Source organism: Pogona vitticeps, chromosome 4 (genome assembly GCF_051106095.1).
Source record: "Pogona vitticeps strain Pit_001003342236 chromosome 4, PviZW2.1, whole genome shotgun sequence".
NCBI lineage: Eukaryota > Metazoa > Chordata > Lepidosauria > Squamata > Agamidae > Pogona > Pogona vitticeps.
Window position 1 is genome coordinate 121,846,666 of NC_135786.1, and position 65,308 is coordinate 121,911,973.

General features: G+C 42.4%; 1 protein-coding gene and 1 long non-coding RNA gene across 2 annotated transcripts; one reads left to right on the forward strand and one right to left on the reverse strand.

The window, feature by feature from the left end:
- The first annotated feature begins 32,078 nt into the window (after positions 1 to 32,078).
- KIAA0040 (KIAA0040 ortholog) lies at positions 32,079 to 60,734 on the forward strand. Its single transcript, XM_072998229.2, has 2 exons — positions 32,079 to 32,206; positions 58,395 to 60,734. Exon 2 carries the CDS (start codon positions 58,518 to 58,520, stop codon positions 58,836 to 58,838), a length of 321 nt encoding a protein of 106 aa, XP_072854330.2. The 5' UTR covers positions 32,079 to 32,206; positions 58,395 to 58,517; the 3' UTR covers positions 58,839 to 60,734.
- Positions 37,837 to 42,005, reverse strand: LOC144588890 (uncharacterized). Its single transcript, XR_013544638.1, has 2 exons — positions 41,886 to 42,005; positions 37,837 to 38,105 (listed from the first exon to the last, which is right to left on the reverse strand). It is a non-coding gene; the product is annotated as an uncharacterized LOC144588890 (long non-coding RNA).
- Positions 60,735 to 65,308: the final 4,574 nt, after the last annotated feature.

Sequence of the window (65,308 nt, forward strand, 5' to 3'; positions counted from 1 at the left end):
TGTTGCTGCTTCCTGTACAATGTTACAAGCTTCCATCCATAGTACTTCAGGCACTCTGTCCACCAAATCTAGTTCTTTAACTCTGCTCTTCACTTCATAAGGGATTTGGTTTAGATTATACTTGACTAGCCCAGTGGTTTTTCCTACTTTCTTCAGTTTAAGCTTGAATTTTGCTATAAGAAGCTGATGATCAGAGCCACAATCAGCTCCAGTTCTTGTTTTTGCCAACGGTATAGAGCTTCTCCATCTTTGGCTGCAGAGAACATAATGAATCTGATTTCGGTATTGCCCATCTGGTGATATCCATGTGTAGAGTCACCTCTTGTGTTGTTGGAAAAGAGTGTTTGTGATGACCAGCTTCTTCTTTTGACAAAACTCCCCTGCTTCATTTTGAACTCCAAGACCAAACTTACCTGTTCTTCCTTTCATCTCTTGACTCCCTACTTTAGCATTCCAGTCCCCTATAAGGACAAGAACATCTTTCTTTGGTGTCAGTTCTAGAAGGTGTTGTTAAGTCTTCATAGAAATGGTCAATTTCAGACTCTTCAGCATTGGTGGTTGGTGCATAAACTTGGATTACTGTGATGTTGAAAGGTCTGCCTTGGATTCATGTTGAAATAATCTTCCAGCATCATATCTTTTAGCCTTTTGTTTCTGTCCATGGAGTTTTCTTGGCAAAGATACTGGAGTGGCTTGCCAGTTCCTGCTCCAAATGGATTGCGTTTAGTCGGAACTCTCCACTATGACCTGTCCGTCTTGGGTGGCCCTGCACGGCATAGCCCATAGCTTCTCTGAATTACTCAAGCCCCTTCGCCACAACAAGGCAGCAATCCGTGAAGGGGTTTTAAACGGCATACCCGACAGTAATTTGTCATTATGCCAATGTTTCCAATACTGCACATTGGAAGAAGAGGATGAGTCAGCTCAGGTACCATTGAATCTGCTCATGGGATTGTTTTAATATCGAACCAATGTCCACTAATGATGACTTTTATCATGCCCTTAAAATCCCCTCCCAACTTTCTGCAGCAGCCATTTCCCATTTGTTTCTTAATGCAAAGTGGGCCCTGGTGTCATGTTCTCAGCAGGAGAAAGTCTGATGAGCCACTCCAAGCTCAGAAGCCCGGGAGATCAAAACAGATGCTGAATTATCAAAACCAAAAGACAAACCATAGTCCAAAGTCAGAGACCGAGAGCCAAGAGTGTACTTGTAGCAACACAGATATTTTTGAGCCTTTTTCCTATCAGCAACCACCACCAGCAGGAGGAGTATCCAAGTATCAGTATTTCACCAGGACATTAACATAAGGTCCCTCTAGTGTCTTGGCTACTGACAGTTGTTCATTTGAGCTGCTTGACATGAACCAAGCCATCCTGTACCATGTCCCTGGGTGTAACGTACCTGGGCAACAATATTTGTTTTCCCTCCTTTTCTGATAAATATTTAATATTCTGGCCCCAGTTACTCTCAAAAGCATAAATTGGGGGACTGTGAAATATGTCCTTATCTCATAATACTCCACCCCCAGCCAATGCACAATTTGTGAAGCTGGCGGACATACAAGGAGATACAGCGGTCAAGACACAATGATGCATGGAAGTCTCAGATGAGAAAGGAGCATGGCTAATTTCATCACATTTTTCGAGTCCACAATAGCATTAGGTGCAATAGCACAAGACATACTCACATGGTTTTTAAGAAATGTTATCTATGCAATATAAATGTTTATGATATCTAAGCCACCTTAATTGAAATCCAAACTACATTAATTAAAAAATATATACAGTCACAGGGATGCCTAAAAGATTATCTCAAGGCTACGTATATGTTCATAATATATACAATTCTTTTACTAATAAATGACTATCTGCTGGGAAAACTCGACAATCATCCATACAAGGTGCTAAATTCATCCATATCTTATTATGCTTGAGGTTTCCTCAAGAGTTTTTTTCAAAATCCTCACCACTTTTCTTCAGCAATTGGTTTGCTTTGATAACAAACTGTTGGTAATAAACTGTCCATTGCTGCTGACCAAGACACTTGAGTATGAACTTGGTTTCCAGTTTCTTTATCAAAGCACAGGAATTCATTATTACCGACAAGGAATTTAAAGCATAAAGAATACTCAGTCACTTCAATAAAACAATTGATTCAAATCGTTGTTGTTGTTGTTGTTGTTGTTGTTGTTGTTGTTGTTGTTGTTGTTCTTATTATATACTCACAAACTTCACTCTAAATAAGCTTCCTGAGGAGAGACAGAACTCTTGCTGGTAATCAATTTGCACTTGTCTTTAAATATTTTCAAGGCTAAACCCTTGCAGCTGTTAAAACTTTGTTCACAGTAACTCTTAAAGCAGTTAAGCCAGACAACTCCACCACCATTTCCCCCAATTCCATCATCATTATCTCTGGAGTGTCAGTCTCTCCCTCAAGCATATGCTCCTTAGCCTCGTGCACATTGTGAAGTATCACGCATGATACCATGACACAGCTGTAGTGCCACAGCCATGCATTCTGAAATTCTGTGCTAGTGATGTTTCAATCTCCAAAGGCTCATTCTATAACATTTCAGGACTTATTAAAGATGTAGTAAAATCTTTTCACAGTCACAGTAGTGGGCATGGGGTAGGGCTTCATCAACCAAGTGCATAGGGGTTAGGCACTATCTGCCAGAATTATGGGTGGAATTTGCACTCCAGAGAGAGTTAAGTATGGATTACCTGTAGCAAGTGTTCCATCTTCCATCATCCTTGTCAAGGAGGATGATTTTAAAATGTGTGTGTCATGCACATTTCCTGGAAAACCAATATGTACATTTAAAAAACCTTCCCATGCGGTCTGTTGTACCTTGCATGATCATGGAGTAGATGTACTTTCTGTTCCAGTAGTCCTCTGCCTGATTCTTTGGACATAGAACAGAAATGTGGCACCCATCAACTACACCAATGCAGAGTGGAAAACATAGGGCTCTGAAGCCAGTCATGATCTGTAGGGATAGAGGAGCACGAAAGTCATTCATTCATTTGAGCAATGCTAATCCCAAAGACAGATCATTCAGAAATTGTTTCTCCTGCCAATGTTGGAATGCAGTGGTAGCCAAGACAGAGCAAGCTGTGGTGGTGGTGAACCATGAAGGTCTGCTGCTGGCACACTTATAAGGGGAAGAAAATCTTGTAAGAGAGTAAATGAATGGCCATGGAGAGATAGTTAACATAAACCCAAGTTTAATGTTCCTTTATCCTCATCATGGTCTATGTTCAGAATGTTAGGTAAACCATATCTGACAATCTGTCTTCAGCTTGGCTTATGGGAACAGTGTTAGAAGGATAGGAATTGTTATTCCTGACAGGTCGCAGTACGATTGCAAATGGACCACAAGAAGAACCAGCAGCACGGCCCCTGTTACAAGTCCCTTTTGGTCTCGCATTCCTCCAACAGCAGCTGTCGAACACAATTTGAATACATATATATACATATACATATATTCATGGAATTCTGCACCCCTACAGGTGAGCTGCAGGCTGGTAATAGGCAGCTACATCAGCTGTATATTACAAATTAATGTTTCTGGAAGGACAGTTGATAGCAATCTGATGATATGTCAACACAGTGTGATGATTTAAACGTCAGGTTTTCTAGGTCTCAGGGGAAGAGAAGGCTCCTGAGAGATAACAATTGCAGCTTTATAATGTGAATTCCCTAACCCTAAATGCAATTTGAAATGTACACCACAATGTCAGGTTCAACAATAATCTAAATGGTCTCCCCATGGAGATGCTAACATTGCAAAGTTTTAATTAGCAATCTAACCCAGAAGTAAAATAAGATCTCTGGGCAGCCCAGATCTTGTGAAATCAATAACACTTCCTCAGTTATGAGTACTGCAACCACCAAGAATATAGGTGCTGTGCTAAACTGTTTAAATCCAAGGGAATTTTGGATCTGCCCTGGACAGAAGAAAGCAGTAAGAGGGAAGGTTTCCCACATACACACACACACACACACACAGAAACACACACATCTCTGTTTGCACCAAGCCCCAGCAGTAATAAAATCACTTCCTACCTGGTTATGGTCTCTAAGATACACTATTTTTTGGTAAAGCACATGTTCTATGGCCAGGCAAATCCTGATAACTATACATGTGACTGTGGACTTCCTTCTGTCGCATTGGTTTCTGATTTCACGGTAGCACATTTTGGAGGAGAGAAACATAACACAAATAGCAACACGTTCATCATAAGGTACTACCTCCCTCATGACAGACTTCAGCCTCTCTAGATGGGGACAGATCACTTCAGCAACTTCATGGAGTGTGTCCCTTGCCATGCAGAAGTTTTGAAGTCACAGCAAGTCATCCCAAGTTCGCAGAAAGGTATCTACCCACCACTTCCCTCTCCTGGGACTAACTCAAAAGGACCAGTCCAGCCTCATAGCTCACCAAGCCACCGGCATGAAAACATCACAATGCTCCAGGAAACATGTGGGTGCCAACAAACAAATTTCAGGGAGAATGTCCAGGTTTATAAGGACGGTGCCCCATTTTTTGACATTGGAAGTTGTGAACCAGCCCCAGCCCTCTCGCCAGGGCAAGTGGGCTTCCTACCTCCTCAAGAGCAGGTGCTCACTTTCCCACATGCAGCACCCCTGTAGATTGGGGTGAGAGGCATCCTGGCTAAGCCTCAAGGCTTAGGAATTTAAGGAGACTCCTAAGAGATGATATCACATTTCAAGTATTTGAAAGGCTGTCATACAGAGGAGGAGCAAGATCTGTTCTCGATCATCCCAGAGTTCAGGACACACAACAATGGGCTCAAGTTATAGGAATCCAGATTTCGGTTGAACATCAGGAAAAACTTCCTGTTAGAGTAGTATGACAGTGGAATCAGTTACCTTAGACGTTGGTGAGTGGTCCAACACTGGAGGCATTCAAGATAATCACCTGGCAGATATGCTTTGATTGTATTCCTGCACTGAGCAAGGGGTTGGGCTTGATGGCCTTTTAGGCCCCTTCAAACTTCACTTTTCTATGATTCTATGAAACAAGATCTTAGAGTTCACATTCTGGAGTCTGGAAGGGCACTGGAATCATAATCTAAGAACAATCCCACAGTCCAGTTCCCAAGGGAGGTCTCTGCAGCCACTGAAGACTCAGCCTCCAGGGTCTCGTAGCAAGTATTCTGCAAGAATCTAACTCCAGATGGCACATTGATGCCAGCCACACCAGGCAGTGCAGAAAGCTGGTGACTCAGCCGGCACAGTATTAGATTGTCTCTCATTAACAGCCAGCTGGAAGTGTTAGTTGAGTAACAAGGAACCTCCAATTGTTGTAATGAAAAAAAAAACTCTGCCTTTCACCTTCAGATCACAAGGGGGAGCATTACTCTCGGTTAGTTCATGGGATGCTTTATTCTAAGCATTTGTAGTTAGAAAATGAAGAGACAATTCACAAAACGGCAGACTGTTCAAGGGAAATATCATATCAACAAAACTCAGTTTACTAGTCCTGCTGCCACTCGTTTACAACAAAATTGTTTGTTGTAAATGAGAGGCTACTCAGAAAAGTCGAAAAAGTAGCCTGGCTACCATCTAATAAGAAGAAATGGATAGATGGAAGATATTGAGGCCAAGCAGAGACAAAACTAAAGCATCCTGTGTGTAGACAATCATGAGCAGGACAGCAGAACTTAGATAAGGCACACAGGGGCTACCAGTAGAGATGGGGACAACTCACCATTTTGGCGAGTCATCTGGCTTCGTGAGTCATCAAAAGTTGATGACTCATGAAGCGTGAAGTTGCCCCCGTGAAGCAACAAATAAGGAAGTTATTGTTCGATTCATGGGGGTGTATTAAAAAAAACCCTTCTGCCCTCCTTCACCACTCCCAGCCCTGCAGACACCCCCTTCCTATTACAAAGAAACCCCCCAAACCACCATTCTGCCTACTGGCCACCGATCAGCTGATAGGCAGCCAACCCCCTACAGCCACCCAACACTACAGCCTATCCACCAGCCCTTCCTTTCCCTACCTTAGCCCTCCCTCACCGACACCCCCTTCCTATTAGAAACAAAAACACCATTCTGCCTACTGGCCACTGATCAGTGGCCAATAGGCAGCCCCCACAGCCACCCAACCCCACAGCCTACCCCACCCACCCCTTCCTCTTCCTACCTTAGCCCCCACCCACCCCCATCGACACCCCCTTACCTTAATCACTGCTGCCAAGGTCTCCTTCTGGCCTCCCAGTCACGGCATGTAAAAAGGGAGGCTGTCTGCCCTTTGCACAGATGGCTGCTGTGGCTTCATTTAGAGCAGGGAATAGGCTTCTATTTCAGAAGAGCTACTTAATAAATTGTAATAATCTATTAACAAGGAGAGAGCGCCAATTTCCTCTTTGTTTTCTTCTCTGTTCCCTCCCTTTCCGTCTAGGTTCTCCAGCACAGCCATTCTCAACCCTTTTTGGACAGGGCCATAAACACAACAGGAAAGAAATATAGGCTGAATCATGATTGTATAAGTCGTATAACAAACCTTATAAGGTAGTATGTGAAGAATTGTTTATGGTGCATGGCCCCCTTCAAATACAGCCCTCGTTGAGAATAGCTGCTCTAGCACATCAGTACTGACAACAAGATGTTGAACAAGAAAAGACAAGAAATGATATTTGCAAAGATCCAGCCCTCCCGGTCTTTCTTCAAAATGCAGCTGTAGCTAGACCCACAATCAGTGTTTGGCTGTATTTTTTTTCCATTTATTTATTTAAAAAATTTGTATCTTGCCTTTCTCTCCAAAAGAATCCAGAGTGGCTTGGATTATTAAAACAGTATGTAAAGGATAAAAATAGTAAGTGTATAAATATTAAAAAAGAGTTAAAGTATCATATGTTTAAAGGTAAATAAAATCAATTCTAAAACATGTTTAAAATAATAGAGCACTGCAATCCATTTAAAAAAATCCTCTCAGACCACCAGTAATAAAGGAAAAACCTGCCTGAAGAAAAAGATCTTTGCCTGCTTGCAGAAGGACAGCAACGATGGGGCCAACCTAGCTTCTCATGGGAGAGAGTTCCAGAGTCTGGGAGCAGCAACGAAAAAGGCCCTCTTCTGTGTCCTCACCAAGCGTACCTGTGAGGATGGCAGGACTGAGAGAAAGGCCTCTCCTGATTATCTTAAAGCCTGGCTCATAGAGAGACATATGGTATTTGAGATAGCTCGGACCCAGGCCACTTAGGGCTTTGTAGGTTAAAACCAGCATTTTGAATTGTGCCCAGAAATTGATCTGCAGCCAGTGGAGCTGCTGTAACAGGGGATTTATATGCTCCCTGTAACCAGCCCCAGTTAGCACTCTGGCTGCAGCATTTACGGTATTATGGTACTATGCTGCTTTATGGTATTATTTGCAAAGAGCCAGCCCTCCTGGTCTAGCTCTTTGCCTCCCCAACCACCACACTTTACTGCAATCAAGCAATCAAATTGCCTAACCAATGCAAATGGATCTGGGTTCTGTTTTTTGTTTTAAAGAGGAAGCCTTAGTAGTGGAGGGAAAAACTACAGGTAGTGGAATGGCCCCGGGCTGATTCACCTTTCCCTTTGTGTCATGTGGTAAATAGGAAAAAATGTGAATCAGCCCACCCAAAACCCATTGCATTTCTTGCATATATTTTTTTGCCAATGTGGTTGTCCCCTAAGTTTAATGGCAGATATAGAACAAACTTCAGCAAGTCTTCTGTTTAATCTTCTTTCCTTTACCTCTGCTTGGAGCACCAACCGTTCAATTTTTATTAAAAAAATAAAACCATGGGGAAATTATTCAGAATAGTAATCGGTAGGGGGAGGATTTCTAAGACATTTCACATTTTCTCTGCAACCCTCATTTGGGTTCAAACATCTTTATGAGTAATCTGGCCTTTCTCACCAGATTACTCTTAAACATGCTCATACCCACCCATAAACTCAAACATAGGTTGCAGAAAAAGTATGACATGTCAAAGAAATTTTCCCCTTAATAATCAGTAATTATGACACAGGTTGCAAAGTTAGAAAACACAACCATATACATTTATTGTTTTGTTTTGTGTTATGATGTCCAAGTGACTGACTAGAAGCTGCTTCTAATCCTTAAAAGAAGCTGTATTTTGAGATGCCCCCCCACACCTTTGAGTTCTGCTTGCCAGCAATAACATTTGTTTACTTACTTTGCAGCGAAGTTAGCTTTTCCCTTTTCCACATCCTGGGGGAGGGAAGGAGTAGTGCTGCAAGGATTTCCTCAGGAAAGAATTCTGTGTTGGAGCCAAGAAATTACAAGGACATGAAAGCCTCATAACAGAATACAACAAAAGCAATGGTCATCTCTTCAAGCACTGTAGTGTACACACAGAAATACTTACCAAGTCAGGCTCCACCCATAACCTCCAGTAGGAGCAACACATGGCATCCCACACTGGCAAACTCAACAAGGACTCTTCCACTTATCAAATGTGCATGTGTACCCTGCCCACCAAAGAATTAGCACACATACAGATCAAACAGAGTCCCCTTGATGTCTTCACTAATTACAGTGGTGCCTCGCTAGACAGTTACCCCGCATGACAGTTTTTTCACTAGACATTGACTTTTTGCGATTGCTATAGCGATTCGCAAAACAGTAATTCCTATGGGGGAATTTCGCTGGACCATGTTTGGTCCCTGCTTTGCAAACCTATTTTCGCTAGACAACGATTTTCACAGCTCCCTCCGCGCTCCCAAAAGGGTGTTTTCGGGACCTAAGCTTCGCAAGACAGCTATTTAAACAGCTGATCGGTGGTTCGCAAAGCGGCTTTCCTATGGCCGATCTTCACTAGACGACGACAATTCTTCCCCATTGGAACGCATTAAACAGGCTTCAATGCATTCCAATGGGGAAATGCTTTTCACTAGACAATGATTTCACTAAACAGCGATTTCAGTGGAACGAATTATCATCGTCTAGCAAGGCACCACTGTATTGCATTAATTAAATGCTCAAGGAATTACAGAAGAAAGGAGAAGGAACCAATGAGGTGATTTTTGTGCCAAAAAAAAAAAGTGCTTGGAAATGTGTTAGCAGCACCCTATGGCCCTAATACAGATTAAGGCTGCTACTATCGATACAGCTGCCTTCACAGGAGCATCACTGCTCAAGGCACTTTACAGAATATGAATAAAAGCACAATTGAAAAAAAATCTCAAAGTTGACCAAAAGTGTTTGCAGATATGATAACACAGGAGACAACTGGGGGAAGTCAGCAGGAGGACTATAATTTTCTGTAAATGTGGTTACATAAACTAAGGCTTCATTTCAATTAAGGCTACGAGAGTTTGATTCATAAAGCAGCTGTTTAGTTCATGAACCTAGTTCATGGATCAAATCACTTTTCAGCTGCCCCTGATTTGCTAATTGATTTTAAAAATCTTACAGGTATGGGAATACCATATTTGAAGAAGAACCTCACTAATTCCATAAATGAGAAGGAATCTGACTTCCAAATTGGTACTTACACAAGAGGATCACCAGAAATCAAAGAATGTATTTTGTCTTCTGAAAAACAATCTTTATTCATGTGACAATTTATGAAAATTTCCAGCAGCAGCATAAGCATATTTACTGAGATGTAAGTGTCACGACCCAGCTTCCTGTTAAGGAGAACTTGGTCGGCGGACAGAGAGTAATTGGGAGCCTGAGTACTCCTAAACAGCTGGGTAGAGTCCTGGTGACCACAGCCAAGGCATACAACAGACCCCTTCTCACAAGTCTGCCCTAAAAAGATACTTGCTTACGCTTAATTAAGTTCAGCAAGACGTTCCACATGAGCATTGTAATCCTAAAATCTACTAAGCACAATTAAGTAGGACTCAGGAGCATACTGTGGCCTTGCCTTCCCCTCTGGGAATGGCTGCAACAGGCTTCACTGTTCAAAAGACCAAAAGATTTTATAATTGATCTTTTTTATTGAAAAAAATATAGATTTACAGAATTAAGTCAGTTTGATGCAAAAGCATAGCAATATACATTTCCAAGGCTTGTTACAATTACAGTTAAGGCAACTAATTCCCTTTTGATTACAAAAGCTCTAAAAATCTCTAAAATCTTTCCTTAGGGTAGGTAAAAGGAATAAAGCCTCCCCCCTCCTCTTTCTTCAACTCTCTACATCTCCCAAGTCTTTTCCCTAGCACAGGGCAGCAGGAAAAAAAACCTAGAAAAATCTCTGGTTCCAACTAGGGTAAAAGAAGGAACACTGCACATGACAAAAGTTCATTTTTCTATCTTCTAGACTCCTCCTGTCTTCTTCGTCTCCCACGCTGTCAACCAATCACTGTGTAAGGTGGTAGAAGTAGTCCCTTCCTTCTTTTCTCGTGAGAAACAGGTGTTGTTTTTCTCAGTCCATCAGCTTCTACACCATAATGTGTCTGGTCTTCTTGTGTTGGCTGTACTGGTCTAAAGGAAAAACATTACCACAACCCTCTTGGCTAACATCCCCATCATACAAAATCAATCTTACACAGAACCAATATGGATCCATTTTAGATTTCTTCACAACTACATAAACCATCTTCATACATGCTTTAAACCCACATAATCTCGACCATGACAGTAAGTCCTTTATATTTCAGCAGAAACTTACTTTCCAGATAGGTATGATTAGAATTGCACCCATAACTGATTGATTAATTGGGTGACACTTCAGTCTCTGCTGTAGGACCGAGAAAAACTAAACAGGACCATTAATTTCTTGGCATCTCAGTACTAGCAAACATTGTAAAAAGTATGCAAGAAGTCATATGTTGGGGACTCTCCATTTGAATTCCAGAGCCAATATTTATTGGAATTGAATTAAATGGGCTGAAAATGGCTTAATCATGCTGACCACAATATAAGCCTTGGCTCCTCTGATATTAAAAAGAAAGATTATTTCCTTCCTTGTGTAATATAATAAACTGATCATAGAAAGATACCATGGAAGAAAGATACCATGGTTATAAATGATCTTCCTAAATAATGAGGTTATAAACTACATGTGTACAATTTGATTCATTTTAAGATAAATGTAACATTGCATAATCAAGGCCTAAGAGATGCTTCAACTGGGAGAAAACGTCAAGTGCCTCAGTATATTTATATGACACACACACACACACACCATTACTCAGTGGACTTCTCTTGGTTCACCTGGAGCCCAAGAGCAGATAAAAGGGATAGGGTAAATGGAATATCCTTGAGTAACTGAGTACAAGATGGCGGCACCAGCAACCAGTCATCCAAATACGGGAACACCATAATACTGTACAAATGAAGATAAGCCACCATTGGGGCTTAAACACTTCGTGAACACCCTTGGAGCAGTGGATAATCCAAAGGGGAGGGCCTTGAATTCGTAGATTACCCCGTTAAGTGAGAACCTCAAATAATGACGATGCTCAGGTCGAATGCTGATATGGAAGTAAGCATTTTTGAGGTCAATGACTGGAAACCAGTCCCCATATCTCAGCATCTGGATAGTACCATCCTGGGAGACCATCCTGAAGCATTGGGTTGTAATATAGGAATTCAAGGGATGGAGGTCCAGGATTGGGTGAAGGCCTTCATCTTTCTTTGGAATACAAAAGTAGCAGGAGAAAAAAACTACACACCATTACTCAGTGGAAGTTTGCAAACTCGAATACCAAAAGAGAACATGCCACACAAAAATTAACTAATGGGGACACAAAACATACATGCATGTGTGTGTTTTGCTTAGCTTGCTCCTCTTTCTTTAGCAGAAAAATTACAAGAGGTTTAATCCTCCCCTTCCACCCCAGATCTTTTTCATACTATTGTTACCATGTTTGTTCAGGACATAAATCTGAAATCCATATGTAGGAAATTCACCTCTTTGGAGACACAAATGAGTTGAATTCTGTTTTAATGCTGAGGGAGCCTTTTCCTTCTGCAGTTGTGGCTGTACTCTGCCCTAGGACAGAGCTATCATCTGGTCAGCAGAGCTAGCCAAGAAACTAACAGGATTTAGCTAGTATGTAGTATGACTACATTGACAAATAATGCAGGAAATGTTCCAGAATTGGAACAGCCAGATTCATATTATTTTCTGTTGATGATGCAAGGTAAAATCAATACAAATCAGCCCAGAATCATCAGGGAGACTGGCTGCCATTTGAACCCTCTCCTTGCCTCATCTGGTGCCCAGGTCTGCTTTCATCTATCTATCTATCTATCTATCTATCTATCTATCTATCTATCTATCTATCTATCTATCTATCTATCTATCTATCTATCTATCTATCTATCTATCTATGTCTGTCTGTCTGTCTGTCTGTCTGTCTGTCTGTCTGTCTGATCTTCCTTCCTTCCAAAACCTTGCTAATCAACACTAGGGTAATTAGGTGACCAAAGAGGGGAGGAAGAGTGAGGAATAGGCACAACTCTGTTCTAACTGTGCCTCCTACAGATCTGGACAGCCAGAGTAGAGCAGCTGCCTTATTAAGCTACAACACAGCAGCCTGAACATTTTCTCCTGTCTCCCTGCTAATTTTTGCCTTTTTCCTCTCTTTGGTCACTTCAGGCTCAATCACACTTGCCAAAAGAACTCCAGTTATACCAATTTGACCATTTTTTAAAATGGCTTCATAATTTTCTGTTTACATGATGCATGGCCAACATTGATTCATTTGCCCCACCAAGTAGTTTACTTCCCCCTCGCTGGGAGGATTGTTTTAAATTGTACCAATGACGAACCACTCCATTCCTTATCATTCCAACATGGGTGAATGTTTCTATTGATTTATTTCCTTTGCAAAGAGGTCCGGTTTCTGGGCACTGTGGACACTTCATGGCCACTGTGCTTGTACCTTTTTAAAAAATTAAGGGATGTTGGTAAGTCGCTGAGATAGCCTTCCCCTCCCTTTCAGGTGAAAGAGGGCTAGAAGGAGAGACATTTCCTCCTTTGAATTGTAAAAGGATGGAGCAATAACATTCACACATGGTCGAATGATAAAGAATGAAGCAATTAATCATTGGTGCAATTTAAAACAACTCTCCTGGCAAGGGGAATAAACTGCTTGCTGGGGCAAATGAATGAATGTTGGCAGAGTGAAACAGAATTTGTAGTTCATTACACAGAAATAGCATTGGTTAAAAAAAGAAAGTGACAAGTCTATTTATTTGCATAAGGCTTTAGGTGTACCAGTTGAGTGTAACTGGGTAAGTCCTCTCATCGCTGGATGGCAGAAGCATAATATTATGTCTGAGCAGTGGCCTCCCTGCTGCCTTCTGCAGTCCTCAGACCCCAGGAATTGCAGTCCCTTGTTGGGGTGCCCTAAGGATGCTTGGACATCTTTGCTATGTCTAGAAGACTCAATGTTGGCCACAGGCCAAAAATGATGTAACTGTTGGAAGGAACTACAAACAGCTTCCAGCTGCAGCTGTTACCAAACGGCAGGTGGGGCAGAGAGCCAAGATAGGAAGAAAAGAAAGTGCATCATCAACAACAATAAAACAACAACAACAGAAAAATACATCTCAAATGCTCATGTTTACTTAAGTTGTGGGCTATATTTGGTTGAGGGCAGTCATGTTTTTCAAGACCCATAAAATGTGCAAAATTCAGGAGAAAGCATTCCAGAAGAGTTCCAAACAGGACATTCCATTCCCTAGTTTCACATTCACTAATTCTCATTCCATTGCAAGGAGGCTGGGAGTTATGGGTGATTCCCATTGGAGAATTTTATGACAGAAGGACAATTTATAGATACAGTGTCTTTCCAGAGTGGTAGAGAAGGGAAACCTTCCTGTCATTTCTGAGTTTGCCTAAGACTCTGCTTTGTGAACAAGCAGGGCCTGGGACAAAATTCTGCAACAAAAATGGCCATGTTCAGTATGCAGCTAGCAGAACCTTATTTCAGGAAAATCCATTCCATCTCCTCTCCATCAATTTTCTGTCTACCCCCACCAAACACAACAGACATTCAGCACATTGTGGCTACTGACCATGCTTAGTTCTTGTCCAGCTGCTTTGTTGTATTTCTCCCTTAATTATCTGTCCACACATAGATTTTTTCTACTTTTGCAAAATTTTAAGTTCCTTCAAGAAAGCTAATAATTGTCATTTGTTTTTGCCTATGTAACTATGCCATCACCCAAGCTCACTGTCTATTAATATTGATGATGATAATGATATAAACAAAACCAAATCAAGTTAGATATAATCTGAAAACCCTTTGCTTATAATTTTCAAAAAGCAATATCTAAAAATGTAGATGCATTTCTTACATAACAAGAAGTTATGATAATTAGTTATGAGGAATAGGGCTAAACAGTTTGTTCAGTTTAAATATTGATGACATTTCCCTCTGAGCTTCGTACAATGAATCCTTCTGGGAATGGCCTCACAAAATTCCATATAGCATGCTTGGCCAAACATCTGCAAAGTTCTGGGCAGCTGTCTTTTTTAAAAAAAAGTAGTTTATTAACATATTCCATTTTCTTTTATAGTGATAAGATAAGGTTAACAATTTTAGGAAATTAAAATTAAAATTAAAACTTGAATTCCAGAAAGCTTTAGGCTTTCAGTTAAACAAAAACATAAGGAAGAAAATGTTCTAGATTCTGATTCTCTAGATTCAGCTTAGTACTATGAATATTATGTCTAGTATTTGTTCGTCATTCACATAAGTAGGAAAGGGGGAAGGAAAGGGAAGGGAAAAGAATCATGTGTTAACTGAGCAGGCAATTAAACTGCCATTTCTGTGGGGAAATATAGCTATAGTCAAAGTAGAGAAAAAAAATTACATACAAGAACATCATAAAAGGCAGTGAATTTTATCCTCAAACAATGCTCCAAACACTATCACCCCATCAGATCTAAAACAAATGGGCTGTCAAGGTTTGAAACCTTGTATGTTTAAGAGAGTTAGAAACTTGCAGCTTCAACTTGGTTGTTTTCAAAACAACCACTGTTTTTCAAAATAATTAGCCAGCTCCATCAGAGTAAGGTTAATGAAGTATAAATGATCTTGGCAAAAAAAAACCTGTTTTGCTTCTGAATAAATGTTTTGGTTAGAATTTGTAAACATAGTTATGAGATTATCATAAACAAAAAAGTAAATGATATAAAAAGAGGTTACTTACCTGTAACTCTGTTTCTTCGAGTGGTCATCTGTGAATTCACACTAATGGGTTAAGCTGTGCCTGCGCAGAGCAGCCTTGGAATCTTCTAGAGCTCAGGCACATGGTGCCAGGACCTCCCCCACGTTGGCTATAACTCCGCCCCAGCACTGAGTGCCTCAGTTCCGTGAAACTGTCCACCTCTGCACAGCATGCCAAAAGGCATATGTGACAGACAGCGGAGAGGAAGGGCAGGAAGTGTGAATTCACAGATGACCACTTGAAGAACCAGAGTTACAGGTAAGTAACCTCTTTTTCTTCTTCGTTGTCTCTGTGAATGCACACTAATGGGTGATTAGCAAGCTGACTTACTAGGTGGAAGGACATCATGAGAGAACAGATGCCAGGACAGCATGGCCAAAAGCGGCTTCAGCCTTGGCATGAACATCCAGGTGATAATTGTGTGAAGGTGGATGGTGTGGCCCATGTGGCAGCCTTGCAAATATCCATCAAGTCCACTCTTCTAAGGAAGGCTGTAGAGGAAGCAATGGCTCTCGTGGAGTGAGCTCTGACAGTGCATGGTAAAGGTGCATTGGCTAGTTCATACGCCAGACAAATTGTGGCAGCTATCCAACAGGAGACAGACTGCGATGTAACCGGACAGCCCTCTGACTTGCCTTGGAAGGAAACAAAGAGGCGGTGTGAGGAGCAGAAAGATGCAGAGCGGGACACATAATACGAGAGAGCCCTCTTAACATCCAGTGAGTGAAGGGCTCTCTCCAGGTTTGAAATAGGTGTCAGAAAATAGGTTGGTAACACTATAGACTGGGTCAGGTGGAACCCTGTGGCAACCTTAGGCACAAAGAAAAGATTTGGAAACAGAGTCATCCTATCAGGGTGAAACTGGAGGAAGGGAGGGTGAATCCGGAGAGCAGCCAACTCTTTGGCTCGCTGTGCTGAGGTGATGGAGAGGAGAAATGCAGTCTTTAATGTGAGTAGTTTGAGTGATGTCATGGCCAAAGGCTTGAAAGGTGGGCCCATAAGTTTGTTAAGTACCAGTTGCAGTGAACACTGAGGTGTGGGGAGTTTGTAGGCTGGACGTAGATTCTTCAGGCCCTTCAGGAACTGTTTAAGGTTGGGGTGATGGAACAGGTTCACAACATCAGAGGAGGGTGGCTGATGAGCCACTATCGTAGCTATGTATACCTTAAGAGTGGATTGTGATAGGCCCCAGCAAAAAATAATAAGAAGAAATTGCAGGACTGAAACTAGAGAGGTAGGTCTTGCAAGGAGATGATGTGAAGTGGCAAAAGCAGAGAACACCTTCCACTTGTAAGTGTATGTGGCAGTTGTGGAATGTTTGTGTGCATGGGTCAAGATGTCAGCTATTGTGGGAGTATCTTCCAAGCCGTCAGATGTAGGGATTCTTAGTCCAGATGGAACATCCTGCCCTCGTGTAGGGAAAGCAGGTGGGGCAGAAGTGGGTCCACTGAGTGCTTAACCATGTTTGGCAAGGCCACCATGGGGCAATGAAGATAATGTTTGCCCCCTCTCGATGAATGTTGATGATGGCCTTCTGTACTAGTGAAATTGGTGGGAACATGTACAGGAGCTCCTTGTTCCATGAGGTCATGAAGGCATTGCCCATTGAGTGATGGCTGATGCCCACCCATGAACAATAGAGGATGCATTTGTTGTTGGTCTGAGAGGCAAAAATGTCCTCCTGAGGCGTCCCCCAACATTGACAAAGTGACAGGAATACCTCCTTGTCTAATGACCACTTGTGGCTGCATTTGCAGAACCTGCTCAGATGATCCACTAGGGTATTGTCCTCTGAAGCCACATGCTCTGCTAACGGATAGACGTGCTGGGAATACGTAGCACCCTCCCCAAAGTTGTACTGTGAGGTATAGCAGACAAAGGGAATGAGTGCCACCCTGCTTCTTCAGGTAAAATACCACAGTGGTGTTGTCCAATGCAACTTGGACCACTTTGCCATGAAGTAGGCCCTCAAAAGCCCAAAAGACTTTGTAGACAGCAAGAAGTTCCAGAAGGTTGATGTGCATGAGTCTTTCTTTCAAAGACCAGAGTCTGTGCACTGACAGTTGCTCGATGTGTGCTCCCCAGCCTATCTGGCTGGCATCTGTGGTTACCTGCATTACCAGAGCCAGAGGACCAAACAATCGTCCTATCAGCAGGTTTGGCCAAAAAGCCCACCAGGCCAGTTGTGCTGCCCCTTCTGTTGTAACTGTCAGTCGTTTGGAGGGTGGGTCCTGCAATGGGTTGAAAAGCGACAGGTACCACGCCTACAAAGACCTCATTTTTAGTCTGGCATTTTGGATCAAAGCCATGGTGGAGGCCATCAAGCCTAGCAGTCACTGTACCTGAAGAGCCTGTACTGCAGTCCCTGGGGTAAAACATGCGTGTATTGAGTGCATTTTCAAGATCTTGTTCTCTGAAAGGAAAGCCTGGCCTAAAGAAGTGTCCAGGATGGCCCCAATGTATGATACCCTCTGAGTGGAATGAAGAGTGGACTTCTCTTGGTTCACCTGGAGCCCAAGAGCAGATAAAAGGGATAGGGTAAATGGAATATCCTTGAGTAACTGAGTACAAGATGGCGGCACCAGCAACCAGTCATCCAAATACGGGAACACCATAATACTGTACAAATGAAGATAAGCCACCATTGGGGCTTAAACACTTCGTGAACACCCTTGGAGCAGTGGATAATCCAAAGGGGAGGGCCTTGAATTCGTAGATTACCCCGTTAAGTGAGAACCTCAAATAATGACGATGCTCAGGTCGAATGCTGATATGGAAGTAAGCATTTTTGAGGTCAATGACTGGAAACCAGTCCCCATATCTCAGCATCTGGATAGTACCATCCTGGGAGACCATCCTGAAGCATTGGGTTGTAATATAGGAATTCAAGGGATGGAGGTCCAGGATTGGGTGAAGGCCTTCATCTTTCTTTGGAATACAAAAGTAGCAGGAGAAAAAACTACATGCAAGGTCCAGGTTGTGAACGTGGGTAATGGCAAATGCTACCTTTTGAAGCAAGGTAGCCACTTCTTTCTCCAACAGCAGGGAGGAGGTAGTGTCCCTAAATAAACCCATGCGAGGGGGGGAGTCGAACGCAATACCATAGCCAGTGGCTATGATGGTGAGAACCCAAAAGTCAGAAGTGACAGATTGCCAAGCGTCAAGGAAGGGAGCTAAATGAATTGTGATGTGAGGTGTTGCTGGTGGGCCCATAAAGCCCATGCCTGAGCTTCCGGACCTGACAAAGGGCCTGCTGGCAGGGCTACTGCCTCCCAGACTGTTGTCAGGATGAACCTGAGAAGCCAGATATTTGTGGCCTCTGGCAATCAGGGTAGGGCCAGTAAGAGAAAGGACGATGCCAAAAATTTCTCGGACAAGATTGCTAGTTGCTGTAATACTTAGCTGTTTTCTGCACCTTGAGGAGATTGTCCAAAATCTCATCTGTATTTGATCAAAGAGGCCTACCTTGTCAAAGGGCAGGTCTTCAATCCTTGATCTGGCATCTTCAGAGATACTGGCTGAGTGCAGCCATGCATGCCTACGAAGGGTTATTGCATCCACGATATGCGGGGCAGCAATCCTTTCTTGTCTAGCCAAAGTCATAGCCTCTTGGTGACAGGCAAGGCTCGATGTTCTAAGGTCCTCCGGGGTGGCTTGTAGTGCTGGGAAGACAGCATTCCATAAGTGGCAGTGATAAGCTTCCATTGCGGCAGAAGAATTCGCCACCCTGAGTATGAAGGAGGCCAGGGAATAAATCCTCCGACCAAGTATCTCCAATTTCCTACCCTCCTTGTTATTTGGTGTGGAAGCCAACCTGTTCCTTGCCCTATTTTGTGTGGCATCCACAACAAAGGAGTTAGGCAAAGGATTAGAAAGAAAACCCATGTCACTGCCATGTGTGTTATAAAGGTTTTTCACCCTTCTGGGGATCTGGTGAGATGTGGAGGGTTTGTTCCAAGATTCTTTCACCAGTTTAAGTAGTGAAGAAATGAAGGTCAGGCGAAAAGGAGGCGCCTGGCCCTTGGTAATGTCCTCATACACCGTGTCGACCCCTTCAATCACAGGTTGTATCACCGCAAGGTCCATGACTTCTGCAGTTCTACGGATTAGGTGGGAGTACACCATGTAATCCTCAGAGGGAGACAGCGGATGGCTGTCCACCACCTCTGAACCAGGCGCAGGGAGATTGGGTGGTGAGTCCTTATCGATCTCATTCTCCAATGCCTCTGAGTTGAAGTCATCCTCTTGGTCCAGAGACTGAGAGAGGGGAGATTGAGTTCAAATGGACCGACAGTCATCAGTGTGATGAAGTGTATTTTTCTTAATTAGAGATGGGTTATGTAGTCATGTTTTAACCATAGAGAAATCCATTTTGAGTCTGACACAGGCTAAGTTCTGGAAAATTACTAGTAGTTATTTTCAGCTTCATGTCGCCAAGCTTATTGCTGCAGCTGGAGTGAAAAACACAGCAGAGTCAAAATATTTCTAACCTGAATTATAAACAATTCTTTGGTGTTGGTGGGAAAGTAGGGTGTACCCTATGCTAATTCCTTCCTTCGTGATTGGTCGAGTATGTCAGGAAGGGGCAGGTTGGAGAAATTTACAAGAAGTTGGAAAAAGGGACTCTGGAGAGAGGAAAAGAAGAGAGTTTTGGGTATCTGAAAATATGGCGTTGAATATCTTTGATCCAGACGAAGGAACCTGATTTAACAATATGGACTGCGTAAGAATATCGTTTGTTTTCCTTAGTTTATAGTTTAGATTTTGTTTTGTTTCAATAGTTAACTTTTATAGAAGGTGCTGAAACGTTATGCTGTTGCTTAGAAATGAAATTGTAGAGAAATGTTTTCTTTGTTCACTTAAATAAACTCATGCTGTTTAATAATTGGCCTTTCTAGTCCTTTGAACAGAACAGTTTCCCTATAGATAATGAATTTGGCCTTACGTTACCAAAATTGAGTCATTGAACAGTAAAGATACTGTTGGTTTCTTTTTAGTAAAATCCAAACAGCCTTAAATACAGGTTGTCCAAGAGTTCATGTCCCGGAACTGTGTTGACTCAAGCAGTTCACTTCAATCTGGAGTGAAGGAAGCCTGGATTTTCCTGTTTCGTGGTTTTTTATCTCATTTATGGGACCAATTACTGACAATCGGGATGGGCAGCAGGAGTATCTTGTCCTTATTTACCATATTAGGGTCAGAGATAGAATCAGAGAATTTGAGAATTTCACGTGCCGTTAGGCGTGCGGTCCTGGCACACCCTCATTTAAAACAGAAGGTCCACCCCCCTCTGGGCCATGCAGGGAGGGAGAACAAAAGAAAGCCCAACAAAACAAACTCCTCAGCAAAATGTCCATGCAAACATACCTGTCCTTCAGCCCCAGCCAAGCCTCCCAGGGAAAAAGGCCCAGGGTCCTGGTACATCCTCATTTAAAGCAGAAAGCCCACCCATGCTTTCTGCTTTAAATGAGGGTGTGCCCGGACCCTGGGACCTTTTCCCTAGGAGGCTTGGCTGGGGCTGAAGGCCAGGTATGTTTACATGGACATTTTGCTAAGGAGTAGCAAGAATAGTCACAACATAAATATATGATGAGTTTAGTTTCTAACCCAGAAAAATGAGGAGCAACATAAATGAGAATTTATATTACTGTTGCTCACCCAGGGATTCCTGAATGAGAAAAAGCTGCACACATGAACAGAAATTGTTTATAGATTGAAGAGATGTAAATAACTATAAATATCTGGAGAAAGGACACACAAACAGAACAGGCATTCAGTGTATTATCGCAGATCCAGGCTGCTTTGAGTACCAGACATCAAAGGAGAAAATCAACAGGGAAGGCTGAATAAGAGATTGAATAATGTATTTTACTCTCATAATTTTTTTTAATTTTAACAATTTTACTACTTAGATATGTTTTTTCAATCTTTTGTTTTTATATTTGCCTCTTTTAGGCTATACGTTCATTAGAGGCAATCACAACACACTTCTTGCACTTAATTTCCATCTGAATTCTGTGTGGAGACTTTAGAAATCTACCAGGAGGCAATTTAAGATGCAAGGTATCAGGAAAGTGTTTATTAATGTCAAATAAAATGTGTACTCTAAGGTGTCGGCAAAGTTCCACAATGCATAGGAAAGCTTTTATAGACAGCTACACAAGGCCCTATAAATATGTAAGAAATTAAAACCAATATTCCTTTCAAGTTTTCTTTCTCACATAATTTTCCTTAAATGACCTTACTCATAAGATGTTTCTCAAATTGTAAGATTTCAAACTGTAAGTGATTTGGTGATGCCTGCTTTCCCCCTCCACTTTCTTGCGAAGAAAGAAATTTGGGGTTAGAAAAGTAGAGGGGTGTCTTATACATGGAAAAATACAGTATTTAAAATAGAAAATAAATAATTTTAGTTTTTGCTTTCTTTATTCAAGAAATAGTTGCCTATTCTCAATGTCTTCCTGTCTCTTTGAGTCTAATCAAATATTATATAAAGTTGCAGTTAAATGCTACAGGAGTAAGGAAGCAGACACAAGCTATGGTCCTGCATATTTCCTTCTCTTCTTTCTCCCACCCTCTGTATGCGAAGAGAGGATTAAATGCTTTAGATCCTGGTTTATAGCAAACCATAATATTATTTGGAAAATATTTGGATAATATTATCCAAACCCAGCAAACTGTGGCTTGTGCAAACCAAACAAACAACCAGGCAGAAGTTACAAGGGCCATTAGATTGAAATGTTCCTCTGGATTTCATCTTGAAATACAACAAATCCTAAACAGTGATCCGGTGCTTGAATTGAGGGGTGAAATTTTAGCAGCCCAAGATATTAGCATTGCTTTGGAACTATGTTGTTGTTGTTTAGTCGTTTAGTCGTGTCCGACTCTTCGTGACCCCATGGACAAGAGCACGCCGGGCCCTCCTGTCTTCCACTACCTCCCGGAGTTGGGTTAAATTCATGTTGGTCACTTTGATGACACTGTCCAACCATCTCATCCTCTGTCGTCCCCTTCTCCTGTTGCCTGCACATTTTCCCAACATCAGGGTCTTTTCCAAGGAGTCTTCTCTTCTCATGAGATGGCCAAAGTATTGGAGCCTCAGTTTCAGGATCTGTCCTTCCAGTGAGCACTCAGGGCTGATTTCTTTCAAGATGGATAGGTTTGTTCTCCTTGCAGTCCAGGGGACTCTCAAAATCGTCCTCCAGCACCACAGTTCAAAAGCATCAATTCTTCGGCCGTCAGCTATCTTTATGGTCCCGCTCTCACTTCCATACATCACTACAGGAAAAACCATAGCTTTGACTATTCGGACCTTTGTTGGCAAGCTGATGTCTCTGCTTTTTAAGATGCTGTCTAGGTTTGTCATTGCTTTCCTCCCAAGAAGCAGGCGTGTTTTACTTTCATGGCTGCTGTCACCATCTTCAATGATCATGGAGCCCAAGAAAGTAAACTCTGTCACTGCCTCCATATCTTCCCCTTCTATTTTCCATGAGGTGATGGGACCAGTGGCCATGATCTTAGTTTTTTTGATGTTGAGCTTCAGACCGTTTTTTTGCACTCTCCTCTTTCACCCTCATTAAGAGGTTCTTTAAGTCCTCCTCAGAGTAGTATCATCTGCATATCGGAGGTTGTTGATATTTCTTCCAGCAATCTTAATTCCGGTTTGGGATTCATCCAATATACGTAGTACTGCCTTCCACATGATGTATTCTGCATATAAGTTAAATATGCCAGGGGACAATATACAGCCTTGTTGTACTTCTTTCCCAATTTTGAACCAATCAATTGTTCCATATCCAGTTGTAATTCTTGCTTCCTGTCCCACATATAGATTTCTCAGGAGATGGATAAGGTGATCAGGCACTCCCATTTCTTTAAGGACTTGCCATGGTTTGCTGTGCTCCACACAGTCAAAGGCTTTTGCATAGTCAATGAAGCAGAACTATACCACAAATTAATTAATGCTCTAGTTCAAAGTATTATCGGGTTTAACTAACACAAATTAATTACTGGCTGCAGCTCCCCAACACGATACTTTAGGTGAGAGGGGAGGAAGGTGGGGTGAAGCCTGGCCTGAGTAGTAGGATTCCACAGCACCCCCGGCTGGATTTGGTGGGGCCCCAGGACTCAGTGGCACACAGTTTAGGAACCACTGTTACAACCAGTTTGAAATACATTTAGTCATAACTGTTAAAAACTGGCTTTTAAGCATAACAAAAAGATGATTCAGTTATGTCTAGTGTTTGCTAATTTGATTTCTAATTTGAAGGGTCGGTGATGAATAGCACCAGAGACAGAGGTAAAGAAAATTAAGTTTGACAGAAAGCTCAAGTTCCTGTGTAAAAAGCAGGAGATTAAATGTACAGTATTGGGCAAGGAGTTCCTGTGAAAATCTCTGTGCAGTTTCAGGTCACAGATGGACAGATATGCCAAGGCACAGAAATTTGAAAAAACAGACTCCATTCCCTTAAAGTGTCACCTTGCACATACCACACCCTCTTCCCTTCTTGGCTTCCCAGCTTCACTACACAGTTGTAGTGATGATTTATTTTATTTTATTTTTAAGAAACCCAACTGCAAATAAATGATCTATTTTTAGATAGCCTACTGCTGGCCAGATTTATTTTTAGGACTTAACAAAACAATTTTGAGGAGGTGGGAGTGGAAAGAAAGAGAGAAGGAAGAGGAGATCTTGGAAAATACTCTACAGCAATGCTATGTGAAGAGAGAGATTTTCCATTACTCATTTTAATTTCAGTCAATATGAGGGGGGGAAAAGGCTTGGAAAATAACAGTGCTACGGAATCATGGGAATATTTTTTCTCAGTCCAGTTTCTTCTGTGTACTTTATAGGCTAGACAATACTCATGTGTTTTTGTAACAGTATTTTTAGACTTGAGAGGCACATGATATGTAATGCCTGTCTGAAGTACAATGAGACAATTTATGCATTCTCTCCCACATACATACCTTGAATTAAAAACTGATACCTGAGGTCTGAAGAGAAGACCATAATACTGGTGAATGTCTGGGAGTTGTTTAAAGTTTGCAGTTAGTTAAACCAGACAATACTCTGAACTAGAGGTGCTCAGAGTTGTGTTTTTAGACTACAGCTCTCCTAATTCCCCAAATAGTACACTGGGTGACAGGTGACAGGGTAGTGTTTTTTGTTTTTGTTTGGTTTGGTTTTCTTCTTTTTTTACTTACAGTTTTAATTGCGTGCTGTCAAGTCAGTTCTGACCCATGGCAAATCTTTTCAGAGTTTCCTAGGTACAGAGTGCTCAGAAGTGCTTCATCATTCCCTTCTTTTGGGGGTAGCCTGGAACTTTGCAGTTTGCCCAAGGCCACACAGGCTGACTCTTGTGGGATGCACAGTGGAAAACTGGTGACAGGATAGACTGAAGAGATGAGACACTGGGGGAATGAAGATCCAGCAAGAAAGGTGGTTCTGAAAAGAGAACAGATCACACAGGGCTGTAGTGTCAATGCATGGCCTGCGTCATTAAACTGTAAACCGTCCAGAGAGTGCTTAAAATACTACAGGGTGGTGTATAACCAGCACACTTTGCTTTTTTTAAGAACAGTTCTAAAACAATACTCTCAGTTTCTGAAGGAGAGCAGGAAGTGGTTAAAGGAGTATACCTTGCTAGCAGTTTCCTTTTTATAACAGTGAGGTTTATTATAGCCTATGCGTTTTTGCTAAGAAATGCTGGTCTTATTCATTGCTGTATTAACTTAGTGAATAAACTTTGCATCTCAACACATTGATGTGTCTTGAGGTTTAGCCTACGCCTTGTTGCAAAAGTCTTTGAGCCCTAGGGCTGTTGAAACTGAGAATCGGCCCCCTACCTTGAGGGGTGATAACAGTGCACCTGTGACTGAACACAGGGCATTGTTTTTTTAAGCACATATCCTCTGTGCTAACAAAACACAATCCCTTACATCCATGCTTTTCCTAAAAGATGCACTGTCCAGCACTGAAGAATGTAGGCTTACTAGTGAACTCTTTTCTTCTATTTTATGGTTGCAATCAGATGTGTTTTGAATAAAAACAGCACATCAAAAGCTCTACAATACCAGCCATTCCCAAGAGGGACCATGTAGCCCCCCCCGCCCCGCCCCAGGGGGAATGGCAGCAGCTGTCACATTTGAAGGAGACCACAGACTGAAAATGTGAGAAGTTTCTGAATGGTATCTCTTTGAGTTGTGCCCTTGTTTGAGAGGCTGGGGTGGAACCTCAGAAGAGCTCCTAAAAGGGTTGTGGCAAAAAAAAAAAAAAAAAAGGTTGAGAATAGCTATCCTAGATGACATGTTAGGCACCCCTGATGGGACTTCCTATCTAAATGTCTGTTACTGTAACTGTAAGTAGGCTGGCCGGATAGTTCAGTGAGTTAGGTATCCGGCTGGGGAGCCAGTGGTTGGGAGTTCAGTTTCAGCTCTCAACCTCACTGAGGCACGCAAGCCCCTCCGCCTCAAGAAGGCCTGTGCCCACAGAGGGGTTGTTGTTGCTCTTGTTAATAATAATAAAAACACCAGGCACAGTCAAAATTATAAAAACATTGACTGGTATTATATAACAGATAACAAGTTTTAATCTAAAACCTAAGTATCTGTTAAATATTGACGCAGTATGTATGCTGTTCCTAATATTGCCCTTTTTTTGTAGCTTTGAGGGTGGTGTGATTTCTGAGATCTGAAACTGCTCATAATACTTTCTGAAATTTCTTCATATTGTTCCCAAAGCCCCGATGACTATGGGGACCACGGAAGAGGGTTTCTTCCAAAGGCGAGACGTTTCAATGGCCAGATTTCTGTATTTTGTTAGTTTTTCCAATTCTTTATTTTCAACTCTGGCATTCCCTTGAATTGCAATGCCAATGATCTAGACGTTTCTTCGTTCTGTTCCTACTATGTCTGGTGTGTTATTTTCAAGGTGTCTATCAGTTTTGATCCAGAAATCCCACAAGATCTTGACTTTCTTATTTTCTGACACCTCTACCTGATGTTCCTATTTTTTGCATAATGATCAGTGCACTAACTTTGCCATTCTGTCATGTCTAACTTTGTAATGTTTGTGCAATCTTTGGACCTTCACAGATGAGGTGTGACACAGTTTCATCTTTTTATTGGCAGAATCGACATGTGTTGTTAGCACTAATTCCTTAGATCTTAGCCTTCATCACGTTGGTTTGGAGTGCTTGTTCTTATGCATCAAAAATCAAGCCTTTGGTGTCTTTCTTAAGGGTCCCCAGTTTCAGCCATGCCCATGTTGAATTATGATCATGTTTTCCAACAATATTTCTCAGGTGTTGTTCATGTTGTGGCTTATTTTTCCAGCTGTTTAATTAATTTTCAAATTGTTGTTTCTTATATTGAGCCTTTGTTTCTGTTGTTTCTCTTGTTTTCAAAATATTCTCCATTTTCATTGCCTTCAGTAATTTTTCTCCACTTCTACTGATATAATCATTCAGGCTTCTTTTTTTCTTCGTCTGCTACCTGCTATATTTGCAGTAATCCATAGCCTCCGATTTTTCATGGTAAATATAATCTATCCACATGTGGTACATGATGCATGTTCATTAGTTTCTGTGTTTTTTGAGCCAGTTCTTCTAATTTGTTTTGAATCCAATCTATTATTTAAGCTTGGTATCTAATTACTGGAACTGTCCATGTGTTTATGGCTCTGATTGTATTTGCCCCATTTAATTTTGATTTTAAGATTTTCCGCAGTCTTTTGAAACATTCCATTTCTGTCAATTCTTTAACTTTTATGTGCATGATGTTATCTGCTTCTAATATTCCAAGGTATTTATAGTTTTCAACACTTGATACTGATTTTATAATCTTGTTATTTTTAACTCTATTCCACCTAGTTTTTGGATCTTGCCATAGTGTATAGATAGAGCTACACATTAGTCAGTTCCTAATTTCATAGAATCATAGAAGTTGGAAGGGGCCTACAAGGCCATCAAGTCCAACCCCCTGCTCAATGCAGGAATACAATCAAAGCATATCTAAATTTTTCTTGAATGCTTTCAGTTTTGGAGAACTCACCAACTCCCAAGGTAACTGGTTCCACTGTCATACTGCTCTAACAGTTAGGAAGCTTTTCCTGATATTCAGCCGGAATCTGGCTTCCTTTAACCTGAGCCCATTGTTGCGTGTCCTTAGATGATAGAGATCAGACCTTGCCACTCCTATGTATGACAGTCTTTCAAATATTCAAAAAGTACTGCCATATCACCCCTCAGTCTTCTTTTCTCAAGGCTAAACATGCCCAGTTCTTTCAGTCTTTCCTCATAAGGCTTGCTTTCCAGCCCTCGATCATCCTTGTCACTCTCCTCTGAACTTGTTCCAATTTGTTAGCAACCTTCTTGAAGTGTGGTGTCCAGAACTGAACACAAGACTCAAGGTGAGGCCTAACCAGTGCTGAATAGTGCGGGACTAGCACCTCGCAGGATTTAGAAACTATGCTTCTATTAATGCAGCCTAAAATAGCATTAAGGGTTAAACCACAGAAGCCTCTGTGCTGCAAGGTCAGAAGACCAGCAGTCATAAGATCGAATCCACACAGAAGACCAGCAGTCATAAGATCGAATCCTGTTGCTTGACCCAACTCCTGCCAACCTAGCAGTTCAAAAGCATGTAAAAATGTGAGTAGATAAATAGGTACCACCTTGGTGGGAAGGTAACGGTATTCCGCGCTGGCCACATGACCACAGAAATTGTCTTCAGACAAACGCTGGCTCTATGACTTGGAGACGGGGATGAGCACCGAGCCCTAGAGTCGGACACAACTGGACTAAATGTCAAGGGGAACCTTTACCTAAAATACCATTTACCTTTTTTGAAGCTACATTATATTGGTGGCTCCTATTGAGCTTGTGATCGACAATTCCAAGATCCTTCTCACTTGTCATTTTGCTAAGCCAGGTATTTCCCATCTTGTAACTGTGCAATTGGTTTCTTTTTCTAAGGTGCAGGACTTTGCACTTATCCCTGTTGAATTTCATTCTGTTGCTTTCAGCCCAGGGTTCCATCCTATCAAGGTAATTTTGAATTTTGTTGGTCTTCTAGGGTATTAGCTATTCTGCCGAATTTTGTATCATCTGCAAATTCGACAAGCATTCCCTGCACTCCCTCATCCAAGTCATTAATAAAAATATTGAAGAACACCAGGCCCAGGACTGAGCCTTTGGGTACCCCACTTGTTACCTCCTCCCAGTTAGAGAAGGATCCATTAATCATCAAGAGTATGATTCTGCAGCTAATTGCGTATCCATCTGATACTTGATGTATCTGTCCCACACATAGTTAGCTTGCTAATCAGGACATGATGCGGCACTTTGTCAAAAGCTTCACTGAAGTCAAGATATACTACGTCTACAGCATTCCCTCTGTCTATCAGGGAGGTGACCTGATCAAAAAATGAGATTCAAAATTTTGAATTTTGCCTGGGATTGATATCAGGCTGACTGGCCTGTAGTCCCCAGGTTCCTCTTTTTTGCCCTTTTTGAAGACAGAAACAACATAAGCCCACCTCCAATCATCTGGCACCTCACCTGTTTCTCATGATTTCAAGAAAATGATGGATAGTGTTTCTGAGAGTTCTTCAACCAATTCCTTCAGTCAGATGCAGTTCATCCAGCCCTGGAGATTTGAACCCATTCAAGGTGGTAAGGTATTCCTTGGCTATTTGTTTATCTATCTCAAGCTGCAATCCTGTCCCACTCCCCACTTGCACTTCCAATTTATTTGGAAATTCATAGTTTTTCTTTTGGGAAACTGAACTAAAATAGGAATTGAGCACCTCTGCCTTTTCTTTGTCTCTGTTATCATTTTTCCGTCAGCCATGTGGTTGCCTCTCAAAATGGCTGCCGCCTCCCCAAAATGGCTGTAGCCTCTCTGCTGGTTGCCGACTCTCAGCTGTTCAGCACTCTGCTCACAGAGAGTCCGGCTGTTCCAGGGCTACCAAGGCACTATGAGGAGCGGGACTCGGTCTACTGTACCCTGGTAAGTGACTTTTTTCTGACTTTTTTTTGTTTCTGACTTTTTTTCCTATTGGAACGCATTAATTAAATTTCAATGCATTCCTATGGGAAACCACGCTTCGCAAGACAAAATTTTCACTAGATGGCATTAACCGTGGAATGGATTAATTTCATCTTGTGAGGCACCATTGTAATTGGTTGATAATTACTGGGTTCATTGCCCTTTTGATTATCTTTTATTATCAGAAATGTGTGACCTATTGTCATCCAGTGATCAGTTACAGAATTTTGAAGTAAGTGGTTAAATTACATAACTATGCATTGATGGAGAATTGTTAAATGTGTTAGCCAATATCCATGCAGCTCATCTGGACCAGGTGCACTCCAATTTTTCACAGCCTTTACTTGCCTCTTAATCATTTCAGTTGTTTTATTACAGTGTCATCCTATTGTTGTTGTTCTATCCAAACTTTTTATTATTGTTGTGACAGTCAATCTGAATGTTTGTGAGCCCCATGTCACATTGGCACAGCCAATGATGGGGATTATAACTGATTCACAAATTGACTTAAGGTCCCATTACATCTTCTCACAATGAAGTGCTGTCATATTTCTGGGTGGAGGAAGTCAATTATTTCCTCATACTGTATAGAAACTTGGATTATGTTGTGACCAACCTCATATGTTTATGTTCATGTCATGGACCAAATAGTTAACATGCAGGAAATCCTATTTCCAGATCATCACAATTTTAAGAATTCAATATGAGTTTGACAGTGTCATCGAAGCTACCAACATGAATTTGACCAAACTCCGGGAGGCAGTGGAAGACAGGAGGGCCTGGCGTGCTCTGGTCCATGGGGTCACGAAGAGTGAGACACGACTTAACGACTAAACAGCAACAAATTGGAAGTAGATTCAAATTGGGGGTTGAGTACTGAGACTGGAGAAGAGAGAATTTTCCTAGATTTAAAATATCACTGGGCTGCAGGGTAGATTTGGTGTCTGTAGACACCTGTAATACAAGGGGGCATACACATTTTGTTCAGAAGGGCAAATAACAATTTGTGGGCATTTAAACTGCGAAAATGATGATGGGGAATTTTTTTTAACCTTAGGCCAATCTCACTGCCCTGATCCTAACTGGTTTCCCCTTACATGCATACAAAAATATGTATATACACATGCACACCTTTAGAGGATGGTGGTTTGACCCCTAATGTCTAGGATAATTATAAAATGTATATATCGAACCAAAGCATCTGTTTAAGCTTTTGTTGTTGTTTCTGCTGCTGCTGCTGCTATGTTGCTATCAAGTTGCTTCTGGCTTACGGTGACCACAAATTAGTCACCCCCAAATCTCGTATTATCAACAGCCTTGCAAACTGAAAGCTGTGGCTTCCTTTCTGGAGTTAACCCATCTCTTATTTGATTTTCCTTTTCCTTTTTCTGCGGCCTTCAACTTTTCCCAGTATTATTGTCTTTTCCAGTGATTCTTATCTTTTCAGGATGTCCCACAGTAGTTTCATTTTAATCATTTTAGCTTCTATGGGAAGTTCATTTTTGACTTGATCCAGAATCCACTTATTTGTCTTTGTGGCAGTCCATGGAATCTGTTAACACTGCATTTGAAATAAATTGATTTTATGGTTGTTGTAGGTTTTTTTGGCTGTTTGGCCGTGTTCTAAGGGTTTTTCTTCCTGTTTCACTAGTCTCTGTGGTCGGCATCTTCAGAGGACAGGAGTCACAACAGACAGAGTTCTGACTCCTGTCCTCTGAAGATGCCGGCCACAGAGATTAGGTCATGTGATTGCTGGGGGTAAAGGAACCCATCTCTGCAGTGGACTAAATGCCAGTCCCATCGCGCCCTTACCTGAAGTGAGTACGTAGCTAGATAAGGCTACATATCCACTGGTCCTACTTGGATAAAGTGCTGAAATGGAGCAGATGCATAGAGACTGAGCTCCTATAAGGAAAAATGTGTGAGAGTTTAGTTTCTTTCCCACAAGGGTGAATTAAAACATGTAAACATTCAAATTCTTTGGCAAATTTTAAAAGCTCAGGACCCCTGTCTTCTTACACCTTGTCACTCTAGATGAGTCCTGACTTGAAATAACCACAGTTCCACCATGGCAAATTTCGGCATATTAATCAAATTGAAGCAAGGCGGGTGGGGGGGGTGAAGAGGCCAAAATCAAAGGACAAAATGTGAAACCTCAAAGATCGACTGATTTTTCATCAATGGTTGGTCCTCCCATTAGGCTGCGTGGGACTGATACTGCTGGCAGCAGGGGGTGGGTATCAGACAAAGTGACCATTATCTGAATGGTTATTGTATTTTTATTGTAACAACCGTTTTTATCTGGCTTTGGGGCGAGGACATCATCCGCTCCGTCATCTCAAGCAGCCAAACGTCCGCAAATTGGCCTTGCTCTCTGCTGTCATCTCAAACCTGGAACCTTCTTGACGAGCGATAGGAAAGTAGGAAGCTGCGTGCCTTGAAAGAACAATCAACTTTCCTGACGACGGCCCAAGTTTCTCTGCCGGCACCTCCTCTGTTCTCCCACGTCGGCGACGAGACCTGGGGACTCCCCCCCCCCCCGGACGGGGCTCCCGACGTTCCTTACGAGCACCGGGCAGCCTGGCAAGGGGAAGGAGGCGCCCGCCGGGCAAGGCGTGACATCCCCGAGGGGGGCTGATGCAACGGGAAGGGGCCGCGGGCTGCCGCTCCCGAGCTGACGGACGGTGGACAAAGGCCGTGCCCAGCCTTCGTCCCCCCCCCCGCCGGCCCGGGTCTGCTCGAGAGCCGCTTCCGAGCGGAGCCAAAGGGAGGCAAAAAAGGGAAAGAGGGAAAGTCCGCGCCGCCGGAGGAGGAGGAGGAGGAGGGAGGGAGGCGCCCGCCCAGGTGCAGCCGGCGGGCGGGCGGGCGGGCGGTCGAGCGGGGGAGGCCGAGGCAGCGGGCCGCCCCGGCCGCCCTCCAAGCCGCTTTCCTTTCGGTGCCCGGAGGAGGCTGGAGGCGCACGTCGGAGTCCGCCGGCGGAGAGGAGGAAGGAGGTAAGTCCGGGCGCTCCGGCTGTTGTTTTTTCTCCGCCTCTCGGGCGACCCTTCAGGCTCCTGGCGCCGCGGGTCGACCCGCCCAGCGCTGGCCTCGGGCGGCCCCTGCCCACCCCCACCTCCCCCGCCCAGTCCCTGGCCGCTTGGAGGGCGAGGACTTCCCGGGCCCCTCCTGGGGATCCTTTACTGTATTTGGGAAGGAAGTCCCGTTGCGGACAGGGAGACCTGTCGCCGAGTAAACCCGGTTCGGGGGAGGGGAGGGGAGGGGAGGGGAGGTGCGGGCCAAGTCTTCGGGATCTGTCGCAACTCAGGGAAGCCGGTGCCCGCGCGGGGTCTGGCCGGAGGAGGGCTCCTTGGGCTGCTCGCTCGCCGCTGCCTTCTCTTCCCGGAAGCCCTCGGAGCGCGCCGCGGTCTGGAGATTCCCCACCCCCCCGGGTTGGCAGGGGACGCGGGGCAGAACCACGGACTTGTTCCCGAAGGAGCTGCCACGAGGCGAGCAGATGGCCCCAAGGGTGAAGTGGCCTTAATCGGGGATTACAAGCGTGGGTGCAGGATCGGACATGATATTTCAGGCGAACCTCCATGCGCAGAGGCAGTCTTCCTGGCTGGGAGGCCGCGAGGACTGTTGCTGCCGCTCCTGCTGCTGGTCTCTCCCCAGTATTTTGGCCGTCTTCTCTCGGGAACCGGAGGCTGGACACGCGGGACCTCTGGATCTTTTCGAGCAGAGCCGTTCCTTCGGACGACAGCAAAATTTCACTCCAAGCCAACTTGACAGAGAAGGAAGGGGCCACCCTGGTTATACTGGGAGGGAGTGCGTGCAGAGGAGGAAGCGAGCATGCCTTGCAGAGTGAGGTGTCCCAGCCAAGCAGTGCCTCCCCTGTCGTCGCTCCCAGTTTTCTCCCGGGGGAGGGGGGGCTAAGACAATGCAGAGCCTGTTCGTCCGTAGCTGGAGGAAGAACAGACCTGGAAAAGGGGTGTGGGTGTGTGTGTGTGTGTAGGAATCAGTTTCGTTTCTTTTCCTTAGGGGTGTGTGGCTTCACTTTCTATAGGGCAGGAAAGGTGCAAATGTCAGAAGAAAGGAAACCCCCCCCCTCCTCATTATGTACCTCTGTTTGATCATGAGAGGGTGGTTACTGAATCTACCGCAAGGGTTCTCAAATGATGAAGGTGGACAGAAGGGGCAAAATGCCATTGCTGGTATTACCGGGCACCTGTGTGATATTGCCAAATATACTTCAGCCCCAAAGGATGAATAGGATGGAGATCCATGGAGGGAAGAGTATAGCTCCTCTGAATTACTGGCATGTTGGGCTGTCATCTTCGGCGTATCAGTTCAATAACCAACATCACCAGCACCCATATGGATCAGGATGGGTTGTATGCAGCCCTGCTCGTGCTGTTGCACCACAACTCCCATCAGTCCTAGCCAGCATAGCTGGGGATGATGGGAGTTGCACTCCAACACCATCCAGAGGGTCACAAATTCACCATCTGAAGGTACACTTCCACCAGTCTCTCTATGTCCCTTTCCCGGTCGTGGTGCTCAGGCAGGTTATTCATTCTCAGCGTGCCCAGGCCTTGCCTACAGGCTGGCCAAACATCTGTGCCCAAAACACACCAGCTAAGATGCAGAGGAAAATGGGAGTGAGCAACTGACAGCCAGACCCTGTGCCTAAAAGGACACCTCTGCCCAAAGCATCCTTGTTGGTGCTTTTGAGGAGTGAAGAGAGGGTCAGAAGCCTTGGCCAATGGCTTTGCTTGAGTGAGGGGAGTTAATGCAGTTGGCTCTTTAAAGATCGCTCAGCTAAAAAGAGGAGCCTCTTTTTAATTTGTGTCTTCCAGCTGAGTTGTGTATTTTGTTATCCTGCGCAGGCAGTCCTAAGCAAGACCATCCATGGGCATCAAAAGATCTTCCTGCTGAGGCCAAGGCAGAGGGAAAGGGGAAGGAATCAGAGTGCCCGCCAATAACACGCTATGAGTGGCCAAGTACTCACCATAGCTTTGTAATATTGTTTATGAACATTTGTCATTTTCCCCTTTGGTTTTTGGAACACAGTCAGAGCAAAGAGAGCTGTTGAAAAATAAAGTTCTCTGTTCATAGGGATGAGAGAGGAGCATGCCAAAAAGTGCTCTGATTCCCAGATCTTGTCAAGGGATACAGTATACATAGCCAGTGACCATGGGAACTGGGGGGTTCTGGGAGTAGTAGTCCAAAAAATTAATTTTTCCAAGTTCTGGGCGTGTCAGCCAATCAGACATCCGCTCCTGCGCACCCTTTCTTCTTTTTGCTGTTGTTTCCCTTCCTTGAATTATGACCCATTCAGCTTCAGACTGTTCAAATAAAACAATATTTAAGCAATGTAGCGGAACTGGATATGGCATTATCTGGCTCCAAATGTGTTTGGATAGGTTGTATCTTTTTTATTATTTAAACTTTACATGCTTATGTGCGTCTGCAGGAGTTGGGTAGGGGGTTTCTTTCCTGAGGGTTTTTTTTTTTAATTTCCCCCCCTTTCTTCCACTGAAAACCCCCTCAAATTTTGTGCCAGATTTTGGTGGAAAACAGCCTGGGGCAAAGATTAATACCTGCCTGATCACAAATATGCAGTGCCAGTCTGGGGCTCGCCCACGTTCCTGTCTCTGAACAGGGAACTATAGATGATCTCAGCTCTTTTAAAACTAGTAACTAGTTACAGTATAGTTAGTCTGACCCATTGAGAAGGATAGCAAGGGTTTGCCCTGAAGTTTCACTGCTTCAGTTTCTTTTTCAAGGTCCAAAGGATAAGAAGAGAAAAGGGTCAGGAAAAGGGTGAACTGCAGATTAAAGGATTGGGAAGCTATCTTTTGCCTGGCTTGAGGTATTGCTGTTAGTTCTCCCAGGAAACCCAAGATTTGCCCTGACCAGAGATTTGCCTCCCTGTGCCTCTTAGGTACTGCTAAACTCAGAGATGCAAAATATTATTTGTTTGGACTACAACTTCCATAATATTCTGGCTGGGATATTTTGGGATTTCTAGTCCAGAACATGTTCCCATCTCTGTGAAACTTCACCCCAATTCCCACCACATTGCTTCCCTGGTCTACCATTTCAGCCTTCTTAATTCTCCCGGTCTGGGATCACAGGAGGCCTGGCAAGACTGAATGTCGGTATCTTGTCCCCATATAGACAGAATGAAGAAGTCAAGTGCTTCCTTGCAGCAACAGTGGGAAGAATGCACTTCTCCACACCTGTGCCCTGACATCTGCCGCCTCTGGTGTTAAAGAAGTGTTTACACTTCTCTTGGTAGCATTGTGAGAAACACAGTACAATACAGTACCCATCAGTTTTAGGTACACCTATATCTCATTGTAAATCGCATGCCTGAGAATGAGGATAAGCTGACCATCGGGTTAAAAACTAACCCTTTGTGCTTTGCCTTTTCTCATCTTATTTTTTTAATTGACTAGAACTACACATATTGTATTTATTTATTTATTTATTCATTCATTCGATTTATACTCCACCTCCCTCGACAGCGTCTACTCGGGGCAGCTTACAAAATGGGTGTCGGCTGTGAGAAATACCGCACTGAGTGATAATGGTGTAGTCCATTTTGTTTTAAAAGAAACAGTGATTAAAAGCTACTCTCCCCCCCCCCTTTTAAAAAAAACAAATCTCTGTCCTATGGCTGAGGAAGATTACAGGCTAATTTTTAATCGGCCATTTTTTTAAGCAAAGGCCCAGAAGAGATGTTGTCCTTTCAAGACCTGGCAGTGGTGAAGGACACCAATGACTTAAACCTATTCCTGTCTTTCTTCCAGCCTGTTTAACAGGATGGGAATTATCTTGGGTGCCTTGTTAGATGACTTGCACCAAGGGGCGGATGCCCTGGAGGAGCACAAACCCCATTGGTTATCCTGGACCTCCCAATGGCTTTTTGGATGTTATCTATGGTACCATCTCTTTGGCTTTCTGGGACTTGGGGACACAGTTTTCCAGTGGCCTCAGTCCTCTATGGAGAGTGGGGCTCTCAGGAAGGCGGTAGGTACTTTATCTCACAATACTTGAGGCTCCATTACTATAAGATGCCATCTTGCCTCCTATAGTCTTTAACATCTGCGTGAAACCATTGAAGTCATCCACAAGTCTGGGCTAAAGTGATGTTTGTATATGTGTTACATATAGGTCTATATCTGTTTTCCATTTATAGTCCCATGGAAGTAGTAGAAGAAGGAGTACTAAGCAGATCTAGAAACAGTTTAGAAGTAGTCTGAGGGCAAATAAGCAGAAACTGATGTGAGATAAGATAGAAGAGATGTAGGCTGGGAAATTGGGTGATGGGGAAGCTATGTATAGCTGGTTCTGGATGGCGTTGCACTCTACCTAAAGGGACAGGTACATATATTGGGAGTGTTCTTGGATTCAATGTCTTCTGTGGAAGTCTTCTATGAAGCTGGGAGGTTCACCAGCTACAATCTTAGCTGGGGAAAATAGACTTGGTCCCTGTCACTTTTCTTCATTGGCTGTAATACATTTCGAGGCCAAATTCAACATGCTAGCTTTAAGTGGTTGGGACTGCATCTTATCTCCAGCTTCCTGGGCTTTGCAATAAAAAATAGGAAACTTGAGTTTATTAAATAATTAAAGAGTACCAAGATGGTTGCATAACTGTTTGTAAGTCAGTCACACCAGTTTCAGTTGAACTTACCTCTAGGATAATATGCTTAGGATCCTACAGCTGAAATAGCCTTCTATCTCTATGATGAACCATCTATGATTAAAGCAATCTCCCAAGGTGTTTTCCACATTTTAATGCTTTCTCTCATATATTTGAAAGTATGTATTTATATGTCTCCATTTGACCTACACCTATGACTGACAAACTACAAAAATATAAAATAATACTTAAAGCCTATTAAAACAACAGTTAAAAAGTCATTGTGGAGAAAGTAGTCTTTTCAACACTGTAATGTAATCCCAGACTACAAACATCAGGATCAGCTTCAGTAATACACTTTTTTTTTTACTTAAGTGGCTTTTCAAGAGGGACGGTCCCCTTCTTCTATGAGAGCAGGAAAAGAGAGGTACATTTCCTTGATGCATACATTTCTGTTGCTTAGGAAAGGTTGATCAGGGAGGGAAAGGACCCAACTTGTTCCACTGCTAAAAACAATTAAATATTTTGATTATTAAAAGATACTATTTAAAACTCTTTAAATTTTTAAATAATTAAAACAACTCTCCCGTTAAAATCCCTTCATCAGGAGTAGCTTACATAATAAAACCTGCTTACAGAATAAAAAAGCTTTTGCCTGTCAACGGACAGTGGGTGGCCCAGAGTCACTTATTCTGTGAGAGGGAATTCCACAGCCTGGGAGCAGCCACCAGAAAGGGCCATCTTCTGTGTCTTAATGAAGGAAGCTTGTTAGGATGGTGCATCTGAGAGAAAGGCTTCTCTCAAAGATCTTAAAACCAAGGGAGGCCTTTAGAGAGAGAGAGAGAGAGAGATGGTCCCTCAAATAGCCTGGACCAAGTCATTTAGGGCTTTATCGAGTAAAAACAGCACTTGTGCCCATGAACTACCATGTTTCCCTGAAAATAGGACAGGGTCTTACATGAATTTTTGCTCCAAAAAACACATTAGGACTTATTTTCTGGAGAGGTTTTATTTTTTTCATGTACAACAGTCATGTTATCTTCTTCTGGTTGCTGCATAAGGGTGGAGGGTGGGGTTTCACTTAACTGAGACTTATTTTGTGGGTAGGGCTTATATTACGAGCACCCTGAAAAATCATACTAGGGCTTATATTCAGGATAGCTTATTTTCTGGAAAACAGCATCCTGGAAGTGCTGCAGTTTCCGAGTACTTTCCAAAGGTGTTGCTGTTGGGTTCCATTGCCGTAGTGAGGAAAACTGCACCTGTAGACCCAGGAAATGGAGGTTCAGTGGGGCTTGACGGTTTATAGAACCAAACAGCATGGGTGAGGTCGGGGCTAGCTCTCTCAAGAGAGTTTAAACATATGGTGAGAAAATCTATCAAGCATGTCCAGTTAGTTATATGCAGCTCTTGCTCATGTGATTAGAACAAGAGAAACGGATTTTTTGGGGGGGCAGCTGTAACAGACTCATTAAGAGTTTATCTAAATTGTAAAGTTAATTATTATGGAATCCTGGGATTTACAGTTTGCTGGGGTCCTTAGAATTCTCTGCTAGAGAGCTGTTGCGCTCCCTTGAACTACAGTAAGGAGTTCTGAAAACTTTACAAAACTATAAATCCCAGGATTCCCTAGTACAGAGCTATGACAGTTATATTGTATTAAACTGTAGTGTAGATTGGGTGGATGCCATGATGGAAAGGGGGAGAAGAAATGGCCCCGAGGTCTGCCTGCTCAAGGATTCTCTTCTTCCCAGGTTATTTCCAGTACATGACCACCATCTAGTTTTTTCCATACATAACCTGCAATATATGTCTCAGTTTTTTTAATCCTGCATGCAATTATTACGCTGCCCACAATCTGGGCTTATATAATCACCAGATTTTGGGAGGAGGCAAATCTACATATGATAGATTAATAGTCTGGAAGCAAAATTTGGTGACTGTGAAAACTACTCAGTGTAAAATATTATGGTAGTGCAGACTTCATTGTTTAACTATAGACACTTGGAACAGAATTGCAACACTGTTATATTGGTAAAGAATAAAAGCAAATGAAGGATCAAGACATACTATATGTGCTAAAACAACATGTATTCATTACCAAACAACTCCACTTTAGTTCAGTGGGTTTACTTGTTGTTGTTGTTGTTGTTTTGATTCACATACGATCCCATAGCACTAAAACACTCCCAGCACAATTATGCAAACAGCTTGCCCCCAGTGAGATGGGTCCTCATTTTATCCACCTTGGAAGAATGGAAGGCTGAGCCAACCTTCTGCTGGCTACCTTAAACCCATTAGGATTAAACTCTATGAGCAGAGGCTTGACTGCAGTTTAACCACTGCAGTACTGGGTTCATATCAGAATTGTGGGTTGATAATTATGATAATTATCTGTGGGACAATCAAAATTATTTATCTACAAGTATGAACTGGACCAAAGTTAAGTCAGGTAGATTGGCCATGTCTCCTTGTAAATCTTGATGCCTGGATGAATCTGTAGGGCTAGAGCCCCAAGGAAACAAAACACTTTTAACAGTAGCGTTTTCTTAAGGTGCAGCATTTTTCCAGGGTGGGCCTTACCCTTTGGCAGAGAAAGAGATGCTGGAGGTTAGAGGGAAGCAGTGAGGAGTTTCTGAAGGTCAGAAGTGTGTGTACCCTCTGGCCTGCTGCCCCCTGTGCAGTGAAGGTGGCCTGTATTGAAAGAACCAGTTGCTAACCTAGTTCACTTTTTAGGCATGGATGCAGGGATACGGGAGGTGCCATCTTGTCCTTTATTTTATATCCTTTGGAAACTATGTTGATCAAGCCATGAACATTTCATTGCCATAGGCTGGTACACCCCAGAAGAACACTGGTCCAAGATAATGGGGCTGCAAGAAATCAACTAACCATTTGCTTTGTGTCAGTTAAGCCAAAATGTGTCACTTCAGGCAGTCACTTCATGCCACCTAATGCCATGAAACCATTGAACTACCAGGTCCCACTCCAGTGACCATGCTTGTGGTCAGGAACACTGCAATCTTCCCTACTGTCCCTCACCTGTGGCCAGCCTCCAAATCCCCATTGATGCTCAAAGTGTCCTCATGAGAGCACCTCTCCCCTAAGGCATCTCTGTTTTTAGGAAAGGTCTTTCTGGTCCAACCTGTCCTCCTAGTTTTCCACCTCCTCTCTTCACAGAGAACAGCCCAGAGCACTACAGGCTATTGGCCACCCCAAGAACCACCTACAGTCCTCAGCCTGTCTCCCTTCTACAGCTCCTGCCTCTGTGCCCCAATCCTGGACCCACTTATGTTCCCAATAAGCCCAACATTGCTGCTGTTCTCCCTTTGCATGGACCCTTTAAGGACATCAGAGGCACTGGATGCATCCAGAACAGGGGAGGATTGTCAGCTGTGAATTTAAAACAAATGTGTCAGCTTTTGAAGCATCTTTTCCCAACATGGTGCCCTCCAGGTATTTTGGATTGCATCTCCCTAATTCCTGCTTGCTCAGCATGCAGACTGGGGCAGCTGGGAATTTTAGACCAAAGTATCAGGAGGGGATTGGATTAGGGAAAGCTACTTTGAAAAGCACCAGTTTTACAAAGGGAAACTGTGCTCCTCTGGTTTTGCGATGTCATCCACATCTGGGGCTCAGTTACTTGTTCCTCTGATAATGTGATCTCTCTGCCATCCTTTGCCAGCAATGCTCCTCAACATTCTAGACAGATGGGACAGTTTCTACACAAGACAGCAAATGGACAGAAATCTGCCATCAGAAATGACAAGATATAAAAATCAGTTTCAGAAAACGTCAGTTTCATAGGATGTTCTGCTATACTGATTTAGAACTGACTATTGTGGTGGTGGTGGTGTTGCAGGGGGAGAGAGAATTACAGACCGAGATGGCTGAGTATTACAAATGCAAATTCCAGAGTGTGTCTAAAGATTTATGTGCAGACCAAGGTTTTGGTGTAGTGATGGGCTAGTACTTAGGAGGGCTGAATTTGGATCCCCACTCAGCCATGGAAACTCACAGGGGTGTGGGGCGAGTAAAGCGACTCCTTAACTATCTTGAAAGCTCTATTTGGGTCACTCTAAGTTGGTTCTGACTTGATGTCACGTAACAGCAAATATAGATTAATAGGCAATCTCCTTTTCATTCTTTTGTATGGGCAAAGTTACTGACTTTGGCCTCTGAACCGTAAAAAAAAAGCTGCTCCAGGTTCACCATACCTGGATTTCAAAGAGAAACCTATGCTTACTTGATCGAGTTTTTTCTGTGACTATATCCAGCTCCACTTCCATAATGTCTATCCTATACATGTAGCTCAATAACTGAGGAAGTGGATTGTAATCAAGAAAAGCTCACACTGAAATAAATCTATTAGTCTTTATAGTGCCACAGTAGTTTCTAGGGATCGGGGTATTTTGTTATACTATACATGGTTAAAGGGTATTGCAGATGAAATGTCAGATTCTGACTACGCAGGATGTTCTTGCTAGAGAGCTGTGGTGCTAAAAATAAAATAACATTTGAACTACTTTTCCTGCTCTCGGCACAAACAAGGCAAGGGGATGGTTTTGCCATGTTTGCTGTTCCCGCCGTGCCTATGAAGAATGTTTCAGCTCTTTTTTGTAGTTACTTTTCTGACTGTGTACCCTTCCTCAGTCTGAGGGGGTTGTACCACCCCACCCGGGTTTTGTTACAAGCTCTGCCTTTCTTTGACATCGAGAGAGTGTTCTCAGGCTCTGCTTTCCCTCTCAGGAGTCTCAGAAGCAGCCGTGATTTAGGTCCTGAACATGCGGACCATGTGAAACATTTATTTTTCCTCCCTTTTTTACAATGATACAGCTTTATGTATAGTCATGTGGTATATACATATCAGTGGGTCAATTCACATTGGTGTCATTTGAATCAGTGCATTTCGTACTATTTGTACCACTTCTGTAGGCGAAACATCCCATGTCATTTAAGTCAATTCATTTTCTGTCCAATTTCTGGGTCCCACCACCCCCCAAATTTTCTTTTTTCAAAAAAACAATTCATAAGTGACGTACTGTTTAAGTGGCATATACAGGCACAGGCAGGAGTCGTGGTTGTCTTGCCTTCACGAGAACCAGATGGGCAGTTGTTTCCTGTCACTGTTGCTGGGGTGGAAGTAGTCGTGGCGTTGCTCTGAAGGGGCACCCATGTGGCTAATCCAGGAGAAAGGAGAAGAGAGGAGCCACCCGGCAGAACTGACAGCTGGGTTCTCCTCCTCCTCCAGGAGATGGTGGGGTGGGAGCAAACTCTGGGGGCATGGCAAGCCAACCAGCCAACCAAGCCCACATCAGAGACACCTTTCTCCATGTCCAGGCAGTCACAGCCCTGGCTTCCTCCTCCTCTTTCTCATCATCGGGGGGGGGGAGGGGGGAGCAGGAGGAGGGAGGGAGAGTAGCCCTGCTCCAAGATTTTGCAAAAGAGGAGGAGGAGGAGGAGGAAGAGAAGCCAAAGCCAAGATCTCTCTTTTCCACTCCCACCCTGTCTGAACCCTCAAATAGAAAATTGCTCATCTTGCTGCTTTTTTCTCCAGTTTTCTCTTATTTCATTCTGCTTCGGATAACAGCAACCTGTTTGCTGAGCCTCATTGTCTTGTTTGAATACTGTAAGAACTTTCCACAGATAATAAGCAATATATCATTAAGCATTTTTAAAGGGGGTGCGAGTGCAGTGGCCACAGTGCCCAAAACTCAGACCCATTTGCAAAGTAGTAAATTGACAGCAACTTTCACACACACTGAAATGATAAGGATGAAGAGATATAGGGCTTGGTACATTTTAAAACAACTGTGCTGGTGAGGTGGGAAACACCAGATTGGCTGGCCAAATTAATTGATGTTATGTGTCATGTGAACGAAAATTTATAAAATGATTTAAATAACAGCAGAATCGATATAACTGAGGTTCTTTTGGCACATGTGACCAAGCCCTAAGATTGGGCAAGTACAGGTGAAACAAACTGTGCTCAGCATGTTCTCAGATACAGCAAAACCAATTTGATGTTCTTTAGAAAATGGAAAGGGCCCAGTGTTCCCTCTAAGCCATGCGGTTGCGTAGCGCTGCATAGGGCATGTGCAGCTGACCCAGTGTTTCTGCCTATTTGCTTCCAGTCACAACCAGAATTACACATGTATAGGGCGGAGCCTTCATGCAGCGCTCTGGAAAATTAGAGGGAACATTGAATGGGCCTATTTGTGATTCATCACATTCACTTGAAGGATAAAGGACACACTTTAAAAATACATAGACCTTCTGGCTGCCAAAATATAAACACTTCTAGAACTTAGCTATTCCGCTGGCAACAGTCTTTAACATAACAAATCTCTGCAGGAAAAAGAAAGTGCCACTGTTTTTAACGTGCTGTATCTCTTTTCTGTAGCAGATTATTAATTTATTTGCTTAAATCAGAAACATGGTACCTTTTATTTCCAAAATAAAGAAATATGAATCTTCTTTGGATTACGAAATTATAAGAATGTGGGTCTTGCACTTCCTCCAGTTTTAAAATAAAATGTTAACAGTTTGCTACAAGATTTCAAGGTGCCTTTTGGCAGGGAAATCCGTCCAGTCCTGAACAGTAGCTGAAGACAAAGATATTTGGCTGGTGAAACTTTTGTCAGTACAGTGGACCCTTGACTTACAGACGGCTTGACTTACAGACTTTTTGAGTTACAGACTTCTCTGGCCGCAAAATTTAGGTTTGACTTGCAGACTGAGATTTGACTTACAGACCAGAAAAAAAACAAAATGGAACAAAAACGTCCTGTTACGGGATTAATCGGTTTTCAATGCACTGTAGGTCAATGGAGACTTGACTTACAGACTTTTTGACTTGAGAACCGCCTTCCAATACGGATTAAGTTCTCAAGTCAAGACCCCACTGTAGGTTGGGGTGAGCTCAATGAGTTCAGGAAATAGAGTAAGTTGTTTCAAAATTTACCTTTGCCACATTGCATGCACTCCTTTAACAACCATAAAAAGTGAAATTAAAAATAAAAATAACAAAGTTGACAGCCCGTAGAGGGTTTTCTATTTTATTTTATTCCTGCCTGTCTGAGAAATCCTTTTGTTTCTGATCATGGGGCGTTCTTGGCAAAGATACTGGAGTGGCATTGCCAGTTCCTACTCCAGGTGGATTGCGTTTAGTTGGAACTCTCCACTATGTCCTGTCCATCTTGGGTGTCCCTGCACAGCATAGCCCATAGCTTCTGAGTTACTCAAGCCCCTTCGCCACGACAAGGCAGCAATCCATGAAGGGAGGGATCTAACAGAAGCAGAAGACGTCAAGAAGAGGTGGCAAGAATGCACAGAGGAATTATATCAGAAAGATTTGGATATCCCGTACAACCCAGACAATGTAGTTGCTGACCTTGAGCCAGATATCCTCGAGAGTGAAGTCAAGTGGGCCTTAGAAAGCCTGACTAACAACAAGGCCAGTGGAGGTGATGGCATTCCAGTTGAACTATTTAAAATCTTGAAAGATGATGCTGTTAAGGTGCTACATTCAATATGCCAGCAAGTTTGGAAAACCCAACAGTGGCCAGAGGATTGGAAAAGATCAGTCTACATCCCAATTCTAAAAAAGGGCAGTGCCAAAGAATGCTCCAACTACCGTACAATTGCACTCATTTTGCACACTAGCAAGGTTATGCTCAAAATCCTACAAGGTAGGCTTCAGCAGTATGTGGACCGAGATCTCCCAGAAGTACAAGCTGGATTCCGAAGGGGCAGAGTAACTCGAGACCAAATTGCTAACATGCGCTGGATTATGGAGAAAGCCAGAGAGTTCCAGAAAAATATCTACTTCTGCTTCATTGACTGTGCAAAAGCCTTTGACTGTGTGGACCACAGCAAACTATGGCAAGGTCTTAAAGAAATGGGAGTGCCTGACCACCTTATCTGTCTCCTGAGAAACCTATATGTGGGACAGGAAGCAACAGTTAGAACTGGTCATGGAACAATGGATTGGTTCAAAATTGGGAAAGGAGTACGACAAGGCTGTATATTGTCCCCCTGCTTATTTAACTTATATTCAGAATACATCATGCGGAAGGTTGGACTGGATGAAACCCAAGCCGGAATTAAGATTGCCGGAAGAAATATCAACAACCTCCGATATGCAGATGATACCACTCTGATGGCAGAAAGTGAGGGGGAATTAAAGAACTTTGTAATGAGAGTGAAAGAGGAGAGTGCAAAAAACGGTCTGAAACTCAACATCAAAAAAACTAAGATCATGGCCACTGGTCCCATCACCTCCTGGGAAATAGAAGGGGAAGACATGGAGGCAGTGACAGATTTTATTTTCCTGGGCCCCATGATCACTGCAGATGGAGACAGCAGCCACGAAATTAAAAGACACCTGCTTCTTGGGAGGAAAGCGATGACAAATCTTGACAGCATCTTAAATAGCAGAAACATCACATTGCCAACAAAAGTCCGAATAGTCAAAGCTATGGTTTTTCCTGTCGTGATGTATGGAAGTGAGAGCTGGACCATAAAGAAAGCAGACCGCCGAAGAATTGATGCCTTTGAATTGTGGTGCTGGAGGAGGCTCTTGAGAATCCCCTGGACTGCAAGGAGAACAAACCTATCAATTCTAAAGGAAGTCAACCCTGAGTGCTCACTGGAAGGACAGATCCTGAAGCTGAGGCTCCAGTACTTTGGCCATCTCATGAGAAGAAAAGAGTCCTTGGAAAAAACCTTGATGTTAGGAAGGTGTGACGGCAAGAGGAGAAGGGGACGACTGAGGATGAGATGGCTGGACAGTATCTGCGAAGCAACCAACATGAATTTGACACAACTCCGGGAGGCAGTGGAAGATAGGAGTGCCTGGCATGCTCTGGTCCATGGGGTCACAAAGAGTCGGACACGACTAAACGACTAAACACACACACACGTCTGAGAAATATTTCACTCACTTGGCCAGGAGTAAGAATATTCAAATTACAACAGAAATAAAATCCAACCATGAAAACCAATTAATCCCCATACAGCAGGATAAGGTAAAACTTGCTCTGGACAAGCAGTGGGATGCTTTATGACTCCAACAAGAATTCTAGTACGTATATTGAATGTTAGCATTAGGGTTAGTGTGGTGGTTAGGAACAGATTTAATGATTTTATGTAAACTTACTATATGTCCTGAACCCACATGGCAATTCCATCCGTTCTCCCAAAATGGGGGCAAACTACAGGTAGTCATAGCATCTACTTCTCTGCTGAAAAGTGTATTGGGCTTTATTGTGTATTAAAATGTTTCCATAAAAAGAGAATTGGAATTGTATTCGCGAAGGCTTTCACGGCCGGGATCTAATGGTTGTTGTGGGTTTTTTGGGCTCTTTGAGGGTTGTTCTTCCTCAGAACACGGCCAAAGAGCCCGAAAAACCCGCAACAACTAGAATTGGAATTGATTTGAAATATTCCTTTCCATAGCAAAATTGCACTTTGCTTAGTTGTGCTAACTCAGCAGTACAAACTGACACAAATTCAGATCATCAGATTGTGCTGGATCATTGTAGCAGCACCACAGGTGCTACATGGTCCCATCCCTCCTGCTGGATTCATCCCCTCACCAGCCGGTGTGCCCTCCACCCCTCCTCCTTGTTCGGTCGTTTCACTACTTTCAGCAGGAGCGTGGACTTCCCTTCTCCGCCTCCTCCAGCAGTTGCCCACTAAGAAATAACACTAAGAAATAGCAAGCATCCAGTATGCTAGCTTTAAACTGCACTTTTATGCTCAGCACTGTTACGTCCAGCCTGATGGAGACTAGTACAAAATCAATAGCTAGCATATGTCTTCAGATTGGGGTTGTTCTTTCTTTCTGTCTTTACACACACAAACACACCACACACACACATGGAGTATCACAGAAGTACATCAAAGATACTTCTTAGACTAAAATTGAGATAAGTGTTGCTCTAAACAGGAACCTCCTGGAAAAACAGCCCAATCTTCTCCCTTTTTATTTACTGTATTTATATTTATTTGTGCAATAGAGTGCCACAACTAATGTCACATTTCTGGCTGTTTTAATTGTTACTGTCCTGCTTTCAGAAAGCAGCACCAAAAAAGGAAACAATATATTTACTGATGTGTTTTATTCCTACTGGAGTTCTGGCCCATCTCCAAAGGAAAGCAATATGTAATAAGAGCCAGGGCAGACAATAAAATTGCATTCTTGGGTGTGTGGAATGGGACAAAAAGTGGGCAAGTGAGCTCTTACTTTCTGCATATGTGGAAAATCCATAAGTAGCATCCTGAAATGTTCTTTTCTTGATGCTTATGGAAGACATGGGGGACATGACACAACTGCCCAGGGAACTGTGGTTAAGTTCCAGGTAGAGGGAGATTTTAAAATGGGCTATATAACAAGATCCAGGGCAAGCCACCAACCTAGATGAGGGAAGGAATGCCCCATTATCTTCACCTTGTTGAAGCTGGTGAAAAAGCAGCCCCTCTGGACCTGTTTGCACACACTTACCATCTATCTTATTTTATAATCTTAGATTTCCTCCAAGGCAATGCTGACAACAATGTACCGTAAAAACCTGCATCCATGCTTGTCAGAGACTAATCAATTACTTAAATTTGTATTCTTATTTGTGTGTCGTATTCTTAGTTTGTCTGGTGGGCCACACTGTCTTCTCTCAACAAAATATAGCCTTGCTCTCACTACTGGCAAGGTTTTATAACTGCTTTAAATATTCTGACCTGCCATAAGAGCTCTTTATTTGTGGTCAACTGTCTGAGAAGTGGGGATTTTGTTGTTGTTGTTCTTTATCTTTATTATCCCTTCCATACGAATACATACTTTCCCACATATTTGAAGAGTGAGCAGTAATGCCTACCTTGTCTGCAGGTGTGCCCCTTCCACATCCCTCCTGGTGTGCAGATTGGGATGTAACAGGGTTGATGCTCTCTGATGTATATTTTAATAGGAGTTTGGTGTTTTCCCGCTGAGTCTGTGTATGTGAACACTTTGGTGCGAAAGCAATTTGGAAGCTGTCTTTGCATCCCCTTATAGGACGATTTTCTATCTCACAATGTCCAAAAACCGCAAAGGCAATTGCACCTGTTTTCTTGTCACAACTGTGTGGGTAGTTTGAGGGCATGAGGACGGGGGAGAGGGAGCTTGCCTGCGGCTGTCCCTAGGCAGCAGCCTCCCTTAAAGGTCATGAGGGCAAGAGAACAAACCTGGATTGGGAGCTCTCTTTGCCCCCAGGTGATGGAAGGAGCCCCAGAGTGGCACGCATCCACATGGGTACCCCATCAACTGTCATCCCTGTTCCTCCTCAGCAGCCAGCTGAGAGAGATGGTGGTGCATTTGTTGACTGGCATCAGCTATTTTCAGGATCCATCCTCTGTGGAGGGCCAGTGTTAAGCAGCTGTAAACTGTAATAACGTTGTGACCCAGGCTATTCCCATAAAGACTGCAGTGTGCCTTTTGTTATTATTCCAGTGTGGCACTCCTTGCCTGCAATGGCTTTAGTTACATTTGGCTTCTCTTTTAAATTTATCACCACGTTAACGATCTTCACACTTGATGGCAAAAAGAGAAGCACAACGTGTACATTAATGTTGTACATACAGACATCCTTTCAGTTTCCGTTTTTTTTTACCAACTCCCTCATGAATTATGCATCACCCCTGTTTTCCCCTCTGCTTATTTCTACTCACTGAAAATGCTGAGGCTCTAGTTACGTATATCACACAGGGAGAGAAGAGAATGAAAGAAAGAGAACAAGAATTGCATTTTTAAAATATTTTGCTTTTATATGTGGGTCATATCTTGTAAGCAGGCTTCCAATAAAACAGGAGAGAGAAAAGAAGTGACTAAAGATGAAATCCGGGTACCAGACAGAGCCGGGTCCTACCATTTTTCTGAAGCCAAGAATTGTAGTTTTCTTTAGCTTGGTCCAATGTAGTACTTGCAGTTAACAGAGGGCAGGCTCTCACTGATATTTAAACAGCTGCTATACACTACTGTTAGCCCAACCAAAAGGAGTTCTGAAGGAAAGTGAATACAAGTGTTCCTTATATGTTCCCTTGGAAGATTTTCCAAAACCTCCGTTTCAAACAACAGTTCCCAAACTTGTTCTCCTTTGATAAGAAAGAGAAAAGGTTTGTAAATCTGAAATAAAGGTTGTTTTTTGTTTCCATTTTGTAGGGGGGGTTGTTTTTGGCTTTGTCTTTTTGTTTGTTTGGCATTTTTGAATAAGCTGAAAAAACAATTTAGCCTGGAGAAGGAGTCTGTTGTGTTTTGGGTGAAGAGAACATTCAATGCAGAACAGGATCGATTCTTGGCTATGCCTAAAACTTCCTGAGCAACCTCAGGCAGGTCACATGCTTTCTGTGCCTCAAGTAAGACTCCCAGCTGTGTAAATGAGAGAAGGGCTTTGCAGTTCGGGATGAAGCATCCTTTGTCTATTTAGATAGCCACGCTGTTCTCTATGACCTTAAATAACATCAGTTCACTTCCAGTCTCAGAACAGATGACCTTGTATTTTGCCAGCAAACTAAAGAATTGGGCTTCAGATGGAGAACTACAGATGTGAGTTGTATACACACGCGTGTGAGCGCACGCACACATTGCATTTATATTCCACCTTTTCTCTTCTGAGCAAAAAGCGATAGATAGATAGATAGATAGATAGATAGATAGATAGATAGATAGATAGATAGATAGATAGATAGATAGATAGATAGATAGATAGATAGATAGATAGATAGATAGATAGATAGATAGATAGATAGATAGATAGATAGATAGTACGGCTCTTCTTCCTCTCCCCTTATCATCACAGCAACCCTGTGAGGTAGGTCAGGCTGAACGACAGTGCCTAGCCCAGTGTCACCCAGGCAGTTTCATAGCTCAATGAGGACATGAACCTAAGTATTTCAAGCCCCAGCTCAATGCTCTAACCTATTTCACCACACTGTATAAGAAAAGGGGAAAAGTTAGATTCTAGTGGAAAGGAACAAGGCATGGTCCCAAGACATGGAACTCAGCATTTGTACTGGAGAAAAAAACTAGTTCTCATCACTGCCTGAATGAATGCTTAGGAAGCCTTTAGAAAAGCAGAATTTAAGGACAGCCACCCAATGATTTAGCTGTCTTCATCTGCATACTCTTTGGTAAGCTATCTTTATGGTATTGACAAGGTGTTTCCATGCTTCCCAGTTCTGCTTGGAGACTTACACAAAAATGGTAATGTGCAGGAATATAAAATAGCTTCTTCTTTTTCCCCCCTAGCAAACGCCAGAGTGGGAGGTTTGGATTTCGAGGGTATCAGCCATCCCTGCCATTATCAATACCCCACTTTTCCTCCTATATTGGATGTTTACGAGATAAACACAGCAAGAAAATTGTACAGAAAAGCAGTCAGAAGGGCCCGTATTCAATGGGCAGTGGGACTGGGGACTGTTTAAACACTCCATCCTTCTTCCTATCTTTCCCTTTAACTACCTGAGGTCTGTTTTGTGCATTCTAAAACAACACAGGACTCTGCCCTTGGGCAAGCCTGCTGTTGAAAACAGCAGACTGTTTTTTTTCCTCTTTTCTACAATCCAGATAATTCCCACTTTCACTGTGGTAGAGGAAATGACCAGTAAGATTATTTGTGGCTGGTTTTAGAACTTCTCTGGGTATTGTGGAGAGCTGAAAATGAAAAAGAGCAAACCATAGGACAGCTGGTGGTTGAGCCATGCATCTGTTTGGATTTATGAAAAAACACACTGATATGGAGAGAAATGCTTCTGGTATCTTTCATTAATGTGACACATACATTTTGGAAAGATGGGGAGTGCTCCATCTCAGTGCTATGTGGCAACACTCAGTGACACTGGTCAAACATGTATTTCTAGAATCAAACTTCCGAGTTGAGTAATGGCTTTGCTGAATCACTAAAATGGTACAAGCAAGGTAAGTGTCTGAGTTCTCCAGAATGATTCTTCAGGCTACAAAATTGGGGTGTGGTGGTGAGTGGGATTGGGAAAGACACAAAAAGGCAGTTCTAATAGCTATCCACCTTGTAGGCAGAAGGCATGCAAGATGTAGACTCTTGATTCAATGAAAAATAAAGATGTCAAGGAATTCATTTACAGTCACTTCCTTCTCTGTAGACTAGAAATGGATAGCATTCCTCCACCTCCCAACACCCCACCCCTTCAAAGAATCTAAAAGATTCAAAAGTTCCCTCAGGCACTCTAGGGGGTAGAAGCCAATCTTGCCACTTGACACCCCAGATTTTAAAGAGAAATGTAAGTTTTTTTATTATTATTACTGAAGTGTTTAAGGGAACTGCTTCAGTTTTTTAAAGAATTTTTTTTTGTAAGTAAACATTTTTTGGAGGTGACGGCTGCAGAAATGGGTACAGACATTGGAAGTCAACGTATGAGTATGTAACCCCATCTTTCCATTTATTGCCTGTTTATTTATTGCTCAACCCAGAATTTTATTTCTCCTCATGGATCACGTGACTACATTTGTTTTACAATTTTCTATTGTGGGTACTGTGACAGACAGGTCAGTAACCACTCCTGTCCATCACAATGGAACCCTGATTTAACAACCAATGGTTGAACAGAAGGGGCGGAACCAAGGAAATATAAGAACAATGGAAGACAGTTAAAGATCAGCTAAGGATATGAGTTAAAGTTAGGGACTTCAGTTAGGAATATCAGTTTGATAGAAGCAGTTTAGATAGTTAGGACCAGAAATGTGTTAGAGAAGAGAGGGAGAGAGAATAAAATAAGAAATGAATAAATACCTTGATTAAAATGATTCTTCATAAGTAAATATAAATGTTATCAAAGCACGGTTTATTGAATGAATAAAATAAGATCATCCATGATGCACTTTATGTGATTTACTGATAAACACATAAATATTGTTATATTGGATAATTATGATTTAAGAGTCATTTTTGATAGAGTGAGGAATAAATCCTCTGGTGGCAGCGAAAAGGAGTGAAAAGTAAACGTCATACCCGAAAGTGAGCCTGGGTTGTGTAGAAGAACAAACAGGGGAACTAGGAGTGTGTGACAGGTACATAATACTTAGGAAGAAGAGTATTAGCAGTTCTAACTTCTTTTCTGACTTAAATGAAAATCCATTCTGAAGAATGACTTTTCTCAAGAATCCTGGAATTCTTTCGAACCAAGACACCAAATTGCTAAAAAAAATTAAGCTCGGTCATGCCAAACAGGCCAGTTTCATCCAGAGAAGACAGATATCAGACCCAATCTGCAGGTTATGAAACATAATCCATCATGGAATCCAAAACAGAGGCAAAAACATTCCCTTCTCATTTGATCCCTCTAAGACAAAGGTTCCCAACCTTGGTTAATCCAGGTGTTCCTGGACTGCAACTCCCAGAAGCCTTCATCACCAGCTGTTCTGGCCAGGGTTTCTGGGTGTTGCAGTCCAAGAATGCCTGGGTTACCCAACATTGGGGACCACTGCTCTAAGATATTCTTGAAATTATTACAAACATCATACAACACCCATAAATGGTGGTATGAATGGAGGGTATGGACATGGATGCTTTCCTAGTTTAGAGGAAAACTAAGCAAGCATGCCTATTGTTTCCAATTTTGTTTGCATTTGTCATTTTTGCAAACTCTTAATTACTTTGGTAATTAAGAGCAACCCCAAATGAACAGGAATTAAAATTAATAGCAAGCAGTGCCTCATCAATCTGTTTGCAGACAATATAGCAACAGTCCTAGCTAATCCAATGAAATAAATCCCAAGTACTGAAGATGTGTTGAGCTCATTTGAAGCTATCCCGGGGCTTCAAATTAATAAATTCCAATATATCTCAGAAACGAGGGCAGCGTCCTGTTTTATTTTGTTATTTGGCTTAGTTGTTTCTAATTATATTATTAGCTACCATAGTAATATATTTTCTCTTTTTACCTGAGGCCAGAATGTTCCTTCTGAGCCAGCTTTAAGATAATAAAAAAGGGAAAAGACAGCATCTCAGTCAGTGCAGTGGAGGAATACAGAAAGCAGACAGACAAGTTAAACAAGGAAAATGTAAGAATATACACAAAATAAATAGTATAATAAAAGAATATACACAAAATAAATAATAAATCATATGAGAGAGAGATACTAATTATATATGTGTGTGTTATTTTATTTCTGTTTGTTTTGTTGACACAAGGGTGTGAAAGATGTACTTTCTAAGAAAATTACCTGTGCTAAAATTGCACTTCTCTAAACCTGCTCCACAATTCTAAATGGAATGAAAAACGTAACTTTGACACAAAGCTTAGCTAAAATATATACCACAAATCAGGAAAGCTACCATTAAGTCTGAGAAAATGGAAACCTCCCCCAAAATAGTTAGAAAGAGAAGGCACATGCATTCTACACATTTAACTTAATCATAATGCTCCTCTCAACTTGGATCTTTGAAACAGCCACATTGAGAGGTAAAATGCCAATGAATGCTACTTACAGTGAGCAACAGGAAGAAATGGCTATTTGTATTCATTCTTACTTGTGGACTTCCCGGAGACACTTGGTTGACCTTGTGAGAAATATGTTTACCAACAGTTGTGGAATTAAGGCAGAGTTTTGGTTTTGTGAAAGGTTATCACTGAGGTTGATGACTCATCATACCCAGGAATGCAAAATATGCATTTACCATGAGACACATTGTTACGGAGTCTATCAGTAGAGTCTAAGAGGAGGGTGGAGTGTGATAATTATATACACGCTTTTCCCTACTAAGAAGTGTGAATAGGACTCTGCTTATGGTTGGGAAGCAAATGTACATTTATATTCACTTAGAATCAAGTGGGGGTGCAGTGGCAAGCAGATGCATGGGACCCTATGCTCAAGAGCACATGATATTATTCTCTGGAAGCTATACCTCTAATCAAGTCACAGGATCTTTGAGCTGACAGAGGCATTACTCAGTATAAGGAGGGATAACTCTGTGTTTTAGATTTCAAGTAGCATGTGTGAGTGTGTATTTGTATGTATTTCAAATGATCTTTCATGGAGAAGATTTCTCAGCCTGTACTAAGCCAGAACATTCAAGAGAGGTTTAGCACACAGCACTCCCCCGTATGTGGAGTTTACAACACTCACACCACTTTGTTACATGGAACATTGTTCAACTATCTGAAATGTAAATATAAGCATACTTCATGCAATCTGAAGTAGCATGTGTCAAATGAGGTGGCTGAATTCTAGACAGACGTGTGGAATGGCTTTATGTTGCCATATATAGAACTGTCAAATAGGCCTGCGAATGAGCCATATATGTAAGTATTTACTCATCTTACAGCTTAGTGAACAGGAAACAACATTGCAAAATATTTTTAAGTGCTAGTGCAACTCTACAGCATCATTCCAATTGTGTGATCTTCGGTTGAAAGAACAGAGAAGGAGAGATAGAATCATGGGCCCACCACTGCCAAATCACCCAAATACTGTGAATTAGTCTTGGAAGTGAGATTCAGACCCAACACTTCACAAATTACTCTAGAAATCTTTCTCAGTTCCAGCAGGACATTGCTGTCATAGCGCACACAACAGAAGTGCCATAGCACTCCAGGAGCAGGATCCAGACCAACCAGAAGCAAAACAGCTTGTGTTGCCCAGAACTGGTGCCATGATTTCACAAGCAGAAAAGAATGTGAATTAGCCCAAGCCACCCATGGGTCACAGAAAGTGCAAACACCAAAGATGTTTGTTCTCTGGCCATCCTCTGATGCCATTTAGTGTTGTTCCCCCCCCCCCCAGCATCGTTCCTCAAAGAACTGATTGACTGTGTGGGGTCACATTTTATATATATATATATTTAGATGACCAATATATGTACTGATGTTTGTAATTTGCACATAGACAAAACACCTGCAGTACATTTTGCTGAAAACATACATCTGAGACTGTGTTCACCTGAAATGAGCCCTGCGTGTTTATGACAAAGATTGTCTGAGCAGTGCTCTGATTGGCTTGGAACCCGCTGGCCTCCCTTGCCCTTCCTGAAGTAGATTTTTAGGATAATGGCATTTCATTTTGCCCCCCACAAAAACAAAGTGCAGGAGACACCAATACATCCTTAGTTGGAGGCATATAGATGAAGTATCTTAAAAATGAAAAAAGTGGCCAGCCTTTCAGAATCACGAAGGTAGGGCAAGAAGACTTTAAAAAGTGGAGTTAATTCTGTGGGCCAGGAAGCTTCTCCAAAGCACCACGGGGGGGGGGGAGGACATGGTCAGGCTACAGAACGAAAGGTTGCACTCAACTGGTTAATTCAGTAAAGCTGGACTAATGCACACACTCCAACTTAGAAGTCCCTTTTACGAGTTGCAGAAGGCATAGTACCCACATTGGGAGGAAAGGATTATACCTCTATCTAGCACATTCCCCTGAACAGCAGGAGAGAACTGCAGATGTTGGGAGGGTGGGGCTTTGTTGCGGTGCTGCCAGTAGCTCCAGAGAAGAGCTCTCTCTGGAAAAACTGAGCCCGTCCGGGATCCCCTTTTTGAAATGGGGTTCAAAGGAGAGTCTAGGAGAAGTCTTTCTGAAGCAGATGGTGAGCAGCAGAAGGAGAAGAAAGGGATGCAAACCCGGACTTCTTCCCTCTGAAGAAATCACCGTGCACGGACCAGAGACAGGGAGTCATATTATTGGCACTGAGCCGTGAGTAACCCTTTACCGGGGGAGAGGAGAACAACCAATATAAGCTTAAAATATATAACAACTAAGTAAGCCGAAGTCTTTGATTTATGAAACAGCCTCATTAAGCTGAAAATAAGAATGAAAAGATCTGGCTGAAAGAAGAAAAGCAGCTGCGAGCCTATCTTATCAGTTTGCTTCAAAAGCGAAACTAAATGTCCTCCCCATGTGAACTCTTAATATAGCAAGCTGATTTCAAAGCCGAGAGAGTGAGACGAAAAAATAAATCTTATGTTTCTGGAAAAGAATCCCAGACGGTAACACCATCTGACTGGATGTAAGAGACTTGAGTTTGGTGAATGCAGTTTGGCTGGGACATGTCTCTCTTTGCCTTTTCCTGGACTTTGTGAACTGTTAATAACAGAATCTGGTGGTTTTCGGGAGAAGAAAGGGAGCTGACGTGGTCGACTGGAGTAAGGAGTATCAAGGGGTTAATGGAAAGATCATAAGATGGGCTTCAAGGACAACTACTGGACAGTTTGAGACTCTGTGATTGTTGTTTTGCTTGTTGGACTGTGCAGGAGTTTGAAAACAGAAGGTTGCTAAACTCGGGAGAAGAAGAAATAATTGTGCCACGGTTCTATTTGACTTTGAATTTTGCTGGGTTAAAAGCTGATTTTTATATTATAATATTTGGATAAAGATTGGAGGGAGATCTAAGGGGAGGTTTATGATGAGCAGTTCGGATTGTTGATAAAATTGTGAAAACTGTAGAAGGATATCTAAGGGGTGATCACTGTGGTTAAGGGCATAATATCATCTATACAAACCCCAAAGTCTCAGATGGCCTCCAAAAATTTAAGACAACAAATGGAGACTTGGTCTGTTCAATCCCAAAGTTTTGGAACAGTGGTACAAGAAATAGAAAAGGAATGGCAGATTACTATGCAAAAGATAATAACAACAGGGTTTCAGCAAGTGAATGAAGGTCTTAGCAAAATAGAAGATTTGATGAAAGTGACGAAAGAGGGGACAGTAGATGCCAAACAAAACTTAAATGAAGCTGTACAAACTTTAGAACCGTCTTTATTAGGCATGACACCAGGCAATATAAATGGGTTAGAGAGTTATCCAGTGACCTATGCAGCTTCCAAAATTAAAAAGCATTATGTTAAAAATCTCAAGGAAGCAGAGATACTGAAATAAGAGAATCTTATTGTGAAAATATGGGAAGTGGAAAAGTGTCAGATGGGCTGAAAGACTGTTCAACTCAAAAGGAAACTGAACGATGGGATGTATTTTATAAATGGCTGCACTTACCAGATAGTGTTGGAGTAACATAGAATTAAACTAAAATTAAATGATAAGATGAAAGCAGGAGGGTAATCAAACTGTGAAAAAGCAAAAAGTTGATTTTGTTATTGTAATATGAATTGATTGGATGATGGTATACTTTGTGTTCTCCTATCCCCCTAACCCTTTTTCCCTTTTACCTATTCCCCTTTACTTTTTGTATTCCCTATCCCTGTCCTTAAATAAATACTTTTAAAAAAACATTCCAAAGGTTGGAGCCACATCAATGATAGTGGTATCAAACTGTTGCAACTGTGGAGTGTACATACACTCTAAAGTGGCAGCTGTCAGTTAAAGTTTGTGGCAGTGCATTCCACAGTTTATCAAGGCTGTAGAAAGTAGTACTCCCTTTTATCCATCTGCTAGAGATGATATTCCATGTGGGAGCCAATTTCCAGTTACCCTGAAAACCAGTCTGTTTAGCTCTCTTTACCAAAAATATTTATTTATTTATTTATTTTATTTAACTTATATGCACCCCACTCTACCCAAAGGTCTCTGGGTGGCTTACAACAATTAAAATACAATAAAAAGATAAAAGAATTAAAATGCAATTAAAATAGTAATCAAGTAATCATCCTAAAGTACTTGCAGACTATTCCTCTAACAGGAACTTGCCACACTGAGAAAAATAGGCTGGTTTTAGTGCAGTTAAGATGCTACTGACATAACACACTGATAGGTAATAGCAACTCTGCCTATGTGTGTATACAGAAGCACCCACACACCAGTTAGCTGGATCCTGGCCTGTTTTTTAACAGATCATCATTTTCAGTGAAACTGTTTTATTTTCTTTTTGGTTAGGCTAAGCAGCAGCGTTGTGTGAGGGGAAAAAACATAACTTGATCATATTTTAAAGGTATTCTTTCCATTAAGAAATATGATGACTGTGTCTGTAAAATCAGTTTTGAGAATCTTCAAATGCACAGTCAGTGGCTTCCACTAAATCAAGGGTCGCATCCTCATCAGGCCGGGGGGGCAGGATTATCCTTCTCTGGCCCCACCAGGGAGGGCTTCGTGCACACCTGCTGAAATTTGGCAGTTTCAAAGGAAAGGTATTTGAAACACACACACAGAAGGTGTGTTTGCTTGAATGGGCTTTCCCCAACTGACTCCCAATGCAGCAAACTCTGTGCAGTTTGCTGTCCAAATTTAACAGAATGGTTTTTCACTGAATTTTATTGTTGCAACTGGGGGAAGCTAGGACTCGAAAAAGGACCTAAAGGCTGAAACAAATAAAGGGGTTTGCTCACTACCTTGGACATCTCCGTCACTTCGGTCTGCATCACAGAAGGATGCAAGAGAATGAAAGACTGCTGTGGAATTATGATCAGTCACTATCCCCAGACCAAAGGGCAGCATATACATTTTAAAATTAATGTTGTACAGTAGTCTGAATTTAGTTGAGGCCCCAATACAAGCATTATGCTGCAGTATTTCCAACCTTATCATTCCATTTGAACTTTCTTCCTAGCCCTCCTATGGGATTTCCTTTGGCAGTCAGCCTAACAGTTGTGTTTCATCTTTTCAGGGACCAATTGGAAGAGCTTTTCCACTGTTCAGAGGCTGACAAGACCCACAAAAAGTTTTCGTTCAAGGGCAGAGATCTCTGGAGCCCTTCTGCCTGCCTGCCAGCCAGCCAGCCAGAGCCACCATGGAGCAGATCAGCAACTTTTTCCACTCCATCTGGATTTTCATACACACCAAACACCAGGAAGGCATCTATAACACAATCTGCCTGGCTGTATTGCTGGGGCTGCCAGCTCTCGTCGTCCTGGTGGGCATTTTCATCTGTTGTCACTGCTGTTTCTGTGACCGCCGGCAAAAGGACAGTGGGCGCTACAGCAGCAGAAGCCCTTCCCAAGGGAAGAAAAGAAATAAGATGATAAGGAAGAAGAAGAAGGAAGAGGATCTGTGGATCTCAGCGCAGCCTAAACTGCTCCTGCTGGAAAAAAGGCCCTCGCTGCTGGCCTAAGGAAAGAATGGCAGGATACCAGTAACGTTTGCTGCCACCTGCAGGGCTCTTTGTAGCACTTCAATCCATGCACCTTAAAGCGAGTAAGGACCATACCGGTTCTCTCCTCTTTCAGAGGGACATGCAGCTTCTTTCAAAAAGCTTGTGCAATGAAGGGATGCCACTGGATATTCTGGGGAGTTCCTATAAGAGCAAGTATTTGCAATGCAATTGCGCCTGAGCAGAATAAACTAACATCCATGCCAGTATACATACAAGAGCATGTTTATGTAGACTCACCAGGACACTTCACAGCTATGAACAAATCATAGATATCTCTGGCCTTGGGCTGAAGGATGCGTCCGAGACTGTTTGCTCTAACAAATCTTACACTGACACCCGTTTGTGCAGTAGCAAGCAATACTGCTGTACGCATGCACACATACTGTATTGTCATGCCTATCATCGTACAAAATCAGATTGCACACAGAGGGAAAGAAGGCTCCTTCAGGCGGCTTAGGTGATTCTAAAAGGGGATTAGGGAAATTCGTGGAGGCTCAATAACTAAATAGAACCTTCAGGTTCAAAGGCAGTATACCTCTGAATATTAGAGGTTGAAGAACATACCTGGGGGGGGAAACAGTCGCCTCTTTGCTCTGTTTGTAGGTTTCCTAGAAGCATCTAGCTGGATCCTTTATTCGCAGGCAGTGAAGCCAGATGTGACAAATCTACCACAAGATCTTTCAGTAGGGTCTTTGAATAGAACCACAGCATGTGCCTCAGAATTAAGTGCAACAAGAACCCTAGTTTTTATCTTAACAAGTGCCAAACTGACGCAACAGGCCAAGGTGTCCCTGACTAATGCCTAGTCAAATTTGTCCAGAGGACGAGACAAAAGCAGAACTAGTACTGAATTCCTAGTATCAGCTAGAGAATCTACGCATTAGAATAATTGCTGAATAGTAAAAAACCACTTATGTAAGACTCACAGAGATTAGCAATAAGATCATGGCCAGTATTTCTAAGGTTGACATTTCAGTGTCTTTGTAAGCTCTTTGCCTCTGTCCAGAAAGATCAAAAGCAAAATAAATTAGGCAAAATAGGCAGACATACACAGCCAGTTTTTTCCAGTGCTATTCTACATGCAATTGTTGTTGTTGGTTAGTCATTATGTCCAACTCTTCATGACCCGATGGACCAGAGCATGCCAGGCCCTCCTGCCTTTCACTGCCTCCTGGAGTTGGGTTAAATTCATGTTGGTTGCTTCGCAGACACTGTCCAACCATCTCATCCTCTGTCATCCCCTTCTCCTCTTGCCCTCACACTTTCCCAACATCAGGGTCTTTTCCAGGGAGTCTTCTCTTCTCATGAGATGGCCAAAGGATTGGAGCCTCAGCTTCAGGATCTGTCCTTCCAGTGAGCAGTCTGCTTGCAATAGTCCATGTCTTTAAGCTAGTTATTTTCCAACCCCATAGATACCCAGTCAATTTCTTTTCCATTCCCCCCCCCCTTTCCATTTTCCTTCTCCAAACCCCCCAACCACAATTCATGGCTATCAGTATTGATTTTTTACAGTCCAGTCCAGGGTATGGAAACACATGCAAATATACAAACATGCATAGAGAGTGAGTGAGCAACATGGGGTTACCAGCACACACAGGATACCCCTGCTCATCTCTTAAAACTTTGCACTGCCACCCATCCACCACCAATGGACTTCTGTGAAGCAGTCTCTGTGGTTACCGTTGTGTGCAAACAGGCAGGATGAAGGGTAATAGATTGCCGGCATAACAGTGTGTGGAGCTATCTCTGTTTCCTAACAGCTTTTTTAAAAAAATCTGTAACCCTGCCAGAGTTTGGATGTAATGCTTTATAAGTAGCATTTGCCTATAATGTAAACAGTGGATCTTTTAGAAATATTGTTATTTTTTTATGTGCCAACAAATATTTATCTGTTAATTTCTTTTTATCATAATCTTTTTGGAAAAAAAAAAAGCCTTGGGAGCTATTTAAGGGGGGGGGTAAACAATTTCCTTGCTTTTTTAGACATTGTTTTCTAGAAAGATTGCGAAAGGCAGACAAAAAAGTAATAATTAACAGTGAGTTACAGATCTAACAAAGTAGCAACATTAAGGGCAGCAACGACTTTGGAGAACTTTTTCTCAAGTTACATAAGGATTTGCTTTTCAAAAGTAACCTTCCAAGCCCTGAGTCCTATACACACTTGTCTGTATTCTTCTGAATACAGTGAAATATGCTTCTGAGTAAACCTGAATAATGTGAGGAAGCTAATATCTGTGAAGGACAAGAATGATAATGGCATTGAAGCTCATGCCAAGCAACCTACGCATGACTTTGGAAGAGATGGTAATTTGGTCCAACATTTTTGAGCAGTTCTGCATGGGATCCTAATGAATTCCTTGCTCTCCCCTAACAAAGCCATTGTTTGCATATTTTCACGCATTCGTAAGACACTTGCCTGCTGTTCTGTGCTGGGCTTAGGTGATGCGGTTACTAGCTGCTTTCATGGAACCAGTGTTTGTCCTGTATTTTGTTTTCAGATCTGCATTCCAGGATTACCTTTTTATTGCACAGATTATGAAAAGCAAAACCCCACAATCCTTTTATTTTAAAATAAATTTATTTTAATGAAACAAACTGGATTGGTTTTTGTATGCTGTCTGAACTCTTCCATTTATTTTGCTAGGTAAAATGAAATATTTTCCTCTCCCCCCCCCCCCCCCGACCACTGGGGAGGCAGTTTGCTGGGAGATGCAATGAAAATCAGCTTGCCCAGTGATCTGTCTAGCCAGTTTGCAATCAAAGTCATGCTGCTAGTTCACTCTCCACCCTCACAAGAAGAAACTACACATCTCTACTCTCATAGTGACACTCGTTGCAAAACAAGCAGTGCACAGAGCTACGTCTTGTGCTTTATCAGCCACAATTCTGTTCCAGCTGGCTATAGATGGCAACTTTTTTTAAATCCATAGGTGGACAAAATGTGGCCTTCCAGACATTGTTGGACTGAATTCTCAATCCAAATAGCCAGTTGTGAAGAATCCTGGGAAGTGTACTCCAAGATCATCTGGAGGTGCTGTATTTTCCCGACCTCTAGTAGAGTCAGGCTATTATACTATTTGCAATTGCATAGCACATCCATACACACATGGAGCAGATGGTGAAATTATGGGACAGCAGAGCATTGCACAATGCACTCACAAACACAAACCTGCTTCAATGTCTGTTACACAACACTACATGTGGAACTTTTCACTGGATATAGACTTACACGCCACCCCTAATGTTGGAATGGCTTGCACAGTGGCTATTTATGACCATGAATACAGCAGCAGTATCCTCCAAATATGTTTATTTGGAAATAAGTACTACTTAATCAATCTGTGTCATCAAGGGGTGGGGGAAGAGAAATTGCCTCACATTTTAATTTGGGGGGGCTAAAGTTATTTTTTTGCTTTGCTTTGGCCTTTATTTGCTTGCTTGCTTTTCTTCATTTCTGGGAGAGGGTACTGTGTGTGTGTGTGTGTGTATGTATGTATGTATGTATGTATGTATGTATGTATGTATGTATGTATGTACTGTATGTATGTATGTATGTATGTATGTATGTAGATTGATTTCTTGAAATTGTTATTTGGTTAATTTGCTGTGTATTTCTTCTCTTAAACTTGTATATTCTGTGTGGGTTGGGGTTTTTTTATTCTTTCTCATTGCTTTTGGAGTTGTTGCCTTGCCTCTCTGCTTTTGGGGAGTAGGTTTTTAAGGGTTCTTTGGGGCTTTTGGATTGACTCCATGTTGCATTGCCTCTGCTTTTTTAAAGAGTTGTATTTAAAGGTTTGCTAAAACTTTTGGATCAGGAAGAACATGCATAGGGGAAATGAAGTGTAATAACCTGAAAGAAGCAGTCCCTTTCGTGCTTACTGAAAAAAGACTGATGAACTAAAGGTACAAAACTGAAAGAGGCACTTCCCCAAAAGACCACAAAGTGTAATAAAAATGAAGATTTCCACTATGCACGCCCTATTTATTCAACTCCAACCCCTCAAAAAAAGAGAGAGAATACAACGTTCCCAACAGCATATTCCTTTCCAATGAAAAATTTCCACAGAAAATTAAATATTTAATCCCTATATTTCCTAGTAGAAAGATAAGCAATGTCCTGCAGATCCAAACTAGCTATTACATAGTTAGTTACCATCCATCCTCATACTAAAGACTCTCCTGGAGCAAAAATAACTCTCCCTCAAAAAGTGGTAGGAGTCAGATAAAGGTGGGGATACGTGCACATGGTTTCACAGTCTCTTCATTATTTCCTCCACTTGGCAAAAGCTTTATATTATTTTCCTTCTGATGGTTTGGTTCCTCCTCCTCCTTCCTCCTTCTCTCCCACCCTTCTCTTTCGATGCCTTCTTCCCATTAGCCAATAGGTCAAACAGCTTATGGAAGTTAATTTTTTTTATTTGAATTCTAAAGCAGCCTTTCCCTCTTTTGTTAACTAAGGGCGTAATCACATGGACCATAAGAACCACAGTTATATGAATTTGGCCACTATTTAAATTGTTCCATAAATTTCCGTTCACATGACACACAAGTAAAATTGATTCATTTTGCCAACCAACCTTGCTTTTTAAAATGATCTGATCCCTGAATCACTTCTATTCACATCGGTTTGGCATGTGTGAACATTACTGTTGATCTGCTTTGCATCCACTTGTGTTTTCAGCACCATGGGCAATGCATAGCCACCACACTTGTTCCCATTTTTATTTTTTATTTTTTTCAAATGCTAAGTGGTGGCGCTGCGGGCTAAACCGCAGAAGCCTGTGCTGCAGGGTCAGAAGACCAAGCAGTCGTAAGATCAAATCCATGCGACGGAGTGAGCTCCCGTCGCTTGTCCCAGCTCCCGCCAACCTAGCGGTTCGAAAGCATGCAAAATGCAAGTAGATAAATAGGGACCACTTTGGTGGGAAGGTAACAGCGTTCCGTGTCTAAGTCGCACTGGCCATGTGACCACGGAAGATTGTCTTCGGACAAACGCTGGCTCTATGGCTTGGAAACGGGGATGAGCACCGCCCCCTCGAGTCGATCACGACTGGACAAAAATTGTCAAGGGGAGCCTTTACCTTTACCTAAGTGATGTGTTGGTATTCTCTCCCCCCAGAGTTTACTGCTGCATCACTTCCTTATAACCATCATCCCCGCTCATCCTTTTCCGTGTCAACATGGAGAAACACCCCACCTAGTGTCCTTTGAGAAATAGTGCCCTAAAACTGAAGAATTAAAGAACCTTGTTATGAAACATCTGCCAATATTGCCTTCTAAAATTTTGTACATGAATTTAGATGCTGCTTTAGCATGGTATCATTTAGGTGCTTTTAGCAAAAACAAAAAACAATGTGCTCCTGAAACAAAACAGAAAATGAGTTTAGTTGGGATGGCTTGTGTAACTTACAAAATCTGTTCAAGGTCCCAGTGACCACATGTGTTTTCAGTAAGAATTATCCATCCCTCTCCTTTTGCAAACGGTGCTGCTCCTTTCTGAAACAGGATTGAGGCTGAATGTTTTTTGTGTAGATTATTGGGAATGCTCTTGAATATGCCGTTCTGCTGTACGTGTGATTGGTTAATCATCTTCTAAATACAGCTGTGTGTGGTGTTCTCTCTTGTGACAACCCAGTGATGTATGCAGTGGGGTTTGACATTAAAAGGGATCATGGGGGAAACCCTTCCTCTATTTTAGTCTTCTCCAACTCTTTTTCTGGAAATCAACAACAAAAAAGAGCGGGGTTGCCACCTTCCACCAATGACAAAATGTGGGAAAAGCAGCATCATTAATTGAAAGGGAGGTTAATTGGAATGATCTGAAATACTGTCTGGATCCTTCTCGTGGAAGAAGAAACCTCCCATATGAATGGGAGGATGGCTCAAGTGCAAGATAAAATAGATCACACAGAAAATAAGAGCCTTTTAAGTGAAAACCAAATTGCTTCAACTTGCCCCCATATCGTTATTCTCTGAGCCTTTTATTTATAGACCTTTTGACCTTCACATCTTTACAATAAAGATTGGGACTATAGAATTTACCCCAGTGACATGTGATGGCAGGTAGACACAAGCTTTAGTATTAAAAAGCAGTTCAATAACCTTTTCAAGATCACATGTTGGGTTTGACAGAGGCACCAGAGCCACGGTCGGGGGTTATACGTTTGATGCTGTTCGGCACTACCTTCAAGGGCAGCCTGAACATGGAGTGGCCTGCCCGTCTGTGAAAGCCTTATCTGCTATATACTTTCTACATAGAGCTGAGTTTTGCAATACCACTTTAAAAGCAGCTATCTCATCAAAGAGCTTCTTTACTAAGCATTCCTGCAGTGAGCATAGTGTACTTACAAGTTCTAAGTTGGAACAGACTGGCAGCTCAGAGTTTTTGGACTCAGAAAATCTTCTGCTTGAGATTGGAGTATTGTATC

What these genes read in the sequence shown, in the direction of transcription:
- KIAA0040 (XM_072998229.2), top strand. Translation starts at nt 58,518, where the DNA reads ATGGAGCAGATCAGCAACTTTTTCCACTCCATCTGGATTTTCATACAC.